Source organism: Triturus cristatus, chromosome 4_1, assembly GCF_964204655.1.
Source record: "Triturus cristatus chromosome 4_1, aTriCri1.1, whole genome shotgun sequence".
In the NCBI taxonomy this organism is placed as follows: Eukaryota; Metazoa; Chordata; class Amphibia; order Caudata; family Salamandridae; genus Triturus; species Triturus cristatus.
In genome coordinates, this window is record NC_140585.1 from 1,296,127,007 (window position 1) to 1,296,199,095 (window position 72,089).

The window sequence follows — 72,089 nt, forward strand, 5'->3', positions numbered from 1 at the left end:
TACTGTAACCACTGAATCAAAAAGAACCTGAATGAACAGGTAAAAGAGCCTAACCTGAGGGCGTCGGAAAAAACAATAGGATTCCGCTGATCACCCAAAAAATTAAGGGGCAAAACTTTGCCTTTCTTGAGTCCCCTCACTCACCAGGGTTTCCCCTTGGTGACATGCTTCATCATTGGGGTCCTTTCAGTCCTCTACGGGCTGAGGCGTGCTGCGAATTGCGATATTACGTAGGAGCACTTAAAACAAGTTTATGTGTAGTGCAAGTGTAGTGAAGTGGAGTGGGATAAAGTGTTTTAAAATAATCAACTAGTGGGCCAAATATATTTTATTCTTGCTCCTAGCTAATTGGTTAAAAACGGGGTAATATGCTAAAGGCCCTAACTGTAATGGATAGGTGTGCCTAGCATATGGTCAACTAGTTTCGAGCTTCCCCAGCTCTTCCTCAGGACCACACCGGGACCAGCCCAGTGTGAGAAACCACTCCTAGTAGACCTAAATAAGGTGAAGAAAGTGAGACGCTGCAACTAATAAGCATGCGTTAAAATGAATACATACGTAAGTATACGTCAGGAGATATCTGTTGAGTAAAGAAACACAAATATTAAGGGATCCGAGGCAGTCAATATGCAAAAAATAGAATCGACCTGCACTGCAAAGTCCGTTCTCTTTTTCTATGCGGAAATGCCATTGAAATTAGACAGCCCGCCCGTGACCAAGTAGTATGCGGTTCGAGAGGCTGGGCTCTAGTAGGTGTTTCCAGAGTGCGGATTTCCACGTACAAGTAAGTTATCAGCCCCGAGGGAAGCCGAGCACGCCCTCCGATATTACGGAGACCTTGCCTCTCGAGTCTCACTTTAACTCCGTCCTCCTCCCAATCGATAGGCTCACCACAAGGTACGGAGCCCATTTTTTAGAGACAACCAAGCCCATTAACAAACTCGTATATATTTTTCTCTAGGTGTACGAGATCTCCACACCCCCTCCGTCGACCATGAGGCTTATTGCTTGCTTCTAAACATGTATGTAATGTTGTGCATATTTGTTAGTCTTGTATGTGTTATGTCAGACGCATGTTTGTTGTTTGTTTTGTGAGCAGAATTTACATTTATTTAACTTTTTCACACACCTTGTAGCACAGCGCCTGCATGGAAGATTTAATTAATGCTGTTTTGAACATCCACATAGCGGCACATTAGAAAACTTAGTGTACCCTACACTGGTGTATAGTGTGACCACTATTGATTGATTCTATTTTTTGCATATTGACTGCCTTGGATCCCTTAATATTTGTGGTTCTTTACTCAACAGATATCTCCTGACGTATACTTACGTATGTATTCATTTTAACGCATGCTTATTAGTTGCAGCGTCTCACTTTCTTCACCTTATTTAGGTCTACTAGGAGTGGTTTCTCACACTGGGCTGGTCCCGGTGTGGTCCTGAGGAAGAGCTGGGGAAGCTCGAAACTAGTTGACCATATGCTAGGCACACCTATCCATTACAGTTAGGGCCTTTAGCATATTACCCCGTTTTTAACCAATTAGCTAGGAGCAAGAATAAAATATATTTGGCCCACTAGTTGATTATTTTAAAACACTTTATCCCACTCCACTTCACTACACTTGCACTACACATAAACTTGTTTTAAGTGCTCCTACGTAATATCGCAAGTCGCAGCACGCCTCAGCCCGTAGAGGACTGAGAGGACCCCAATGATGAAGCATGTCACCAAGGGGAAACCCTGGTGAGTGAGGGGACTCAAGAAAGGCAAAGCTTTGCCCCTTTCTTTTTTTGGGTGATCAGCGGAATCCTATTGTTTTTTCCGACACCCTCAGGTTAGGCTCTTTTACCTGTTCATTCAGGTTCTTTTTGATTTATGTACAAGATGGAGGGTGAACCTAACCTTTAGAAACCTCTTTTTCCCCCCTTTTTGTGTTAACTGTAACCACTGAGACACTGCGGCCAAAGTACACCACGGAGGGACTAATTTACAAGACTACCTAGTTCCTACATCCTATCCTGTTATGGCTGGGTTTGATTGATTTAAAAATTCAGGAAATTTTAAAGAACGGTTCTCTTGCATCCAACAACGCCGCTGAAATGAGTCATCTTATGCATTGACATACCAGTGTTCATATGGCCCCATCTATAGCATGTCAGGAGAAGGGAGCCAATAAAGGGAGCACAGTAGGGCCAGATTCGGGTAAGACACATCAGGCCTATCTTTTTGGGCAAAGTTCACAACCCTCATATAGGGCTTTATTAGAATCAGGCCTTGAGGCCGTACCCACCCCTATGTTGAAAAACAACTGCATTTCCATCAGTCACAGGGCGGGGGGCACATCACCTAGACCCTCCAGGGTCAATAGTAAACCCATTATCAGCCATTCAGAAAGCATCCCCCAGAGCATTTGAGAGAAATTAACACAAACACGGGAGACGCATCGCAAGGGGCTGCCAGTGACTCTTCCTGATTGCCAGGGCCTACGGCGGGACTCCATCTCCCAGGAGCCAGTGGGGCGCAGAAACGAACAGTGGCCACTCCCCCCAACGAGCGAGGGCTATTTCAACTGCTCGCACCTCCCGCTTCGCGAGAGACGCATTGCAAGGGGCTGCCAGTGACTCTTCCTGATTGCCAGTGCCTACGGAGGGACTCCAACTCCCAGGAGCCAGTGGGGCGCAGAAAGGAACAGCGGCCACTCCCCCCAACGAGCGAGAGCTATTTCAACTGCTTGCGCCTCCCGCTTCGCGGGAGACGCATCGCAAGGGGCTGCCAGTGACTCTTCCTGATTGCCAGTGCCTACGGAGGGACTCCAACTCCCAGGAGCCAGTGGGGCGCAGAAACGAACAGCGGCCACTCCCCCTAACGAGCGAGGGCTATTTCAACTGCTCACGCCTCCCGCTTCGCGGGAGACACATCGCAAGGGGCTGCCAGTGACTCTTCCTGATTGCCAGTGCCTACGGAGTGACTCCAACTCCCAGGAGCCAGTGGGGCGCGGAAACGAACAGCAGCCACTCCCCCCAACGAGTGAGGGCTATTTCAACTGCTCGCGCCTCCCGCTTCGTGGGAGACGCATCGCAAGGGACTGCCAGTGACTCTTCCTGATTGCCAGTGCCTACAGAGGGACTCCAACTCCCAGGAGCCAGTGGGGCAAAGAAACGAACAGCGGCCACTCCCACAGTAAGCGTAGCATTCTTATTGGAGATAGGTATCCCGCCACGTGGGACGCGTGCGGGCGGCCGCCGGGCTAAGCCCGGGCAAAGGGCGGGCTGTCTGTGGCCGTCCGGGGCAGGACTTGGCAGGGCAGGGCCACGGACTTTGGCGTTTGTAGTGAAGGTTTCTTGCTTAGTATGTAAGATATTAATTTTTTTAAATTTCTTCTTTGTCAACTTTATATTTTTGTGAAATTCATGATAGCTCGGTGTGTTTGTTTAAATACTGTGTAGCAGGTTGTGTCTGTGGTTTCAATCATGTCCAAACAAAATGCCTCTAAAGCCTCTGTAGCTCCAGCCACGTTAGACAATTATTTAGTCAAAGTTGTTAATAAAATCAATAGTGAACGTCGACTCTCCCTAAGCAGGGGTAGTCCCCCAGCTTCTTCGCCTATTTTGTCTACTGCCCTAGGCGTACCACACCTGGACGTTAGCTTTGATCATGGCTTACAGGTGCTAACTAACAGTGATGATCTAGCGAACATTAACAAGGCCGTGTTTAATGATATTCCTGATAACCCTGGAGAGTACACCCCGGTATGTAGAGCTGTTAGGGCCTGTCGGAAATTACCTATGAAGCGAGGGGGGATTAAAAAGGTCAAGCGAATTCAATCATCACCCAAATGTTTAGCGGGGGGGAGGAGGCCCAAGTAAAGGATAGTCCAGTCCAATTGAATACCGAGCAATTCAACCTGTTGGTCAGCATCATCGACGCCAAATTTGATAAGATTATTCTACCGTTGGTGGCTAAATTAGACCAGATTTCAAAAGAAGTAACTAGATTAGGTCATCTTTTGGATACTCACACTACTCAATCTAGCCCCCCTATGGCCATGGATTTAGGTAACAATGTAAGGAAAGATGTTGTAATCCCACCAGATGAGGGGATTAAGGTTAACCAAATAGTTATACCAGCCCAACGGCACATTGTGAGCGAAGAGAATCAGGCCACCATAGCAGCTGAAAGTAATGCGGGTTGGACCGAGGTGAGGAGAAAGGGTTCTATTAATCTGCCGCCAGATTTTGCCCCCTATGTGGTGGTTCTAACTAATGTACCACGGGCTGACTCACTCATGGCCCAGTCCCAGTTCGAATCACATGAATCTTTGAAAAATAAAACTGTATTTTGTCTGCATAAGCAATGCGGGTTCCCAACGGTCCTTTCCGATGATATACTAACTACTAGAAGGGTCAATTGGATTGGTAATTCTAGAAAGAATTGTAGGGGCGATTGTATTATTATTAATTTTAGATATCCTCAAGATGTCGCTACAGTTCTGCTGAGAGCAGCTTCCCTACCGCCTACTGACAATGGAGTATGTGCACGCCCGCTCGGCTATTTTTATAGCCATCTTATTAATATGCCCCCTAATGATGATGACCATCTACAGCCACCTCCGCCGATCTTGCGGCGGGGTTTAGCTATTCCACTGCACAACCGTTTCTTTGCCCTAAACAGTCTGGATTCTAACGACTGACTTAGCCCAGAGAGCCCTAAATCTTTAGGTATGACTACTAACAATCGGGTTATTGAAACCACTATTGTTACCTTGGTTTCGGAGCTAACTATGGTGGAGAATCCTCCTGATAATGATTATAGGGGGTCACTCAGTGGAAATCAGAGGGAGGAAAATAATTTTGGCATAATTATTACCCCAGTTAGGACTAACGTAGGGGGTAAAGGAATAATTTTTGCAAGCTGGAACGTTGCAGGATTTAAATCCAAGGGGAAGGTTCCGGGATGGCAAAATGTCATTAACTCCTATGATATTGTTTGTCTCCAGGAGACGTGGTGTAGGGAAGAAATTAATGATGAGGGGTTTGCCTCATATAATTTGGTGGCAAAGGGCACTGGGTTGGGCAGAGCCAAAGGGGGTTTGTTGATATTAGTTTCAATCCATCGCCCAATTATAGTAAAAAGGTATCTAACAGTTGGTGAATATGTGCAGATTCTTTGGTTGGTAGAGGAACAAACCCATAACATCTTATTGTTAAACTATTATAATAATATTTTTGATAGTTCTAGGGATGTAGTCGTCCGTGACCTGGCTAACGCCATTGGAAATCTACATTTAGAAGCCAACGTGTCTTTTGATTTTGTTTGGGTTGGGGACTTTAACATCCCATTATGTGAACTGTCAACTGAAAAAGTTTGTGGATTTACTAACGATACGGGAGTGGATGACCTGCACTTCTGTCACAACAATTTTGGAGATGTATTAAATTATTTTATGGGTTGTTATGACTTAGAGATTTTAGGTCTCCCTAAAGAGGAATCTGGTCATATTATCCCTACCTATAAGGGCCACCATTCTTGCTCAGTTATTGATCATGTGATTGTCTCCTCTAATATTATTTCCTGCTTTGTTCCCCCAGGATTGAAGTTACTGCTTTAAGCGATCATAATTGTATTATTCTGGAAACAACTCTCTGGGGTGATAGCCGTGTCATAACAGGCGCCTCGGTTTCTAATTTTGAACCGTGTAGACCAAATGGGGTCCGTTTGAGATAGGCAGGAGACAAAGCTAGTGATTTAATTGGCTACATTGTGAGGGATTGTCTGCTAAATATCAATTTTATTTTTGATAATAGTACTGATGAAACTCAGGTTTTAAATGCTTTTAAGGATATTAATAAAATTATTGAGGTTAGATTCACTAAATCAAGGGGTGGCCAGCGTAGTAATGTACCAAGATGGTTTGATCATTCGTGTACTCGTTCGCTAACTGAATTAAAACTTGTTCTTGCTAAAAGGCCTAGGGATACCAATTCTGTAATTAAATTAAGGACAGAATACAAGCTTTCCCTAAAGCGGAAGAAGAGTGAGCTACAGCAGTTGGCATGGGACTCCTTGAACCAAGCAGCCAAATTATCTAATGGTACCTTGTTCTGGGCTACTGTTAACTCTCCCTTTCTCAAAGTCGAGAATACTCCAATGTTAACTTCTAATGTTCCGAGTGATGGCTGGGTCGCCCATTTTTCAAACATTTTTGATTCTAATAGTTGTATGGGCGCCTGCCAGAATAGTTAGCCTGTCCTACCCTTGAACATCACAGTTAGTGAGGTTGAATCTGGCATCCGTGCCAGTAAGGGGGGGAAACCCCAGGGCCCGGATGGGGTGCCTATAGATGTGTATAAAACAGCCCCCGAGATGTGGAGCCCGCTGTTGGCTATAGTTTTTAATGCTGCTATATGTACAGAGCCCCCCGAAACTTGGGGGAATCTATCATTATTCCTATACATAAGAAAGGCAGCAGGTCTGATGTTAAAAACTATCGACCCATTTCTCTTCTTGACTCATCTGTCAAAATCATGAGCAGAATTTTGTTAGTGAGGTTAGAGGAATGGGCCGACCAAGAGGGTATCTTAGCTGACAGTCAGTATGGTTTTAGAAAGGGCAGGGGCACACTCGATCAGTGTTTAAATCTTGATTTATTGATCGGGAAATACACTGAAGCTAAGCCAGGCTCACTTTACCTCTGTTTTGCAGACCTTAGTAGTGCCTTTGACATGGATTTTATGGCCAACCCTGTTACAGTTAGGTGCTCCAGAAGGTATTATCTATTTCCTCGCTAGATTGTATGGGAATTTAAAAACTTGCGTGCGTTTTGGGACCAAAGGAGAATGCACCCCAAAATTTTGTGTTAAAAGAGGTATTAGACAGGGCTGCCTACTGGCCCCCCTCCTTTTTATCTTATTTATTAATGGAATCAACACAATTTTAAAAACAATTAAAGCTGATGCCCCACAGATCAATGGCTTTCCTGTGCCAGTGTTATTATATGCTGATGACGCTGTTTTGATCTCTAGAACCCCATTAGGATTGCAGCGCCTGATTGATAGATTTTCTACCTTTATAAAGGATAGGAAATTGACTATCAATAAGAAGAAAACGTATATCATGACATGTGGGGCTAGATGCAAAAAGAAAAGCAAAGTTTTAAATTCTTTTTTTATTGATAATGACAAGGTGCTTCAGGTGGATTCTTTTTGTTATCTTGGTATAACCTTCTCTAATGATAGAAAGTGGCACAATGAATTTAAAAATATTCGTATTAAAATGGCAAGAAACGCCCATGGTGTTTTTAGATTTGCTGCGAACATTGGGGATCGTCGCACCAGGGACATGCTTAAGATCTATCTAGCTAGGTGTGTTAGTATCGCTCTGTATGGGGCGGGTGTTTGGGGACACTGTCATGCTCATACTTTGCAGATAGAGGAAAATGCCTTTTAAAAAAAACTCCTGTCACTACCATCTACTTATTGTACTTAGCTTACCCATCGAGAGTTGGATGTTAATTTCCCTACTGACCTACTTTCTCTGAGGCCACTTATGACCTGGCGTTCTATCTGGCTTCAGGAAGATAAATCTTTTAATAGAGTGGTCATTGAGGATTGTCTCTCGCTGGATAAATTCTTACATATACCCTGGTTAAATTACGTTGTCAGATGTTTTTCAGAGATTTTTAATATAAACATCTTGGTGGACCGTAACGCAGCATCTTTAATACCGAAACAAGAGTTGAAAATTAATTTCCTGGCATTTGTTGCAAGGAAACGGGCTATTGCTAATGGCTCTCTATCTACAGTTTATAATAAACATAACAATTTAGAAGGTTTACCGATTTATCTGGTATGGGTGACAAGGCCATCCCACAAGTTTGTGCTGACCAGACTGAGGTTTGGTATAGCTCATTATTTAGTGGAACTGCCAGTAATTAAGAAATATCCGCAGGGGCCTTGTATGTGTGATGGCGTCTCCAAACAGAGCACTAAGCACTTTCTCTTAATTTGTAAACTGTACATGAATTTTCGTATTGCCTATTTAAAACCTATGTTTCTTAAATATGGTGTACGTACAGTTAATCAGGCCATAAGCCTAATTTTTAATTTACAACACTTCAATATCTGTTTTTTTACTGCTACGTTTTTAATTCATTCGATCAAGGCTAGGAGAAGTATGTGTTTCGAACCCATTTTATCTGTATTATTTTGGTTTGGTCTGTTAATTTGTAACCCTGGGCATAGTTCGCGAAGTAGCACTTCGCGAAGCTACGCAAAGTGCAGTTCGCACAACGCGAGCTACGCGTAGCACTTCGCGAACTGCGTAGTACCTTGTTCGCACTGTGCCAGATGTCGTTTTCAATGATTGCACAGTGCGGACAAGCACCGGCACTGTGCAATCATTGAAAATGGCATCTTGCACAGTGCGAGCTGTAGTTTTCTGCTGCTCGAGTAGATTTTTACTCGAGTGGCAGCTTTCTCAACGCGAACTGGTAGTTTCTCATCGCGAGCGGTCGCAAGCATACGCGACCACTCTCAATGAGAAACCTGACCTCCTTGCGTTGGGAATCTCGCCGGGAGGTTTATTTTCCATGCTCGCGATCGCCAACTTGATGTTGCTCATCGCGAACAAGGAAAAAGTCTCGCCGGGATGTCATTTTGCTTGCTCGCGGTCGCCAACTTAATGTTGAGGACCGTGAGCAAGCAAAAAATGACTGCAGCACTACGCAACACTGCGCTACGCGTGTTCGCACTGTGCTACGTCCAGTTCGCGTAGTGTGAAGTAGCGCTTTGCCCAGGCTTATTAATTTGTAGTATATGACTTTTAAATGCATGTTTTATTCTTTGTTGTGCTTTTATGGTCATTTTTTCATGCACCGAATAAAACTTCATGAATTGAATTAAATTGAATGAATTGAATTGGGTAAAAAAGCCAACTTCTGCAGCCTCATCAGGGGTAATCATGTCTACTATTGTTTCATTTTTGCTCAAAGCCACTAATGCAATTACGCAAGAGATAGCTAAGGCAAAAAAGAGATTATGTCTAGGGGAGGGCAGTTTTGCACCTGACGGACCACCGCTGATTTCTATCGAGGACATAGAAGGCCAAGATACTCAGGGGTTCTAAGGGCAAAATTTGCCTCAACCAACTACACAGGCACACTCTACTGTCCATTCAGCCCCACCAACTGCTTATTACAAACATGTCGACTTCGTCAATAACTATATCTGGTAAAAGGAAAAGAGGAACTTTAAAAGATCAAGTGCCAACTACATTTAAGAAAGACAGAAAGACTTCATCTTCTCGGACTACCACATCTCCTGGTACTGTAACCACCGAGATACTGCGGCCAAATTACACCACAGAGGATATAATTTACAAGACTACATAGTTCCTACATCCTATCCTGTTATGGCTGGGTTTGATTGATTTAAAAATTCAGGAAATTTTAAAGAACGGTTGTCTTGCATCCAACAACGTCGCTGAAATGAGTCATCTTATGCATAGACATACCCGTGTTCATATGGCCGCATCTATAGCATGTCAGGAGAAGGGAGCCAATAAAGGGAGCACAGTAGGGCCAGATTCGGGTATGACACATCAGGCCTATCTTTTTAGGCACAGTTCACAACCCTCATATAGGGCTTTATTAGAATCAGGCCTTGAGGCCGTACCTACCCCTATGTTGAAGAACAACTGCATTTCCATCGTCACAGGGCAGGGGGCACATCACCTAGACCCTCCAGGGTCAATAGTAAACCCATTATCAGTAAGGGTGGGCGTAGTTCGCGAAGTAGCACTTCGCGAAGCTACGCAAAGTGCAGTTCGCACTACGTGAGCTTCGCGTAGCACTTCGCGAACTGCGTAGTAACATGTTCGCACTGTGCAAGATGTTGTTTTCAATGATTGCACAGTGTGGACAAGCAACCGGCACTGTGCAATCATTGAAAATGGCATCTTGCACAGTGCGAGCTGTAGTTTTCTGCTGCTCGAGGAGATTTTTACTCGAGCGGCAGCTTTCTCAACGCGAACTGGTAGTTTCTCATCGCGAGCGGTCGCGAGCATACGCGACCCCTTGCAATGAGAAACCTGACCTCCTCGCGTTGGGAATCTCGCTGGGAAGTTTATTTTCCTTGTTCGCGATCGCCAACTTGATGTTGCTGATCGCGAACAAGGAAAAAGTCTCGCCGGGATGTCATTTTGCTTGCTCGCGGTCGCCAACTTGACGTTGAGGACCGCGAGCAAGCAAAAAATGACCGCAGCACTACGCAAGACTACGCTACGCGTGTTCGCACTGTGCTACGTACAATTCGCGTAGTGCGAAGTAGCGCGAACTTCGCAAACTTCGCGAGCGTAGCGTAGTGCTTTGCCCAGGCCAAATTATCAGCCATTCACAAAGCCTCCCCCAGAGCATTTGAGAGAAATTAACACAAATATTCAACCTTCCTCCTGCTACCTGCCCCTTTTTTATGTATTTTGTTTCCTGGCGTTTTTTATGGCGCAAACCTGACCTGAAATCAGGTTTTAAAGCCCTTTACTTGAGCACTAGTTGCATTACATGAGGACACATTCATTTTTGTTAGGCCCGGGGAGATTAAGAGATTTGCCCAGAATCACAGGATGTTAAGCGTCATTGCCGAGTCTCGAACCCGGTTCTCCAGATTTGAAGTTGACTGCCCTAACTCTTAGGCTACTTCCTCCCCCTTTGTTCTAACTCTGGTCAATGTTTGCCTGCTAAGGCCCACATTACAAGAATCCACAACCCAACTTATGGACAAATCATGCCGTTGGCTTTCTTCACATAATAGATTAGGTCACATAGCTGGGTACCATCTTTTCATGACCAGGAAAATTCATTGGGTTGGTCCATCTCCATAATCTTAAGAGGATGAGTGCATTGCTTTAAAGCTTGATAATTTGCAGATCGTAGGTGATCAAATATACCATTCCTACTTGGCACCCACAGCAGTGACCCAGATCTATCCTGTACCACTGGGTTTCTTTTATAAACCGCCCTGTCACACACATAATAAGGCTTCTAAGACAGCTTTGGCACTTTCCTTGGGCAGTAGGTCAATGCCTAATGCATGCGCTGGTCTCTCAACATCTAACAGATTCTCTCCCTTAACAAACTTTGACTCCTGCGACTTACTTGAGATTGATAGTCAGAGGCTTCGATTAGCTGAACTACCAGTCCATAGTGAGAGTTCAAGGCCTAAGGAAAAGAGTAGGATTAACAGTGAGGAACGCCCGGGTTGGAGTCATGACACCTATTCACTCAGAACATCCATAACACCACAAAGGTGCCCATTTCTTGTGCATCTAATCTGACCTACTCTCTTCTATCATGGAATAAAGCAGGGTTCAATAATAAACTGTATAATGAAGAGTGGTTTAAAGTACTCTCTGACTTTCAGATTACCTGCATTCAAGAAACTTGGGAGATAAACCTGATCTTTGTAAATGGTTATCATTCTTTTAGTACTCCAGCATCCCCCTCAACCGGGGACAGAGCTAAGGGGGGTCTACGGACACTGCTGGCTAACATGCCCGCAAATAAAGTAGTTACATTTATAAAAACATCCCCTCACTTTCAGATGCTAGTAATTAAGAATATGATGCCTGGTGCCTCCTATTAATAAAATAATATAACAATAACTTCTCTAACCCAGAAATAGTAGCAGAGAACATAGGTGGGGTCATAGAAGACCTTTTCGGACAACAACCATATCTTTTACAAATCGTATGGGTGGGTGACTTTAACATTAGGACATCCCCAGGGCCAGAGACAAAGGTATGTGGGATAGAAGACCCCCAGGGGGAGCCAATTACTCATTTCATTCATAACATACATGGCACTTCCCTAAATAATGTACTGATGACCCGGCAACTAGAGCCCAAAAATTAAATTGATCCTGTATATGGCCAACCATCTTTTTCATTTCAAGGCATAGAACACTCCTCCGCGATCAAGTCCATAATTACGTGTGACTTCATAAAAATGTATATCTCTAAGATGAAGGTCTCTTACACTGAATTCAGTGATCATGCACTGCTTACATGCACTCTTACATGGTGTGATGCTAAGAATAGAACTGGTAAACTTGCCCCTAAACCAATCTTAGCTAGGAAAAATGGCCTCACCTTAAAGTGGACGAGCTGAAGCTTCTCACTAACCTCTTAGAAACTAACTTTGAGGATTTCCACCATTGCTTAGATCCACAATTAAATCGCAATATGGTGATAGAAGTGTTCGCTAACATTCTAGCAAATTTCAAAATTCAGGTGACGCGTCCAATCCCCACAAAAGATATAGCCCAGCCTCGATGGTTTGATAAGAACTGTTCAGCAGCCTCATCTAACCTTCAAAAAGCATAAACAACTTTAACAAGAGACAAAGATCACATTTGTGAGATGAGGAACCTGTACAAATTAGCTAGGGAGGAAAGACAAAAAGAGCTAAAATACAAAGCGTGGGAAACTTTAAATAATGCATCTACCAGAAAAACAGTAAAACATTCTGGAAGGTGGTCAATTCAGCTTTACTCTCAGACAAAGGCAGCCCTTCCCTTGACATTCACATAGAGGAGGAGCCATGCATAATTTATGTCTAGGACATCTTCCACAGCCCACCGGGCTCATTTACCATGCCTGTTAGTTCTCCTATTAAGACCAAAACTTGTCTCTTTTTTGATCTAGAGGAAATAGAGATTGCCTTGTCACAGTCACCAGCTTGGAAAGCAGTGGGACCTGACGGAGTTCCTATGGATATTTTCCTGACAAACAAACAATTGTGTTCCTCTCTATTGACCGTAGTTTTTAATTCAATAGCCTTAAACGGTCCCCTTCCCAGTAGCGGTCCGTGGAGGGAGTGACGGTGTGGCAGTGAGGCGGGGCGGGGTGGGGCAGGGTGGTGAACTGTAAACGAATTTCGTTGCGCGCGCTGCATCGCAAAATGCGATGCAGCGCGTGCAAAGGAATTCGTTTTACTTATTTAAATGTGTACTTACCTCCGGTCATCCATATACCGGTGTTTACAGTTCACCACCCTGCCCCACCCCGCCCCGCCTCACTGCCCCACCGTCACTCCCTCCACGAACCGCTACTGCCCCTACCCTTGTGGAAAACTTCAGTGATCATACTGATCTATAAAAAAGGCGATGCTTCAAATCCACTCAATTATTGCCCCATCTCACTGTTAGCTCTGCTAAAATTATGGGCAAATTACTACTAAACAAGTTGGAAACCTGGGTGGTGGAAAAGAAAATCATCACAGAAGTTCAGTATGGGTTCAGGCAGGGTAGGGGCACCTTTGACCAATGCCGTAATCTGACACTATTAGCGGCGAAGTACTCCTTGGTATAGAAAGGCCAATTATACATGGCCTTCATGGACCTTTCTAATGCATTTGACTGTGTGGTACACTGCAAACTGTGGAAATCATGGAGGCCATAGGAGTGGAGGCCACAATAATTAATTTTATCAGAGAGTCTTACTTTGATGCTACTGCTATGGTTCGATGTGGGAAGCATGGAGAATGCATGAAAACTTTCAGAATAGAAAGGGGGTTCAGACAGGAGTGCCTTCTGGCCCCCTTTCTATTTGCCCTCTATGATAATAATCTGAACAAAGTTTTAGTTAAAATACCGAAAGACAGCCCTCAAGCACAGACCACTTCACTCCCTATTCTGTTATATGCAGATGATGCAGGTTTGTTAGCCAGAACCCCATAGCGCTTCAAAATTTCATTTCTGATTACAGGGCTTTCATGTCCGATCTGGACCTCCACGTAAATAAAACTAAGACCTTTATCTTGGCCATGAGGGGTGCAAAGAAAGAAAACACCAAGATTTTATCTTGATGGGGTAAAAATAGATTAGGTCTCAAGCTTTAACTACTTAGGGGTGGTCTTTGATTCTAAACTGTTCTGGAGGGTGATGATACAGAATAGGGAAGACCATATGGGCAAGAGTATAGCTGCAATTTTCTGCTTCTCTAAAACAATTGGGCAGTAAGCCATCACCGGAAATGATTAAAATCTATTTTGCTAAATCGAGATCCATTGCCACCTGTGGGTCAGCAATCTTGGGGATAGTGTATACTACAGCTCTGCAAGTGGTTGAAGACAATTTTGTTAAACAACTGTTTTCAGTTCCAACAGCCTGTAACAATTTTATTGCTCACAAGGAAGCTGACATGCCTTTTATCAGTGATTTCATCAAACTGGCCCCGCTATCACTGTGGAAAAGGAACTTTGTTGACCTGACCCAAATGATCCTGAAAGATATTATGTCCTTAGACCATTCCCACAAAATCCCATGTCTATCCTACATAAGACGTACTTTTGCATCATTGGGTCTATCAGATCTTTATGAGACTCCAAGCCCCTGTGAAGGCTTTCCCAAATCTAGGCTAAAGGAACTTTTTCATTAACTTTTATTAAACTTCTGTTGCGTCCTATCTTGGGTTACCTTACCACAGTCACAGCAAGGGGCCTTATCATATCTTTCTTTTGTAGAGGGTACCCCACACCTGTATATCTTGATTAGATTCCGACTAAATTACATACCGACCATGTTGGAGCACCCAATGAATGTATTTTCAATCTCTCAACATCCTCCTTGTCCTTGTAATATTAAGTCAATTCAATTAACGCCGCACATATTGTTCTTTTGCACCTTCTATGTTTGTTAATGAGAGGAAACTATACATCATTCCTCTGCTAAAAGTTTTAGCTTCCGCTCCCTAAGATTGGCTCTTGCTATGTTACAAAATTTAGAAACCTCATATGTTTGTTTCACTATGACCTCCTTTCAACTAGCCGCATTAGAAACACTTGAGGCTTCTAATGGACTGCCCCTTTAACATCAATGAATTTACACCACAGGCAAACTTTGACCTGTATTTCAACCGTCAATTGTGTTGAAGTTCCTAATGTTGGCTAGATCTGCATATTCATATTTAGCACCTATGTATTAATTAAATGTGTATTGGCATTGTGTTAAGTCCCTAATGTCGGCTAGATCGGCATAGTCATATCTAGCTCATATGAAGTTATTATTTGTTTTTTGGTTGCAATGAAATTCGTTTTTACCTTTTGTTTTTATTTCTACTGTACTGTCATTTTTTTGCATCCCATTTTATTGACTTACTATCTGAGACTCTTCCAAGGTTTTATCTATTTGTAGCATAATTTTAACTTACATTTTATCTTGATTTGTATTGTAATTGTACGGTGTAGACTGCAGCCTGTATTACATGAATTGTTTTAAGTATGCACTTCTATGCATTTAAATCAAATGCAAAATAAAGTTTCTGATTGATTGACAACACCCTTCCACCTACACACACTACATGGCGAAAAAGCTACCCATGCAGGGTTGTGAGTGCTCTAAAAATGTTTCAATACAGTACAATCCTAGTTTATTGGAACAAAGCGCCTACCCTCCTGGAACTGAACCAAACACTCATTATCCCTTCCTTCCCTGCAGATCGCACTAAACATTTGTGTCACAACCTGCGCCATTACATATGAAGAAGGATATTTACAGGTTTTCAGACAGAGCACGTGAATAACCAACAGGCTCAGCCACATGACATGCAGATCATAGTGTACTTTCAAGAATAGGACTGCAATAGAAATCATCTCAAAGTCTTGAAACATCAAGCCTACAGGCATTTCAATTTTGACACCAGCTGGTGGGGAAGTCTACCTTAACCAGACTACCATTTCACATATAGAGAGATTGCTGTGAGACTGGGCCTAGTCTCACTACATGGAAGGGCAAAGGCAGTTGTGCAAAGCAGCTCCATTTTTGATAACAAAAAAGCCCATAATTAAAATAAATAAAAAACATCTGCATAGCCAAAAGGTTTGCCCATTACCATCAACTCAAGTTTTTTATCAGTTCTTTCTATTTGTACAGAGTTACATGAGAAACAATTAAATACAATGTGTCCTGTTGTTTTTCCAGTTTGCAAAAAGAACTATTGATGGACAGAATGCAGAACAATGTCATACATTCACCCCAGTACAGAGATCTGGGCCTAAATCCATCGTTTTTTTGCTTGCCATGCCATTCCAGTTTGGACCCAGCCCCTTTGGTATTGCTTTGTTTGCTCTAAGTTGGCACGGTATCCCCAGACGTGGGTTCCTTGCTCACTTTGCCACTGGATTCAAGATAGCCTGGCTGATGAGGGTTATGAACCCGAAACCGGTCCCAGGATGCTTGTTTCCGGTTCAGGGAAGACATGGCTTGGCAGTTCGGGCTGGACTGTTCCCATGAGGAACAGGGTCAGACTGATTTGCATATGGCCATGTCCGAACTGGGGTGGTGGAGTGAGCTAAAGAATGATGATGGATTAAACCCAGATTAGTTGACTGGGGGTGAGTGTTTGATTTGCTCAAACGCTCCGTCCATCATCCCCTTTGGTATTGTGTTTTACCAGTTTGGGCAGAGTTTTTATGAGGGAGCGTATTGTAGTTTGCTGCATCTTAGTGATAGTTTTGCCACTGAGAAAGCCCTCTGGTTAGCTGACTAGGACTTTGTCTGATTTACACCAGGTCAAAATGATTCAGATAATGGAATTGCTAGAAGTGAATTCCTACTTTCGACGGGACATAAATTAACCTTAACTGAACATTGACACCCTTTTTGTCGTCATAATTTGAGTCGTGGTTCAAACTTCCTGAGGGACAGCAACATTGTAAATTGAAACACGAATTGTATCTCAGTTTGTGCCATACATTTTCAAAGTCAATGAATGACTAATCAGAAATACATCAATCTAGTATTACGCGTCTATCATGTTGTATCAAAAAGTATTTGAAATATTTCCCTTATGAGTCTCTTTCCAATTTTAAATACATTGCATGGCACAGCTTCGAGAATTAATTGCCAAGACCCAGGCTTCCTTCTACATTCAGAGTAAACTAAATCTTGGTGAAGTGAGTTCTACAATGTAGCAATATTGAACGTAATCCAATTATTTCAGTCCATTGCTTTTGTGAAGTTCATCTGGTGCAATTTCATTCCATAAAGCCTTAGCTCAATATTTATTTTGAGAGGTTGCATGTACAGTTTGAGCTTTTAGTATATGCATATATAGCCTTCATCAGAATTTAAGTAACATTTCTGGACATATGAACTATTTGTCTACCAATCGATTCTTGTCTTCAGAAGGCTGTGGCTGTAAACAGATAAAATATCAAGGGAATTTTTTTTTCTTTCTCACTTACTGGCTTATTAGCCCTTTTTAGCTCTGGCTTTTGCCATATATATATATATATATATATATATATATATATATATATATATATATATATTCACTGAAAAAAACATAGGTTTCAGGGGTGTTATAGTTAGCTGGACTTTTCACTTGTACAAAATCATTGAAATTCCCCCGTTATAGTTAGTTCAGCTAACTATAACTTGCGCACCCGCAATACACTGATGATGACGTCACATATTACATCACTCATGACATGGTCAGTGACATCACTCATAACATCACTGATGACATCTCAAATTACATCACTGACGACATCATCCAGTGAATGTGTGTTTTTCTGAAAATTAAATATGTTTTATATATGTATATCTCAAGGTCGATGGAAGAATAAATGGGTATATAAGTGTCTAAATGGTTGATTTGTTTTTGAAAAATTGATTGTGTAACTGACTGATTAAGTGTATCATAGTGAATACATGGCTTAGTGAGTAATGTTTAAATATGTAAATATCTGTATCAGTCTCTAACTTTGTGTATAAGTGGCTGCATGGGTTGGTGAGTAGCTACATGGGTGTCTATATAGGTTATTAGTTGGTTTTTTGAGTACCAGTCTGAGTGTCTGCATGGTTCAGTGGGGGGTATTACGTAGTGCATAGGTGCATGAATGAGTGACTCACTCTTTGTATGTGTTGAAGACAGCATGTGTGCAGGACTGTATGGGTGGATGAGTGTGTGTATGGGTGTGTTAGTGAGTGAATGACTGTCTCAATAGTGTCTTTATGAGTAACTACATATGTTTTAAACTAGTATATGTGACTATTGGTGTATATAAGTGAGTATATGTGAGAGTGAGAGATTGAAATAGTTCCTGTATGAATAAGTATGTGTTTCTATAAGTGATTGTTTAAAAGACTAAGTATGTGTAAGTTTCCGTAGAAGTAAGTGTGGTGGTGTGTGTATAACTGTATATGCAAGTAAATGTATGTTTGATTCTTTATTAGCATGAGTGACTATGTGTGTGAGTAACTCTATGGATGAGTGGCATTGTGTAACAGGATGTAGAGGTGTATGAGTACATATGATGAGTGAGTACATGTATTAGTGACTGTATAGGACTGTTGGTGAATGAGTGGATGTGTATGTGGATTTTAGAATTACTGAAGAGGTTGTTGTAACTGGTATTGGTATGTCCATTGTTTTGAAAAGTTTAGTCTCTATTTTTGAATGTGTGTATCAAAGGTTATATTAGGGTGAGAGGAGGTCTGCCACTCTATCACAAGGATGATGTCATCAGTGATGTCATCAGTGATGTCATTGGAGATGTCATGAGTGATGTCATGAGTGATGTCACTGACCATGTCATGAGTGATGTAATATGTGACGTCATCAGCAGTGCATTGCGGGCGCGCAACTTATAGTTAGCTGAACTAACTATAACGGGGGAATTTCAATGGTTTTGTAAAAGTGAAAAGTCCAGCTAACTATAACACCCCTGAAACCTATGGTTTTTTCAGTGAATTTCTGAGGTTTTTTAAATGCTAATTTCTAACTATGCCTACAGAGATAGGACATGTGAAGAAAGAAGAAAAAATGCACAGAAATAAAAAAAAGAAGTGCAGAAAGAAGCAACAGAAGTCCTCAAAGACGAAGAAAAGTGCAGGAAGAAGGATAACGTGCAGAAAGAACAAAAAGAAGAGCAGAAAGAAGCCTTGTTGCAAAATCATCCTGTACCCTCAACTTTTTCAGACGGATACTGGTGGTAACTGAGTCTGACTAACCAGTCCTAGAGCCAGTGCTATGTTAAAAGACACTTAGAATACAGTGAAAACACCTACATACACTAGGGAACATTATGCGTTGGGGTCCCCCTGTGATTAGCATCACCTCCTCTGTAAGCCCCTAGTATATAATAGGGCAGGGGGATTAAAACTACCTCTTAAAACAGGCCACAGGGCGTTTTTGAACACGTTATCTCAGGCCCCGTCCCCTCCCTTCACCACTGTGTAAACACGCGCTGTGTCCGATTTTAGTTGGGAGATTAAGTTCATTTGAATCCTGAGGGTCCCTAGGGTCCAACTAGCCCATTAGGTACCTCCAGTAAGGGCCATAGAGCTGCGTTGCAGAGAGGTGTAAAAAGTGGCACGGCCTGGACCACCTCTCTGCAATGCAGCTCAGTGGCGCTTACTGGAAGCACTGGGTGGGCTAGTTAGCCCCCAGGGGCCCTCAGTATTGAAGGAAAATTATATCCCCAATTTAAAATGTGCCATAGTGCGTGTTTGCACACGTCACCTCAGGCCCCGTCCCTCCCCTTCACCACTGTATAAACACGCCCTGTGGCTGTTCTAAGTTGGGAGATTAAGTCCCCTTGAATCCTAAGGGTCCCTAGGGTCAAACTAGACCACTAGGTACCTCCAGTAAGCGCCACAGAGCTGCGTTGCAGAGAGGTGTAAAAAGGGGCTTGGCCTCAGAACACCTGTCTGCAGCGCATTTCCCTGGCGCATACTGGAGATGCCTGTTGGGCTAGTTGGCCCTCAGGGACCCTCAGTATTGAAGAGGAATTAATTCCCCAACTTACAACTCGCCATGGGGTGCGTTTGCAGAGTGCTGCAAGGAGGGGGCGTGGCCTCCGGCACGATGCCAGTCTTTTATTTATTTTAATTTTTTAAGAAGGGGGGCTGTGTGGTTCCCCTTCTTATTCTAATTTATTGGCCCTGATGACCCCATCCCCCAGGGCCTGTCTCCTAATTATATTTTTTTGTCCCCAATCCCCAGGGCCGGCCACTGTTTTTTATTATTTTTAAAAAATATATATTTATAGACACACCTAGGACATGCTGGACAAACCGTACGTACCTATCACCATGACGATTTGCGTGACATTCATTAAAAGGCGACTATGCATACAATGAATCCATGTGGAATGTATTTACACCACTAGTGAAGCTCTGACATGTCTGATGCCCTACCGTGCCTAATCCCGGTAGACACCCTTGTCGTTTATTTATACAAACATGGGTAGCTATTGACGGGCACATTTAATACACATGCACACCAAGCCATTCAAAGGGGATTCGACAAAAATTCGACCAAAACTATGCAAGAAACGCCCCTCACGGTTAATAAAACCCACATCCACTGCCGGATGTTTAATACTTTTTATTTTACTCTCTGGAAAGGGGACGAACATCACTTGAGAGTCACAGCGCGCTCCTGGCAGAGCCCAATGCTGTGTTACACCCACCATTGCCTGCTGAGTGCCACACACCTCTATGTTGTATTCCATTAGCTAGTGCATATGTTATGACACTCTCTAGCCCATGTGCACTGTAACACCACCCCGTGAATATATCATGCAACACTTGTCTTCGCACGGGTTATATTGCCCCATCTAATGTGCCTTCCTCGATGCCTATGTTATAACGCACAGTGCTATGCCATACATATTACAATCTGGGGTCCATATCTTTGTCACAGTGCATATGCAATGTTACACTCCCCAGCACATATTTTATATTACAACTTTAGAGACTAGTTAGGTTACACAACACTGCCCTGTGCATATTACACTCCAAGGCGCATATCGCATAGCACGCGCTAGTGCCTGTGCTATCTCGCGCTCTCCAATGAATCTGTCATTGCGCACAATGTCTTGCATATTACATTTCGCGCCCGGTTCATCTTATATCACACTTTTTGGTGCATAGTTTATACCATACACTATATCTAGTTTTCATTTTCAATCGTGCTCTCAGGACTATGTTCTATATAACACTGTGTTCACCTACCCTTTTCACGGGCATTACATTTTGCGATAGGGGGTGGAGGGTCAGGGGGTGTTTCTGCCAAGTGAGCACGGAGTCACAGTCGCAAACGTCCTCTTCTTCCTGTATAAAAGTGAGATTATGCTGCATACTTGTTCATATTTTAAGTAGTTCGCACAGACACACGTTTTAAAAACAATAAAGCTCCTAATACCCGCCTTCTCTGAACAGTTAGCTTGCTGCCCCATCCCCCTCCTCCCTATCCACTGTGGTGTGTATCCACGGACTAGCCTCCTCCCTCCTGCCATGCATGGTCTGATGTGCTGCCACTGCCCTCAATTTAGTATGATGTACCAGTCCACTCCTCCTGCCCTCCATTGCCCAATTCTATGCCCTATCATTGACCTCCTGCTTAAACTCTGTGCTTAGCTTGCTGCCCCTATTCTCCTTCCCCCTGCCCTCCGATGTCTTTGTGCATGCCCCTGCTCCATCCTTTTTGCCCACCATGTTCCATGGACCTGCCACTCCTATCTACTCTGAGTGTTCTGTTGAGCTGCCACTCCCCTCCCACCTGCCTAGCATTGTCAGATGACTGTAACCTGTCCCTGCCACCTCCACCCTGCCTGTCCACATGCCATGCCCCTATCCTCTTCCTCCTGTCCTACATGGTCCATTGTACTGCCACACCCTTCTGCCCTCCCTGGTCTGTTGTACTGCAATGCACCTCCTGCCTGCCCCGTGCGGTCTGTTGTGAGGCCCCTTCCCCTGAACTTTCTTGTCTGTGCACAGGTCCTGACCCTCCCTTCTATCCTCCATCATCCTTTGTGCATGCCCCTGCACCCTCCTTCTTGCCAATCATAGCCATTGTGCTGCCACTAACCCTCCCACTTGCCATGCATGGTCTTCTGTGCTGCCATGGCCCCTCCCACCTTCCCTGTGTGGTCAGTTAGCTGCCCCTGAACCCCTCCCACCTTCCCTCCATGGTCTGTGTGTATGCCATCACAGTCTCACTGTTACTCTTCATGGTGTGTCTTGCTTCTAGTGCCCATCCTGCCTGTCCTCCATGGCTATCTTGCTGCTCCTGCCCTGCCCCCTTGCCCCCAGCCCTCTGTTTACATGTGCAGACCCCTACTCCCTTCCTCCTGGCTTGTCTGTTCCATTGTAATGCCCCTGATCTGTCCCTCCTGCCCTTTATGGTCTGTTATGCTGCAGCTTTCTCTCCTGTCTGTCCATTATGGTCAGCTAGCTACCATTGACTCTTGCCCCTCTGTTCTCTGTTGTCCATGTGCATGGTCCTGTCCCCTCCCTCTTGCTTTCTATGGATTGTTGTGCTGCACTCCCGTCCCGCATGCCCTGTGTGGTGTATTGTGCTGCTGCAAACCCTGATGCCTGCCCTGCAGGGTCAGTTTGGTGCACCTCTCCATGTCCCTCCTGTCCTCTGTTATCCAAGTCCATGTCCCTACCCCATTTCCTTCCATGATCCAATGTACCATACTTGCGAACATTTTGAACTTGGTAAGAGAGAGATTTTGAAAAAAAACTGGGGTATTGATTTTCCCCTTTGAGTTACATTGAAAAAGAGAAGATTGTAGACAGGAGACAGATAAAATAAAGCCCATTTGAGCTTAAAAACATTGGACATTTCCTGGCTGAATCGGGTCTGTTGGCATGTATGGTTGGAATACCATTGCCTCTTCCTTCTGCCCACAATGGTCTATTACATTGCCACAGCCTCTCTTGCAAGTCCTGTATTGTTGGTTTGTTGCCCCTGCCCCCCTTTCCACTGCCCTCCATAGTCTGTTGTGCTGCCACGGCCCTTCCTGCCTGCTCAGTGTGGTTAAATTGTTGCCTTTGCACCCTCCTACCTGCCTTCAATTTTCAGAGTCCGTGCCCCTGGCCTCTGCCTCTCAACAGTATCCTAATGAACAACTAGATTGCTAACATTCTATTTTTATTCTATATTTATTACGTATTAAGTGTGGAACGCCTGACGTCATCTTGATGTAATCAAAACTGTAATACCTAGAGCATTTCCTTTAGAAATTACATATATGAGAGGGTCTTATTAGCATCAAAATTATGGTTAGTGCTCTAAAAGAATAAAATAAGGACATATTTTCTGAGTTTTCAAATAGCGACAGAGCACTTTTAAATTATTTGTTACCTTTATGTTTTTTTATCCAGTTGACCACTTGATTAAATGTTGCACTTAGGGGAGAGGATGTGGTGTTACTTCCAGAACTGCAGACTTTGCAACTGGGGAACCAGGTTGGAGTTTCTGCTTCAGCTCGACATTCTGTGATTCTGGTCAAATCACTTAGTCTCCCCATGTCTACAACCAAAATGAATTTGTTCTTGTGTGATGTAACCAATGCTCATGTAAAGCACTCCAATACCTGACAAGTCTGCACTATATAACACTGCAAAAACACAAAATAATAAGTGTTTTGCACACTTCTGTCATTGGGCTATATTTGGGCTACATCTGGGTGATTTTGTGCTACATTTGGGCTCTTTTGTCTCCGGTGGCCATCTTGGGAGATTTATTTGTTATGAAGTTTCCTAATTTCCTCATGTACTGCAGTCTCCTCAGTAGGAAATGCTTTCAGTTTTTTACTTTGATTCCATCAAGAAGGTATTCAGATATGTCACACATTTGCCATAAATTCTGAATGTTAGCACTCTAGTTGCTCATTAGATCACTGTAGTAAAACTACTGTTCACCATGGAAGTCTGCTCCTGGTATTAAAAGTGCATGTTTCAGTCTGCATGTCAGAATTTTTTCATGAAATAGAAGAGGATTTGAGAAGTCACTCAAAATGTGCCCTCGTTTTCTTTCTTCAGCATTAATCATAATTTCTATGGCAAAATGAACCCCCTCATTGTGCTCCTTTTTAAATTAAATGTTTTAAGTGTTACCAGTTTATTCCAATCAAGATGGCTTCAGGTGTGCCATACTTTTGTCATAATGAAGACAGTAAGCGCTCTAGTTGTTTTTAAGAACACTCTGGGACATTCTGTCATTGGGCTATACTTGGGCTACATCTGGGTGATATTTGGGCTACATTTGGGCTCTTTTGTCTCTGGTGGCCATCGTGGGAGACTTATTTGTTATGAAGTTTCCTAATTTCCTCATATACCGCAGTCTCCTCAGTAGGAAATACTTTCAGTTTTTTACTTTGATTCCATCAAGAAGGCATTCAGATGTGTCACGCATTTGCCATAAATTCAGAATGTTAGCACTCTTTTTGCTCATTAGATCACTGTAGTAAAGCTACTGCTCACCAGGGAAAACTGCTGCTGGTATTGAAAGTGCATGTTTCAGTCTGCATGTCAGAATTTTTTAATGAAATAGAAGAGGATTTGAGAAGTCACTCAAAATGTGCCCTAATTTTTCTTTCTGCAGCACTAATCATACTTTTTATGGAAAAATGAACCCCCTCATTTTGTTCCTTTTTAAATTAAATGTTTTAAGAGTTACCACTTTAATCCAAGCAAGATGGCTTCAGGTGTGCCATACGTTTATCATAAGTAGGACTGTTAGCGCTCTAGTTGTTCTTTGGAACACTCTGGGAAGCTGCAGTAGAACACAAAGGAATCAACTGACAGTCTCTGCCCTTGTTGGATGTACATTTTTTACTGAGAATGTCAGACTTCATTCTCACATGACTGAGAAAGATAATGTGAATTTACAGAAAATAAGCTCTCAGTTTAGCTTATAGATCACCTTCCAAACCTCGGTGGGAAAAGCATGAGAAAATATTTTTCTCTCAATCATGATATCCCAGCAGAAGGCTTTTTCACATGGTGAAATCACCTTAGAACATACCACAATTCCTAAAATGAGTATGGTACCATCAAAAAATAATTTATAATGTAACTAAAGTCTTAAAACCTTCCATTAACTGCAATGCTTTTTAATGAGGTGCTATCATGTATATTGGTCCCAAGATGGCTGCCAACACTTCTTGGATGAAGTGCTGACAGCCAATCAGATCTCAGGATGAGATGTGTGGTTAGGCTCCGCCCACATATATATATGATTTTACTTTTGATTTTCTCAGGAACTACTGAACAGATTGACACCAGACCTGCAAAAGGCACATCCTTGACCTGAGTAATTCTGTTCAGCCGTTCGGGCTGTACCTTGGACTAAAGATCCCTATGGAAAATTGCATGGGGAAAACGCGTTTTGGGACCCCCCTTTTTTCTCAGCCCCCGCTTGACGAATCCCCCCGAGACTTTCAGGGTAGGAGCGGAGCAGAGCGCCCCACCTATTTTGAAAATTTCGCAAGGATTCTTCAACCGGCACCAAAGTTATTCCAAATAGAATGTTGCGGATTTCCTATGGAAACATGGTCCTAACTATAACTATCTACTGGCGACCGCCAGTAGATAATATATGTTCAATAGACTTATATAAAGGGGCTTTCAGCCAGCTTCTTTCATCAAGTGGTCTGTTGGTGTGTCACGTACACCTGGCGGTTTCATGGCGCTATGAAGTACTGAGCCCAAGAGGGCAAGAGGGTCGGGGAGGAGGGGAAGAGTAGGACAATTATGATGGGAAGGCCTGTGAGAAAAGCAAGGTTTTGAGCGCCTTGCGAAAGTGCGGGTATTGAGTGGAAGATCTGAGGTGGGCGGGGAGAGATTTCCAGAAGGCAGGGGCAAGTGTGGAAAATGTTGTGCCCCCCCCCCACTTTTTACGCCTAAAGCGGGAAACTGTTAGCAATAGTTGTGAGGATGAGCGTAATTCCCTGACGGGGGCGTAGGCTTTGATTTTCGAGGAGATGAACGCAGGGGCTACGCCAGCCCGAGCTTGAAAGGTGATACATCCTATCTTGAACTGAACTCGTTCTCGAACAGGGAGCCAGTGCAAGGACTTCAAGAGCGGAGTGACATGGTGGAATTTGGCCAGATTGTGAACCAGGCGGGCAGCTTGCTTTTGGACCAGTTGTAATCGGCGCATGCTGTAGACGGGCATGCCGCAGTATAGAGCGCTGCCATAGTCTAGGCGGGAGATTACCATCGCCAGGACAATGAGTTTCAGGGTGGAAAAAGAAAAGAAACTGGAGACTTTGCGGATGGTGCGGAGTGAAAAAAAGGAGGAGGAAACCACGGAGCTGACCTGCGAGTGCAGAGTGAGTTGGTCGTTCAGTTTGATCCCTAGAGTTTTCACGGAGGAAGAGGGAGGAGGGGGGAGACTTAGGGAGGGGGGCCAGAAGAGCGGGGTCCAGGGACTGGTGCAACCACCTGTCAGAACCAGCTCAGTTTTGTATGGGTTTAACTTCAGGTGGTTGTAATTCATCCAGTCCCGGATAAAGATCATAATAGACTGGAAATTCGCCATGGACTCAGGGGAGGGGGACAAAGTAAAAATAAGCTGGAGGTCATCTGCGTAATTGTAGACGGAGACCTCCATTTGCTGAAGAGCAAAAATGAGAGGGGCAAGGTACAAATTAAATAAAAGAGGAGAGAGGGAAGAACCCTGGGGGACCCCGCATTGCACCTTCCGGAACTCCGCCGAGTAGTCGCCCAAGTGGACAGCCTGGGTGCGGTCCATCAGGAAGGAGGACAGCCAGACCAAAGCTGAGCCACCGACCCCCGCCGCTCCAACACGAGAGAGTAAGATGTTGTCTCTGTATTTAAAGTCTGAGGTGACAGCAGCATGCTTTATACCGGCACAGGCCACATTCCATGCTTATTAGTTCCTGTCTCCTTTCAATGTTGCTGTAAATTCCATTTGGGGTAAGTCCTTTGTTTATTTGACGTTCTCAAATAAACAAAGAACATTCCATCAGGAATTTAATGGTATAACACATTGCGTGCTTTTGATACTGTTCTGTATCAAGTTATTGGAAGCATCCTTATGTCCTGTATAAAATTGAAGTCCCCTCCAAAAATCACCTGGCCGGGGGCTCCTATCAATAGATCATTAATTTGGACCACGGATATAATATAATCCAAAACAGGGCCATAATAATTTATAAAGTTCAACACTTTCCCCTGTATACCACTCAGATCAATCTCCCATATGTATCTCTATGCACTTGTAAAAATTCCCAGGGAAGTTTACTTGAGAAGTAGATTGCTACTCCTCGCACCGCAAGGCCTGAAGACGCAAACAAAAACTTTTGAAAAAGCCTTGGGTATAAATAATTTGGGAGAGTTAGATTTCAAATGTGTCTCCTGAACAAACAAAACTTGGGGATTTAGTAATGTTAGCCCTCTAATAGGAGCGCCATACTTCTTTTTTGTTTAACATTCCATTTGCGTTGACTGATAGGATCTTACATTTACTGGTTTCTATGATTAGTTCTACTTTTGGAGTAGGCTCCTGGCCCACTCCCTGCCAAAACTTTGACTTTTGCAATCTCTGTACCTTCTGCTTGTACTCTTTTTTCTGCTGTGAATCCTACCCCAGGCCCTCCCTTCCCACCCTGGAAGAGCTCCCCCCGTAAAATGTGAAAAACCCCTTGGTGACCACGCTAGCCACATTTTGCCCCTCCAATTAACCTCCTGGGCGCCATGGAATCGCACCCTAGGTGGTCCGGCTTGCCCCAAACCCCCAGCGATATTTTAAAGCAATCCAAAGTTGGCTAACGAATGTAAATATCTTATGTTAAAAGAGACTGAAGCCATATAATTATTCTATCTGAAAATCATTGCTTCATATACTGGATCCTGTTGAAATCTCTTTTAACAATGCCTGGGCTTCTTCTAAATCAGAGAACATAAAAAATTTCCCTTTCGCTGAGACTCTCAATTTCGAATGTTGAGTGATTGATGCTTGAGCACTGTGAGCTTCAAACAAATGAAGAATCTTGACAAATTATTTCCTTCATCCGAGCAGCAGCGGCAGTCATAATCTGAAAAAATGCAACACTTAGTAGTCTCGTTTACTAAAAGCTGCCTCTGCTGGATCACTCTTGTCAAGATTCTTTCCTTGATACGAAAGTCTGCGAAATTCAGCAGAATTGTTATTGGTATCGTAGAATTTGGAAAAGGTTGTGCTAGGATGCGGTGAGCTCTTGTAATCGCAAGATCCCCCTCAAACACAGGAAGAACTTTCTGTTTAATAAATGAGTTTACCCAAAGGAAGGTTTGGGAGCCTTCAATACCTTCGGGAACCACAACGATCCGGAGGTTGGATCTCCGAGAGTGGTTTTCAAGCTCCTCTAATTTGTTTTCCAGGTATTTTTTGTTTTTAGCCGCCTCCTTTTCCTCTCCAGTTACCAAGTTCATTTGGTCCTCCAACGCTGAAATTCTGGTTTCCGCCTCCTGAAGTTTGATGGGAAAGCAAGTCATCACTTCTTCTGTTTTCCCCAGCCATTGATGCAGAGAGGCGATGTCTTGTTGTTGCGTTTTTTTCATTTCGTGGACCTCCTCCAATATTGGATTCAACATGTCTCTCATATCTAACTGATAGACACCCAAAGTCTCGGTATTTTGGCTGGAATTGCTTTGTACCTCAACGTCCCCAAATCTAGTATCTCCAGCCTTGGGATCTGCCCGAGCAGGTACAGCTTCTGGCAATTCTTTCCCTTGGGATCCTGATTGGGGTTGAGGTTGAGTCTGAGGTTGCATTTGGGGAACCATCAAGTTCACTGAGGTATCAATCACCGTCCTCCTAGTTTCGCCTGTTAATCCTTGTACCTGAGCTGCAATTAGCGAGGATGGAGGCATCTCTACTAAGCTCCAGGGAGAAAAAGAGATTAGGGGCACCACTAAGTCTTGTGCTTGATCTTGGGTTTGACCTTGGTATACAGGACATAAGGGAAGACACTTCCAACATGAACAAAAAACAACTAAAACCAAATACAAAAACATTAGTCAAAGCCATCAGACAAGAATACCAACTGGTGGATCCATGGCGGGAAATAAATCCAGACTAGGAATTCTATACCTGCTATTTGCACAATTTTCGGACGGCATCTCAAATTGATTTTTTTCTTACCTCCAGATTCCTCCAGGTCCAAGAGGCTGGTATTATATGTAACCCAGATCATGCTTATGTCAGGGTAGAAATGGTGCTCGGGGGAGGACGTAGGGAGCGGCCCAGGTGGCAGCTTGACCGTCTCCTTTTGCAGGAAGTGGACTGGGTAAAAAAGTTTAGAGAGTGGATCTCGGAATATTTTCAGATCAACGAGAATACCGCAGCACCCTTCTCAGTGTGTGGGGGGGTTAAAGGTGGCAGCCTGCGGGCAGATAATAGCCTTTATGGCCACCCAGTCCAACATACCGAGGACTAAGATAGCTAAATTGCAAGCAGAGGTGGATCAGGAATATGCTCTTCAACTTCAGCTTCTCCCAAATCAATATGAGCAGGGAAGAACAGCGTTGAGGGACTTTTTTATTTTAGAGGAGGTAGGTAATTCACAAATTTTTCAACAAAGAGTCTATGAAGGAAGCCAGTTAATTGGTAAAATGTTGGCAAACTCCACAAGAAAAAAACAAGAATCGGCTATAATTTCTAAAGTGCTAGACCCCCGGACTGGTCGAGAAGTGGTTAATGGCAGCGATATCCCACAGATCTTTGTTGACCTTTTTTGCCAGCTCTACTCTACTGAATATTCAGTGGAGGAGGAGATGATCCAGGAATATTTCATAAATATGAATGTTCCCAAACTGTCAGATAATCGGATCAATGAACTGGGTTTGGACGTGGAAGCTGCCGAGATCGTGGCAGCCATAAAAACAGGAGCTGGGGCATAAGCTTGTGAGCAGGATGGCTTCCCTATTGAGTTTTATAAGGTCTTTTTAAAATAACTAGTTATCCCCTCAAAAAAATTATTTAACTTTGTAAAAAAGGGTGGTTTAGTCCCCGCAGAGTTTAAAGAAGCAATAATTGTGTACTTTGTCAAAAAAGATAAAAACCCAGTAGATGTAAATTCATATAGGCCCATCAGTCTTTTGAATTCAGACTATAAAATCCTGATGAAAGTGTGGGCAGAGTGTTTTTTACCTGCCGCCCAAGAGATAATCCACATAGATCAGACTGGCTTCATAGCAGGTAGATCAATGGCGGCTAATATCCAGTTTTTAATACATGCCTTGGATTATTATAACACGAATCTTATTCCGGCAAGTATTGTAATGGTTGATGCTGAGAAAGCTTTCTACCTTGTGAACTGGAGAACATTGTTCATTACACTTGGCCGGTTTGGTTTTCCTGCCCAGGTAATTAATATGTTACGTAATATCTACCAGGGAGCCACGGCTCTGGTAGTAATAAACTCAAGTCGTACAGGAACCCTAAAAATAAACCGCGGAACCAGGCAGGGCTGTCCACTTTTGCCATTGCTTTTTACTTTTTTTATAGAGCCTTTGGTAATTAAAATATCTAATAATGCTGCATTTCAACCGCCGATCCCTGGTATGGCCAAGCTGTAACTCTTTGCAGATGACATTATTTTATACCTGACTCCGAATGAAGATAACCTCAAAATGGTTTTAAGGAAATTTTTCAATTTTGAACAAATAGGCGGGTCTAAAATAAATGCCAATAAAACAGAAGTTCTTGCCCTCAACGCAGATCTGAATTCTTTCCCATCTTGCTTAAAGATACAAGCAACTAAGTCTGATCCTATAAGATATCTTGGGATATTTGTATCTAGCCAGTACCAACAGCTATTTGAATTGAACTATTTAAGAATGAAGGATAAGATTAAAAATCTCTTGGATCAATGGATATCACTCCCCCTTTCGATAGTGGGTAGAGTTACGTTAATCAAAATGTCCATACTTCCGTTGCTTATCTTTTTATTCACTAATGTTCCAATCAAGATAAATCAGTCTTATTTTAGGGAAATTGAAACCCTATTTAGGGAATTTGTTTGGGCCAAGAAAGTTCCAAGGGTGAAATTGACTGTCGTGCAATTACCCATCGTACAAGGGGGTTTACCTCTGCCGCATGTGAGAACATACTATGAGGTAGCTTTTTCAGATTTAGCGTCTGGCTTGTTGGGATCTAAAAGTACCAGAGAAAGCTTTTTTTTTAGATAAGATGACGCAAGAAATTGGTTCACAAACTCAAGTGTTTTTTAAAACTTCCGAATCTCCTAAAAAGACAAGATACAAGACTTTAAAAGATCACTTTTTTAGACTCCAGTCCTTTTTAAAATTACAGTCTCTTCGGGCCTCCAATATCTAAAACTGAGAGAGTGTACTAGTCTCGGTTTCCAGCTGCAATTAAGGTATATTAACATATGGGAAGGCTGTGGATGATCCGAGCTAAGACATTTTATAATTCAAAATAGGCTGATTTCTTGGCAAGAAGTAGTGGTAAGGGCGGAGGGCCACCAGAAAGCTGCTTTCTTTGAATATTTACGAATTGTTCACTGGTTAAATAATATCAGTGGTATATTGGATGCCCCTAATCAATTGACGTTGGCTCTCTATGGGGCCAATATTAATGGTGTAGGAAACTGGCATAGGCTGCTACAACTACAGGGCCAAGCTCCCGTGATAGAGAACCATTTGGGTAAAATAGCTCGGGAGACAGGGTGTAGGTTGGCCTTGAAGGAGTGGGAGGCCATCTGTTATCTTGGAAGTAAATCATTGCGTGCCACAAATTTTAAAAGGAGGGGCTTCTTATCACGATGGCTTTCTTATTTAACTCCGGCTGCCTTAAAAAAAAGATTCCCGGGAGTTGAGAACAAGTGCTTTCGTTGCCAGATGGATGGGGAAGGTGGATGGCACCATAATTTTTATGCATGTCCACGGCTCAGGCCTTTTTGGGAGGCAGTTTTTTCTGATATCGAGTAAGCAATCAGGAAGAGGGTTTTGTTTGAGGCCGAAGCCGCTTTGTTTGGACTTTGTAGAGATGGAACAATGTTATCCAAGGCCGAAAAAGCCTTTGTATTTATTTCCTGTACGGTAGCTCGGTCTCTAATTCTGCAGAATTGGAAATCTATTGAAGCTCCCACTCATTTGAAATGGTTCAATAAAATGAAAAGGACTCGAAAATTCGAAGAAGCCTATGTTAGACGAGTGGGGGCCACTAGGAAATTAAAAAAAAATTGGAAGTTTTTTAATGATTTAGAAAAGTCCAACGAGGGATCTCAACACTTGTGTTTATAAAATTGATGTAGCAGCTCTCATTATAAGGCACTAGCACTTTTTTTGCTATTTGGCACCTTAGAAGCACTAGCACTTTTCTAGTTGTCGCACTTTATAGAATGATGTATTCTGTATTATCGGTTAAGGATGTCATTAGCTGCTACAGCCATAATCTTTTTTAAGATGTTGTAGTTATGATGGTTTTAGGCAATAATAAGGTAGTAGCACTTTATTGGTATTGCAGTTTAGATGCACTAGTAACATTCTTTCAGTGCTGCTTTTCTCAAAAAAATAAAAAAAATTATACATTGTTGATCTGTGATTGAGTATATGACTAGCTGCTACAGTCATAGCTTTTTTCATCATGTATTAAGAAGCTGTCTTTTTGGGGGTTTTGTACAAGCTGGTTTTAATAATGATTTTAAGTATACTATGTATTTCATGTACCTAATGCTCTGCTCAATTAAAAAAAATAATAATAATTATTGGAAGCATCAATATTATACATTTGAATTCAGAATTCAGAATTAAGTGGACAGTTCTTCAGGACATGTTTATTCTGGACTCAGTTTCACCAATGTTCCTTAATATTCTTTTCCCAGGAAGAAAATCAGTGTTCATTGTGTTTAGTTTGCAGCACTTTTTAAATTGCATCTTTCTTTCTTTCTTTCTTTCTTTCTTCTTTCTTTCTTTCTTTCTTTCTTTCTTTCTTTCTTTCTTTCTTTCTTTCTTTCTTTCTTCTATTTTCTTTTCTTACTTATCTCTTTCCTTATTTTTTCATTCCTTTTTATTCTTTTCTTTCATACGTTCATTACTTCTCTCCTTTTTTCTTTCATTCTTTTGTTCCTTTTTATTGCTTTCCTTTTCCTTTTATCCCTTTTCTTTCTCTTTTTCCTTCATTCCCTTTCATTTTTCTTCCATTGTGTGATTCTGTTTTTCCTTTTTCTTTTATTCCTACTTGGCTTTTTTTCCTCTCATTGTTTCCTTCTTTTCCTTCTTTATTGCTTTCCTTGGATTTGTCATTGTTTCATTCCTTCATTCTTTCTCTTTATGTTCCATTTTTTCACATTTTCTTTCCTTTTTCTTTTATTACTTATTTACTTCTTTCTTGGTTTCTCTTTTTCTATAATTTTTCCATTACTGTTCTTTTTCTTTTTTCTTTCTTTCATTCTTTCCATCATTCTTGCTTTCTTTCTCTCTTGTCTTTTTTCTTGCCTTCTTTTTACTTGCATGCTTTCATTCCCTTTTCCTTCTTTCTTGCTTTCATTTTTTCTTTTTCATCTTTCTTGCTTTCATTTTTTCTTTTCTTCTTCCTTTCTTTCTCTATGTGTCTCTTTTTTCTTTCTTTCTTTCTTTCTTTCTTTCTTTCTTTCTTTCTTTCTTTCTTTCTTTCTTTCTTTCTTTCTTTCTTTCTTCCCTTCTTTCCTTTTTATTTGCTTTCATTATTTATTTCCTTCTTTCTTGAGTGGAGTAGTGTGTGGCAGAGTGGTAGAGGGTCACAGAGTGGAGTGGCATAGAGTGGTGTAGACTGGAAGGGCATAGAGTGGAATAGAGTGTCATAGAGTGGAGTGTGACAGATCGGAGTGTCAAGAATGCAGTGACATAGAGTAGAGCAGAGTGGAGTAATCTAGAATGGTATAGTGTGGAGTTGTATAGAGTGTTGTAAAGTTTCACAGAGAGTAGTTGAGTAGGGTGGAGTGGCATAAAGTGGAGTGGCGAGTGAAGTTGCACGTAGAGTGGAGTGTCATTGAGTGGAATGTCATAGAGTAAAGTGCCATCTAGTGCAATAAAGTGTTGTAGATTGGAGCGGACTATTGTAGGGTGGAGTGGCATAGAGTGACACTGAATGGAGTAGCATAGAATGGAATAGAGTGTCGTAGAGTGAAGTGGAAAGGTGACGAATGGAGTAGAGTGGCCTAGAGTAGATTAGAGAAGAGTGTTGTAGAGTGGAGTGGCCTAAAGTTGGGTGGTGTGGAGTATAGTGCCATTGAGTAGCTTGGAGTGGAGTGGCATAGAGTGGAGTGGAATGGAGTAGAGTGTTGAAAGGTGGAGTGGCATATAGTGGAGTGATGTAGACCATAGTGGGGCAAGATGGGATTAAAGTGGCGTAGAGTGGAGTGGCATAGAGCAGAGTGCAGTGGTGTAGAGTATAGTGGTGTAGACTGGAGTGGTGTAGAGTGGAATAAAGTGGTATGGTGTGGTGTAGAGTTGAGTAGAGTGTTGTAGGCAGGAGTGGCACAGAGTGAAGTGGTGTGGAGTGGCATTGAGTGGAGCAGCATAGAGAGGCATAGAGTGGCATGGAGCATAGTCACTTAGAGTCTAGTGGTATCGAGTGGAAAAAAGTGGCTTAGAGTAGAGTGAAGTAGAGTGTTTTTGAATGGACTGGTCTGAAGTTGAGTAGAGTGTCATGGAGTGGGGTAAAGTGGAGTGCCTTGACGTGGCATAGAGAAAAGCAAAATCACGTTGAGTGCTGCAGAGTGAAGTGTCATGGAGGGGAGTGGAATGTTGTTGATTTGAGTGTCATTGAGTGGAGTAGCATAGAGTGGAATAAAGTGAAGTCAAGTAAAGTGTCATAGATTGGAGTGGCTTAGAGTGAAGTGGTGTGGAGTGGTGTGGTGTAGAGTGAAGTAAAGTGCAGTTGATTGACATATAGTGGTGTAGAGTGTCGAAGAGTGGAGTGGCATTTAGCGACATAGAATGGAGTAGCATAGAGTGGAGTAGCATGCCAGAGAGTGGAGTGAAGTGGATTGGTGTAGAGTGGCATAGAGTAGAGAGGAGTAGAGTGTTGTAGAGTGTAGTGGCATAGAGTGGTGTGGTATAGAGTGGAGTGGCATAGAGTGAAGAGCTATGGAGAAGCCTGTAGTGGAGTGGCATAGAGTTATTTGGAGTGGCATAGAGTGGAGTAGAGTGTTGTAGATCGGAGTGACATAGTGTCGAAGAGTGGAGTAGCATGGAGTAGAGTATAGTGATGTAGAGTGGAGTGGCAGAGAGTATCATGGAGTGGCATAGAGCAGAGTGGGTGAGACTGGAGTGGCATAGAGTGTAGTAAAGTGGCATGCAGTGAAGTAGAGTGGTGTACAGTGAAGTGGCATAGAGTGGAGTGGAGTAAAGTGTCATGTAGTAGAGTGTAGAAAGTAGATTGCTTTACAGCGGTGTAGAGTGGTGTGGCTTACCATGGAGTGGCAAGGAGTGGCTTAGAGTGGAGGGGTGTTGAGTGGCATAGAGTTGAGAGGAGTGTCATAGACTGGAGTGGCATTGAGTGAAGTAGAAAAACATAGAGTGGAGTAGCGTGGAGTGGAGAGGCATAGAGTTGAGTGTTGTCAAGTAGAGTGGCATGGTGTGGAATGTAGTGGAATGGAGTGGTGTAGAGTGGCATAGAGCAGAGTAGTGTAGGCTGGAGGTGAGTATCATAGAGTGGAGTGGCATTGAGTGGAATAGAGTTTTGTAGAGTGGAGTGGCATAGAGTGACACAGATTAGTGTGGGATAAAGTGGCGTAGTATAGAGTGGAGTACGGTGTCATAGAGTGGAGTGGCATAGAGTTGAGTGGCATAGAGTGGAGTGACAGAGTGGAGTAACATAGGCTGGGATAGAGTGTAGTTGTGTAGAGTGTTGTAAAAGTTTGTGGAGCGTAGTGGCGTAGAGTGGAGCCACATAGAGTGGTGTGAAGAGTAGTGTGGAGTGTCACAGAGTGGAGTATCATAGAGTGGCATGTCAAAGAGTAAAGTAGAGTGGCGCAGAGTTGAGTGGTGTAGTGTGTCATAGAGTGGACTGGAGTACAGTGGTATTGACTGGAGAAGCGTAGCATGAAGTGGCATGGAGTGGCAAAGAGTGTTGTACAATGCAGTGGCATAGAGTGGAGTTGAGTGTTACAGAATGGATTGGCATAGAGGGTGGGGTAGAGTATTGTAGAGTGAAGTATACATGATGTGGTAGCGCACTGCCATTACAGCAAACACGTTTTCAAATAAAATTATCATCACATTTGCACAGACATATAGTTTTACTGATAAAATTATACAGTGCACGAACAGTAATGTGTGGAAATCAGCATCACCCAGTGAATTAATTTGTTTTGATCATATTAAAATATTTGTTTCCACCACGCTTTAGAGTTACAAACAAAATTTGCTTTCTTTGTGCTTCCTAATTCTGATCATTCAAAAATATGTATATAGTTAATTTACAGGCATTTAAATTTAGTTGTGTGTTCAAAAATATAACATCCTACAACCCTTCTTACCTCCACTACCTAGCAAGATTGTTACATAAATCCTCTCAATTTGCAGTCAGAGAAAGAAAGAAAAGTAAACACCAAACTCCCTGGAAGTCAGATACTAAAATCTGACCTCTGTCTTTGAATGTACACCAATAGGCCTGTGTCTTACTCATTCTCTCCTAGAATTCCAGCATGGGTATTTTGTGGGTATTTCAGCAACCCGCACACCCCTGCTTCCAGTGCTTTTGGCATGGGCATGAAATGGAAGTTATGCTATTAGTAAAGAGCACTGACCAAAATAAACAAGCTCCTAGGCAGAACATTTTTCCTCACAGGTATGCAAAATTGATTTACTGGCAGTGGCAAGGATAAGTAGAATCAGTCAAAGGGATAAATAGGAGACAGGAAACATTTTCTAAGAAATACAGCTCCTTTACTGCTTCACTAACAAGTATAGAAGAAGGGAAGCATCTGAAAACACATGTTCTCTTGTGAAGTGTCTCATGAAAAGGAAAAAAGGAGTTTCCAGGACGCAAGCACCTGTGTAAGAATGCAAGAAGACAATCAGAGAGATTGTTAACAGGCTATGGTCCAGCAGGACGACAAAGGCATGCTGAACAGCCTAAAATAAATAAATCCAGCATTTAGAAAGCAGGCAACTGTGTGCTACAAAACGTACAACCAGTAGTAAGCAATGGGCAGAATGCACTCCAAGAGAAGCCTTCAAAATATGCCCAAGAAGGAAGTCTTGCGCAAACAGACCTATCTGGTAGGTTTTGACCTCAAAAAGCAGAAATATGCCATAGGTTAACTGTCTTACGAGCTCGGGTCTCAGACATCCATTATATATACACTCTGCAGTACAAAAAAACGTGATCTATATATACCATTCATCATCATAGCAGAAGAGAATGTAGTACTATCGAAATTGAGCCATAACATCAGAATTAATAATCCAAAAGCAGCTAGATTTATTCCTCAAATTCCAAATTCGAGATTTTTCGGAAAAGTATTTGTTTTGGCCCAAACTTCATCTACAAATGTCATAAAATAACTCTTTTGTGCAACACACAAGCTTTTCAAATTAATGAAAAAGTACCAAACACTGCCTCATTATTTTCAGAATATGTAAAGGCTCTCTCAAATAGCAGCCTCTAATTTTTAGCAAATACAGGAAGTTAGTCCAAATTTTGGGGTTTATTATTTTGATCAAGTACCCTTGGTTACTAGTATCCTGTATGGACCAGTTGTGATTATATGTTCAATCATTGCATCGCATGCCCAAGTTCAACACGATTGCTCAGCTGGGCATTTCAGATCATAGGCAAGTACACTAATCAAATTCAGCGGTTGACTCTGCACACCAGAAGCAGTCACCATATGCTAGAGGTGGTAAACATAGACTGTAAAGATGGTCTGGTGTTTTGAGTATTAACTGGATATCAAGGGTGGTCAGTGTAGGTCAGGGATGACCACTGTATGCCTGGGTGGTCAAGGATTCCCTCCAGACATCAGAAAGAAAAACAACTTTCTTTGAAACAATGGCGAGACGGGATGTCTATTCCAGGAGGCGATTCTAGTTCACCAATCTTGGGTAATGTTTTGACAGTTACACAAAAATCTGTATCTTCCAAAAAGGGTAAGTAATTAAACTATGATTGCCGAAGGCATTGGTGAGCATAGTACTTAGGGCCAGATGTAGGTAACCTCAATTTAGCGAGTCCTTAATAGCGATTTTTACCGAATCGCTATTAAGGACTCACTAAATGGAATGTAGGTAGGAATCGCTAAAATATTAGCGATTCCTTAAAATTCCTTAATAACGAATCGGTAATTGAGATTCGTTATTAAGGAATACCTAACCATTCATTGCTATGGGCTAGGAGGCCCATAGGAATGAATGGGAAGATATTCACTATTAGCGATTCGGTATTACCGAATCGCTAAGAGCAGGAGCTATTTGAAGAGTGCCAGGGTGTCCAAAGGACACCCTGTTGCAGCCCTGAAATGTGCATGTGTGCACATGTGGTGCACATACATGCCCTAAGAGCATGGATGTGTGCCACATGGCACATTTAAAAAAGCAAAAAAGTGCTTTTGCAAAGGAAGTCGCTACTTACCACCAACTAGAAGTTGGTGGTAATTAACGATTCCTTAAGGCTGAAGTGCACTATTTTTAGTGCTCCATATATTGCATTTAAGGAATCGGTATTTCCGATTCCTTAAATGCAAGAGCAAAATAAGGAATCTCTATTTTGGGATTCCTTATTTTGCAAGTAGGTTTCAACTCACCTACATTGCACTCAGCCAAATACCGGTCGGTAATGCAGAAATTCTGCGAATTTCTGTGTTACCGCTCGGTATTTGGCCACCTACACCTGGCCCTTAGTGAGTACTGGAATGTGAATAGCCTCATGGTGTTTGGTTGGATTTAGAGTTGTTCATTTAAAAACATTGGAGTCTGAGGTCTTTGTCACTGCAGATTTCTTTATACTTCACGGAGGCTGTGTTAAATCTGAACAGGGACGTGAGTGGCTAAGGCTGTTGTTCATAAAATATTTTCCAGTACCTTCCCTTAAGTGTCAAATAATGCACATAGTCAGTCATTGCACAGCAGTGACACACATCAAATACCACAAAAGGTGCACACCTTTGCTGTCTGGAGCAAAGCTGTCTCTCAGATGAGACAGACATTGCAAATTTTTATTTTAGACAGCACTACCATTCCTAAATTTTCCCAGAATTTCCAGGAGGTTTGGGCCTTGCACAGTAATCTCATATATGTCACAGAACACAGAGATCCAGCCTCACACAGCAAAGAGATCTCCCAGCTCAGACCTCAATACCAGAGCTACGTCTCAGATTACACATGCCTGACAGTTTTAGTAACTAGCTTTTCCCTCAGGCTTTATTGTTTTAATAAAATGACTCATAATCCTGTTTTTATAAACGTATTGATTAAACTTTTCATTTATTAAGCAAGTGAGTTGGTCAGGACCACACCGTGAGTCAACAAGCAGCTGCAACCTATTCACCAGAGGTTCAGCACCTCCGTTTTCTAATGCACCAAAGTTAGGCTCCTTCTTCCTTGCCCCCTGCAATGGAAGTTTGTAGGTGCCTGAAGAATAAAAGGAGTTAGGATCAACCACAATTTAACAATTACTGTGTAACCCATTTGGCCACAAATTAAAACTCTGAGTCAGAGGATGGGATTACGTTAGGATTTATTACAAATTGAAAGCCAACCTGATATGAATTAGTCTCAGAAACGTAGTATAAAAATGCAGAATCACTAGTCAGTGGAGGCTGGTAACAATTGAAGGTATTGGGGGGTAAAAGTGGGTGATGGGTGCCCTGTGGCGAGTGAGCGTGGCAAGCGAGTATAGCGAGCGAGCCCGAACATCATAAGGAGTAGTTTGGTGGGGTTCGGGAAAGGTTTGAAAAAAGAGTGGGCAAATAATGCATTTTCAAGCAAATTAGGGAAAGCAAGAAAGTTAATAAAGCAATTGTGAAAGTGTATTTATGATATCACTAAAGAGAATTCATATGATAATGACTTAGGTAGCTGCTTACTCAGTATAACCAGAGAACTGCACTTCGCAACCCACAAACACACAGATTCACCTGTAAGCAGCGTATTTTCATTTGCTTTTGCATTCTCAATATTTTGGCAACTATGTGCCTCCTTCATACATAGTTGTACAGAAGCACAATTGCAACTGGAATAAGTGACAATTGCTCTGTTTGTTCAGCAGAGAGGCAAAGGATTGGGTGACCACTGATTATGAACAACTTTTTGACACACTGACAGGCACTGTGAGAAATTTGCACTGCCTTTGGCCTTTGCTCCAGAGCTCTCAATGGTGGTCAGTTAAAAGCAACTGAAGGCGACTCAGTTCAAAGTATGCACTGTACTAGAGAAATATGTTTCACAAAAAAATACAGAAATACAACATTCTGAAAATGGTGAGCACTCTTAAGGAATGCAAGTTTAAATAAAACATGTGAAATATACACAGAAACTAAATCTCTGACATGGAATGCCTTAACGTTGTATACATTAATTGTGCAGATACCAATCAGTGATATTTGCCAGTTGTGGATGGGTGGAATGGTGTCTGCGTGTAAGAGGTATGTATGCATGGATGGATGACTGGTAATGTGGATGGATGGATGGATGAATGGGTGGGTGAGTGGATGAATGTGTTATAGGAGGATGGATGGGTGAATGGGCAGTGTGAAGATTGGCTTTTCAGGGCTGTCAGTGCTCCTTAGGAGACTTGGGGGCTACATCTGTAACCCCCCTGGGCTCCTAACATTGATCAGCCTGGCAAGGGGGCAGAAATCCCACTAAACACCAGGGGTTTGTTTTTAGAAGGTTTTTTTTAGGGTGGAGACTGCCCAAAGCGGGCACGCCAATGCCCCCACCCACCCGCCACCATTACAGCCTTTCTGCCCCCCCCCAGGGGGCAGATGGGGCATTGGCCCCTAATCTGCCCTTCGGGGGGGGAAGCCTACCTGAAGCCAGGGATTTTTTTCGCTAAATGCCCCCACCATCCCCCCAATGCCCCCACCACCCCCCCCACAAAAATGACTGTCTTTCTGCCCCCCAGGAGGCAGATTGGAGCTGTAGCCCCCAATCGGGCGCAGAAAGCCCACTAGAAACCATGGATTTTTTAGTTTTATTAGTGTAGGGGTAGGGGCCCCCCAAAATGGGCATGACAATACCCCCACCCCACCCCCAGAGAAATTCCAGTCTTACTGCCCCCCCCGGTAGGGCAGATGGTAGCAGTGGCCCCTGATCTGCCCCCTGGGGGGGCAGAAAGCCCACTAGGTGCCAGCGAGTACGCAGGCTTTTTTTTTACGTGTGGCGGTGGGGGCTGCCCAAAATAGTCATATCAATGCACCCACCCCCACAAGAAATAGCCACATTCTTTCTGCCCCTTTAGGTGCATATCGGGATGTAACCCCCTTCCCCGATTCCCCCCCAGGGCGGCAGAAAGCCCACTGGGTTCCGACTTTTTTTTAGCAATGTGCATACCTGTGGGTTTTGGGCCCTAGCTCAGTTGGCACATAAGCAAACCTAGCAAACCTGTACATTTTTTAAAACTAGACACCGAGGGGAATCCAGGATGGGGTGACTTGACTTGCTCTCACCAGGTTCTGTTACCCAGAATCCATTGCAAACCTAAAAATGTGTCCAAAATAACACATTTTCCTCATATTTCTGTGGTGGAAAGTTCTGGAATCTGCGTGGGTCCACAAAATTCCACCCATCCCGCGTTCCCCAAAGTCTTCCAAGAAAAATAGTACCTCACTTGCATGGGTAGGCCTAGTGCCCGCGTCAGGCAAGAGCCCAAAACCAATTGAGGAGACATCAAAATTGCCTATCACAAAAGAACCTGGTTTTGCAAAGGGGGTCCCATGAGTTTTTGGCCCCGGGCTTGGCCGCTATCTAGAAAAACCAACCAAACCCACACATTTCTGAAAACTAGACACCCGGGGGATTCCAGGGAGGTATGGCTTGTGTGGATCCCCCAACGCTTCCTTACCCAGAATGCCCTGCAAACCTCAAATTTAGCTAAAAAAAATCACCCTTTTCACACATTTTTGTGTGGGAAAGTTGTGGCATCACCGGGCTGACACAAATTTCCTACCACCCAGTATTCCCCCGGGTCTCCCGATAAAAACGTGCCTCACTCATGTGGTAGGCCCAAATACCCGCGACAGGCAAGGGCCTACAACATAGTGAGGCGACATGAAAATTGCCTATTTCAAAATGACCTGGTTTTGCAAGGGGGGTCACTTGGGTTTTTTGCCCGGTGCTTGGCGGCCACCTAGGGAAACCTATCAAACCTACACATTTCTCAAAACTAGACACCCGGGGGATTCCAGGGAGGTATGGCTTGCGTGGATCACCCAACGTTTCATTACCCAGAATGCCCTGCAAACCTCAAATTTAGCTGAAAAAATCACCTTTTTCACACATTTTTGTGTGGGAAAGTTGTGGCATCACCGGGCAGACACAAATTTCCTACCACCCAGCGTTTCCCCGGGACACCCGGTAAAAACCGTGCCTCACTCGTGTGGGAGGCTCAAGTACCGGCGACAGTCAAGGGCCCACAACGTAGTGAGGCGACATGAAAATTGCCTATCTCAAAACAACCTGGTTTTGCAAGGGGGGTCACTTGGGTTTTTGGCCCGGTGCTCGGCGGCCACCTAGGGAAACCTACCAAACCCACACATTTCTGAAAACTAGACACCCGGGGATTCCAGGGAGGTATGGCTTGCGTGGATCCCCCAACGTTTCATTACCCAGAATGCCCTGCAAACCTCAAATTTAGCTGAAAAAAATCACCTTTTTCACACATTTTTGCGTGGGAAAGTTGTGGCATCACCAGGCTGACACAAATTTCCTTCCACCCTGCATTCCCCTGGGTCTCCTGATAAAAACGGTGCCTCACTTATGTGGGAGGCCCAAGTACCGGCGACAGTCAAGGGCCCACAACGTAGTGAGGCGACATGAAAATTGCCTATCTCAAAACGACCTGGTTTTGCAAGGGGGGTCACTTGGGTTTTTGGCCCGGTGCTCGGCGGCCACATAGTGAAACCTACCAAACCCACACATTTCTGAAAACTAGACACCCGGGAATTCCAGGGAGGTATGGCTTGCGTGGATCCCCCAACGTTTCCTTACCCAGAATGCCCTGCAAACCTCAAATTTAGCTGAAAAAATCACCTTTTTTACATATTTTTGTAAGGGAAAGTTGTGGCACCACCGGGCTGACACAAATTTCCTACCACCCAGCATTCCCCTGGTCTCCCGATAAAAACGGTGCCTCACTCGTGTGGGAGGCCCAAGTACCCGCGACAGGCAAGGGTCCACAACATAGTGAGGCAACATGAAATTTGCCTATCTCAAAACGACCTGGTTTTGCAAGGGGGGTCACTTGGGTTTTTGGCCCGGTGCTCGGCGGCCACCTAGGGAAACCTACCAAACCCACAAATTTCTGAAAACTAGACATCCGGGGGATTCCAGTGAGGTATGGCTTGCGTGGATCCCCCAACGTTTCATTACCCACAATGCCCTGCAAACCTCAAATTTAGCTGAAAAAATCACCTTTTTCACACATTTTTGTGTGGGAAAGTTGTGGCATCACCGGGCTGACACAAATTTCCTACCACCCAGCGTTTCCCCGGGTCTCCCGATAAAAATGGTGCCTCACTTGTGTGGGAGGCCCAAGTACCCGCGACAGTCAAGGGCCCACAACGTAGTGAGGCGACATGAAAATTGCCTATCTCAAAACGACCTGGTTTTGCAAGGGGGGTCACTTGGTTTTTTGGCCCGGTGCTCGGCGGCCACCTAGGGAAACCTACCAAACCCACACATTTCTGAAAACTAGACACCCGGTGGATTCCACGGAGATATGGCTTGCATGGATCCCCCAATGTTTCCTTACCCAGAATGCCCTGCAAACCTCAAGTTTTGCTGAAAAAATCACCTTTTTCACACATTTTTGTGTGGGAAAGTTGTGGCATCACCGGGCTGACACAAATTTCCTACCACCCAGCGTTCCCCCGGGTCTCCGGATAAAAACGGTGCCTCACTCTTGTGGGAGGCCCAAGTACCCGCGACAGGCAATGGCCCACATGCTTAAGGGCCTTGGCCGACTTAGTGCAGCAAGCATTTCAGTACACTTTTTAATGCACGATCCCAGATGCATATACAGTTACAATATAGATGTAGAGTACTATTGAAATGGATACAGGAATATATAAGAATGAATAATATTATTCAAACCAGACATATATAATTATATATGAGAACTGCAATTTGTTGGTAACATTATTATACACACACATATAAATGTCGAGATTACACAGTAAATGCACTTTCTGTATCTGTTCAAGTGCACTACATCTCATTAATATTATTACATTATACAAATACATGAGGCCATACGTACATATGTATGTGGCCTAGTCAAACTGAACCACATAATTAGACTTCAATATTCAGGAATGGCATCCTTGAAAATAAATTATTCAAAGCAAGAGGCCTAAGTTTAACAAATACTGTGCAACTTACAGTGGCTTTGTCAGCTGAAGCTATCTGTAAAGGAGAAAGAGGATGTGAATTTTAATGCGAACAATGCTTTTTCTGCAACTATCCTAACAATCTACGAAAGTCTTAATTTATTTCAAACATGTAAAGTTACTTTATGTCAAACCAGCAAAATACTTGACATCAATCCGCCCTTCCTGTCCCTTCAATTAGGAGCCGACTTTCACTGCTGTGTTTTTAGGTATATTTTGCAGGTGTCTGTAGTTCCAGTGACAAGTGGTCTGTTCCTCCAAGTTAGACTGATTCTACAGAGCGTCACAAGATAATACATGCATGCTTGGAACAGCTCTTACCTGCGGCTAGGAGTGTGAGCCCCCTTGAGGTCGAGAGTGGTGTGGTGCTTAGCGTGGTCTCATGACTCAACCTTGGCACATGAAATGTATGAAGGATCTCCCCCAGTGCAGAAGACTGCTGTCAGTAAGGGCAAGGCAAACAAGGTGGTGGGTGGAGTAGAACCTTTAGAACGTGGTGCCACTTCATCTGCTACACTAATGGTAACTCCACCCCGATTATGGAACTAGCCTTTTTTAATTTCTTGCCTTTCAAATGTAGTTAGTCGCTGAAGGTAAGGCTGCATTAGAAAGGGAAAGGTAGTTAACAGGGTTTATCCTGAATAAGGACGGTAAAGACTGTTACAACATTTTGGGGGCATTTTTAAACCGAAAATCGAAGAAAGTACAAGGTGAATTAATTGCTAGGACTCGGGGGAACTAATATGAATTATGGTATGTAATACATTATTATTATTATTATTATTGCTAGTTATTATTATTATTAATAATTGTCTCTGTTACCCATGCACATTGCTGACCTGGCATGAACTAGAAAAGTCTGAAATACAGAGTTGGTCCATCAAGACACTCAAGCAAAATCCTCATGGTACAGGGTTTTTTCTGTAGAGTTTGCTTTAAGCTCTTGGGGTACCTTACTGTTGTGCAGTTCAAACTAATCCTTAGGACATGCACATTTGTTAGGACAATATTAACTTTGGGAAAGGTGCCTAGACTCGTTCCGGGCACCCCTGCAGGATATGTTGCCTTATAGACCAGCTAGCTCACAGTGCCACTGTAAGCCCCCCTAACCAACCAGAAAGCAAATGAATTCTGGCAACCACTAAACATCACAACTCTGAACCCTCACGGATCCTGGAAACAGATCAGAACGTTTTGCTCAGTAACTCATTCTGATTTGTACTCAGAGAAATATATAGACAACACACTGGGACATTTTTTAATTATTTATTGAACCAACATTTTATATGCAGGTATATAACAAGCCAGCATTCACAGGAACTCCTGCTATGCAAAACCCTACTCTAGGTGCACCTAGAGTGTGTGTAGGTGTAGAGCCAAGAATCTACTCTAGGGATGAGCCCACCCCATTACCTGGTGGGAGAAAATGAAGGACACCGTCTTGGTTGGGGGGGGGGCGCTAGAGGGCGCACGGCGGAATGGCTGGCTCCTGAGACAGCTCCGCTGGTCCGGGACATATAATAGCGTAAATGGCCAGCATGCGGGGATGTAACTGACTGAAAATAGCTGCTGCCAACGTCGGAAGCACTCGTAGACACGATGCGAGGGATCGGAGGCTGCAGACTCACCAGTTGCCCGCAGTAAACTTCTTAAGTGATTCTCCGGCGGAGAGGCGCGCGGAAGGCACAAGATGACGGCGCCCGACACTGCGTCTTCTCCGATGTAGATTCCGTTCCCGGCTGGGTAGCAGGCTATCCGATGATTGATTCTGGCTCCTGTGGGATGCGTCTGATGGGGAGAGACCAGTGGACTATCGGAAGACGACGCGCAGTGAGTACGGATGCCCAGTGACTCCGCTTGCTGCATGTAATGTACATCGTTGCACCAGCACAAAATGGCGGCCCGCGACTGAGTTCGGATATGCCCCCATGCTAATGAGAATTATCTGCCGTTGTGGCGACGAGTGGTCATAGCTGCTGGTGGAAATGAGCCTCATCTAACGCGACAATCAACATCGTGCATACCAAGGGTGCCTACTTTGCTGTGTGTGGTGGCTAGATTGCGGCTGGGGGCCTCCAAGAGGTGCTCGCAGGGACCGCGCGGTTGAGCAGAAGGGGGTCCTAGAGCTTTGCATTCGCTATACCATCGGTCCTATATAACTTGAAGGGTGCAGGGTCCCCAGAGACTGTGCGGTAACTGCCGCTGGACACAGACGCGTGGCATGAGGTCAGTGGTCTCCTGGATGGCGGAATGGTTGCATAGCGCCTGGTGGAATGTGTCCTGAGGCCTGGCGATACTTGAACATGTCGCAACGCATGAAGAAATGGGTCATGACAGTGCGTGGTGATACGATGCCTTCCAAATAGTGTGATATGTTCCCTACTGGATGCCTGCCATAACTACGCGGCCGATTTGCGGGAGAGGCACTACAGCAAGGGCTGCGACTACCGGGTGTTCTCCACGGAAGTAAATATTGTATAACACATCTGGATGCTAGAGTTAATCGGGCCGTGTGGAAGGCTGACGGCACAGGAACCTACCAGGTGGCGCGCATTTCACACTATCTTCCTGTGGGTGGCGATAAAGTGAAGGGAGTTCCGCCATCTTAGGGGCTTGCTATTGACAGCATGGCGAAGCCGGATAAGCAACAACCCAAACTTTCATTCGAAACTAAACGACAAACCAAAGGTGCCATGGTGCTGTCGGACACAGAATTGGAAGGGGGGTCCGAGATGAACAATGCAATGGAGCATGTCCTCAAGGTGATACAACAGAGCTTACAGGATATAAACGGCAAACTGGACTCCCTTACACATAGGGTTGACAATATGTCGGCAAAACTAGATAAACAAGGGGAACGACTCGACGAAGCTGAGAGGCATATAACAACCGTAGAGGATGAATCGCAAACCACAAAGCGTAAGTGTAAGGACATGGAGAAAGTGGTGGAAGGTCTTAAACACAAAGTGGAGGACTTGGAAGCGAGGTCCCATCGCAATAACATCCGAATTGCTGGGAATTCCAGAATCCACAAATACAGGCCGGATGGAGACCTACGTAGAGGACATGCTTCGTGAAGTGTTTGGTGCTAGTGATTTTTCGACTGTCCTTATAGTGGAGCGCACACATAGGTCTTTGGCGCCCAGACCCCCGCCAGGTACCACTCCGAGACCCATAGTGGCCAAGATCCTGAATTATAGGGATCGGGATGCCATATTACGCAGGCGCGAGAAAAACAGAAGGTGACCTACCAGGGCAATACTTTAGCATACTATCCGGATTTCACCATGACAGTACCATTAGCACAAAAGGAATTCAATCCCGGAAAACAGATATTGCGAGATATGGGAGTGGAGTATGCAATGCTCTATCCGGCCTGGTTGAAGGTGACTCACGATGGCCACTCCACGGTCCTCCACTCTCCGAAAGCAGCGAACGACTTTATTAAAAAATTGCTGGGTCAGTGTCGGGACCGTAAGAAGACTGGACAGAACCCTGAATCTGAATAAGAGCGGTCTTCCTGTTGCTCACAGCAGGGTGTGAAATAGAGGTACATTGTATGCCCTATGACACATCGGAGTCCTGCTTGTGTGGGGTAGGCGGACAGGTAATCTGCGATGTCGCCGCCTGAAGGGTCTGTATGGCTCTCCTTCTCACTAAATGGACCACCGAGATATTGAAGCAAAGGGATAACTAAGGGTAGAGCAGCAAGAGAAGAGACACTATTTTCCTAAGGGTTTTCATAAGACGCTGTAGTCAGAAGAGGAAGATACACGTATTGTGCACATGTCATAAAGAGATTGGTGATATTGCTGGATATGTTTTTCTATATTACAGGCTACTCTACTGTGCTTTTATCCCTAAGCGAAGATAGGGTGGGTGACCTTATAGAGTAAATCATAAGTAGGAGCTACGATCTGTATCACCTGCAGTAGAGAGAGGAATATTTGCTTTATAGCATGTGTAGTTATGATATTCATAGCGAACTGGTACTTTAACACCACTGGATAACCTGATGGTCAGAAGCAGACCTGTGTATATAACGTTTACCGGACCGCATCCACTATGGGTGGGGGGAGTTGTGTGCACTCGGCGGTACCCCCTAGCGGGTGATCCCCACGCAGTGGTTTTGTTCTGATAGTTACTATATTGGGGGATTATCTTTGGCATGGTTGGGGTGCTGAAGTGGGTGTGGGGGAGGGCAGGGGTGGACAATGTATAGCACACTGTTGTACTTGAGAAACATCGCGGATATCCAGCTATATGGTTTCATGCTCGATGTTGCCAGACTTCCATTCACTCACATAAGTTGTACAAGTAGGGGTAATACTACACGTTTCAAGACACATATCTTTCCCTAGCAATGTTTGCAGATAGGCTATGACCTGCACATTTAAATATGATAACTTGGAATGTCAGGGGGCTAAACAACCCGAAAAAGATCAGACAAATCTTTGCTTATTTCGACAGACTCCACATTGACATAGCGTTTCTTCAAGAAACACACTTTGCTCCTAGGTCTACGACTCAGATTGGGCACAAATGGGCAGATGCAGTGTATAGTTCATCATACTCCTCCTATTCCAGGGGTGTTATCGTATTGGTTAAAAAAGGGACGCAGCTGCAAGTTGATAGTACAATACGGGATGAACTCAGGCGCTACGTCATTATCAAGGGGAAATTACGGGGTCAGAGAATTGCCTTTATCAACACCTATGGTCCGAATGTAGATGACCCGGGATTCTATAACGAAATTTGGCGTAAACTAAATGATCTGACGGGCATGGCTATATGCTGGGGAGGTGATTTCAATGTTGCACTGTGTGATGACTTAGACAGATCAACAGGATCTAAAGAACCGCATCGCAGGGCAGCGGCAGTGGTGCGTAATATTATGAGCGAAGTACATCTCCATGATATCTGGAGAACTCGCAATCCAGGTAGAAGGGAGGCCACACACACCACAGCGGCACACAACAGCTGGTCTCGTATAGACTACTGGTTGGGTACTGGTGAGGTACTATTATGGACACGTGAGGTGAGACACATACCCAGAACGTTTTCGAACCACAACCCAGTGTTGTTATTTATTAACATACCAAACTACACACCACCCCCTTACACTTGGAGATTTAATTTGAAAGCACTACTGGATTCAGTGTATACTGACGCTATCAGTCAAGCTATCACTGAATATTTCACTTTGAATAAGCCCAGTACAGAAGATCCGGGTTTACTGTGGGAAGCTTTTAAAGCGACGATCAGGGGGGGTCTGTATCAGTACTAGCGCTGGTATATTAAAAGACATACGCCAACAGCTTAGCAAGCGGGAGAGCATACTAGACGCACTAGAATGGGAGTATGAAAACACGCAAAATGTGAAAACACCAGGTGACATTCGGAAGGTGCTGACAGAATATCAAACATATGCGGAGGATGAATTGAAGTATGTGTCGAAGCGTCAAGTAGCATGATCATACGGGGAAGGAGGTAGGCCTGGAAGAGTATTGGCATCCAAGATCTGTACAGGTCGCCCGCCACAGGCGGTCCTAACGATCAGAGATGCACAGGGGGGGTTACATCACGACACAAAGGGTATATTAAGCGAATTTATGAGTACGTATGGCAAATTATATACTGCACGTAACACGGCTACACCATCTGAGGTCACGGACTACTTAGAAGATGTGGCGATTGCTTGGTTATCTGACACACATAGGGAATATTTGTCCTTGCCCATCACGGTAGAGGAGGTCACGGAAATAATTAAGTCACTGCCCAATGGTAAAGCGCCCGGCACTGACGGGTTCACCTGTGAATTCTATTAGCGATTTGTAGATCAATTGGCGCCACATCTGGTTGAGATGTACAGAGATGCACACGATAAGCAATTATTACCACCCACACTGTGAGAAGCTGTGCTGGTTACCCTCTTGAAACCACACAAAGACCCCGAATGTTGTGAATCATATCGGCCGTTGTCTCTCATAAATTTTGATACCAAGATATTGACCAAGTTATTGGCTTCCAGGTTGCAACCCCTAATGACCAGGCTGGATTGCCAGATCAAGCTGGATTTATCCCAACTAGATCGATGACTCACAACACCAGAACATTATTTGCATTGTCACATTGCTTAATTCCTAGTACCAAAACTGCTGCGATTCTATTAGATGCTGCGAAAGCATTTGATTCTATTGAATGGCCCTATCTATACACCGTGCTGAAGCATATGGGATTTCCAATGATCTTTTTACGCTGGGTGCAAACATTATATACGGCCCCTACGGCTCGTATTAAAGTTAACGACTAGATATCAGAGACCATTCTGATAGAACGGGGGACGAGGCAAGGCTGCCTGCTTCCCCCATGCTATTCGTGTTAGCACTTGAACCGCTTGCCTGTAAAATAAGGCAGGGTCATCACTACTCGGCACTCCAATTTCTACAACTTCCAATGCACATATCTTTGTATGCGAATGACATGATGCTATGTGTGCGTGACCCGGAGCAGCATCTCGCCCCACTACTCAGGGAATATATTTGATTTGGTCATCACTCAGTGCTACAAATTAACTGGTCCAAGTCCCTCATAATTCCGCTAACGGACTCAACGGTTCCACACCACACTGAATTCCCTCTGGAATGGCAATCAGACCCGGTCAAGTATCTGGGAGTCTGGTTTCACCGTGACCCGGAGATTGTAATTCGTATCAACTACGGCAAAGCGCTAGATTCCATGGAGGGCAAAATCGACCGATGGATACAATTACCGTTATCATTGGCCGATCGACTAGCGATTGTAAAAATGGTAGTCCTGCCTAAATTCCTATATCTTTTTAATAATATACCGATCACTCCCCCTTCTGTGATTTTTAAATGATTAACTGCACTAGTGACGAGGTTGATATGGGCTGGCGCTCAGGCCCGTATTAAGCTACACACACTTACATTACCATACTCGAGTGGGGGATTTATGGTCCCAGATTTTTTACTTTACTTCTTATGTGCTCAGGCGCAATTTACGCACTATTGGAATCATACGATCCCCTATGTTACACATGTAGCAATAGAGGAAGGCGATGCGCTCCCTATCCCACTATCAGCTATCCTTACACATCGTCGGCCTCCTCTTCATAATCGAGATATAAATACTATAGACACGACAAATGCGGCCTGGCTCCGAATGGGGAAATTAACAGGCAAACTACCGCTATATGCTCCGGCATTATCATTAGTACATCACCCATAATTGTCAGTCACTCAAGAAAAAGTAGGCCTGGACCAATTAAAGCATGTGGGTATAGCTAAAATGGGGGACTTGTATCACGATGGTAAATTTAGGACGCCCAGCGACCTTACATACATCAGTAATCAGACACTACTGTTTCGGTTCACATATTATAGATTGCAGCATGCGATTAAAAAGCTCTATCCCTCCTATCCTGCAGAATCACCTCAACTGTCAGCCTTGAAGTGGATGCTTACTACACCTAGCAATGCACACATGGTCTCTAAATTATACGTGAAATTGCAGGAGGATATAGCCGCCACGACGGTCCATGCAATGACAAAGTGGAATGTGGTACTGGAAACTCCGCTTACGGAGGAGGAATGGGTCATGGCATGTGCGCTCACTGGTGTGCTTACAACAAACGGCAATTTGCGTATGGTGCATTATAAATACTTACACCAAACGTATTATACCCCAGCAAGGTTATACGCTTATGGCCTAAGACCAGATGCACACTGTAAGCGTTGCAAGGCTGATATGGCGGATTTCCTACATCTTGCCTGGTCCTGCACGGGCGTAAATGAGTACTGGACAAATGTTACTAGAGAGTTGAGAAAAATGGCGGGAACACATATTGAATGTACCATTCGCACCTGCTTGTTGGGTCTGGTTCGGGGTGTGCTCTCCAGGAAACGCAAGTTCTGTGTAGTAGCTTTGTTGTTAGCAAAACGTAGAGTTTTGCTGTGCTGGGATAGTAAAGTTTTTCCAACGATTAGACAATGGCTACAAGATCTGACGTATTGTTGAGAGGCTTTGCATATATACGAGGAGGAACTATCCACTGGCGCCAAGCCAAGAGACTACTGGTCCTACCTGATTGACTATTTGCAAACAAATCCAAGGGATTAGTTGAACAGTGTAAAATACCCGTTGTAACTATTAACTACTGGCAACTTGTACACTAAGTGATCACTGGATGATGGATGTTGTTGTGCAACAGTCTGGGGGGTTTTGTTTTCTTTGTTTATTCATTGTATAATTTTAAAATGACAATAGAAAAAAAAAAAAGGACCCCGTCTTGGTTACAAACTGTACACCCCTCTCAAGATGCCAGACCGCTGTGGGGATCTTCGGTGTCAGCTGAAGTCCCTCCTCTTCAAATCTATCCGGATTCTCATTATTAATAATAGAAAGCAGCCTTGTGATGTACTTTATCGATTAGTGATGTGTTAATATGTAGATAGCTCTGTCGCCCCATGGATGAAGATAGAAAGGCATTTGTACATGGTGTGTAAAGAGGCTTTGGACATGATTTTCAAAGCATCATGATGATGTTGTGCGTAGCTAGATGTGTAAACAGAGTAGTTTCTTTTTTTTTTTCTTTTTTTTTTAATTGCAATTCCAAATTTCAACTGCATACATATAACATAGATTTCAGATGAGGTAAGTCAAGATGTAATTATTCTTACAAGGGTTAAAATACATTTCCTAAAATAAAACAAAATTCCTTACATATACACAGGGGATACAAGATAACTAATAAAATAAAAACAAATTCAGAACAACATTAATTCATATTATTCCTTCATGTGCTTGATTTTTGGACCCATATTGATAATCCTAGTTTCCGTTTCTGTGCCCCCTTAAGAGCATATAGACTATGTTCGAGATTAAAAATAACAAAGAATCTAGCTCTCCAAATTTCAAAGGTTGGAGCCTCTTTTTGAAGCCAAAAGGAGGCTATAAAACGACAGGCTACCGCCACTGCCATGGAAATTAGGTATCTGAATTCAAAAGCCAATTGTCCTTCCCTTAAATCCCCCCCTATACCCATTAACATAACAGACGGAGAAATATAAATTTTAACTCCCGTAATTTCTGAAAGAAATTTCTCAATATGGTCCAGGAGTTGAGTCAATTTCCTACATGTAAAAAAAATATGCATAATATCAGCCCCATCTACCCCACATCTAAAGCATTTCTCATCATTGAGCCCCCCCCATTTCAACATCTTCGCAGGGGTATGATATAAATCAAAAATAGTTTTTAAATATTGTGTTCTTAAATTGGCTGATAATAAAGTTTTCCCCACCATAACAATTGATTGTTCTATATATATTTCCTGCTCTCCAAATCTATTTCTCCATCTTATGTTTTGGGTTTCCAAATCATCTCTCTGTGTATCCAATAGGCACCTATAAATCCCACCAATGCATTGTTTCTGTATAACAACCTCAACTAATAAGCATGGCTCTATTATCCTTTGTTTTTTCAACAGGAAGTCCCTCATCTGAAGAAATGTAAAGAATTCCGTTTGGCGGAGTTTAAAATCATCGGCTAACATCTCAAAGGAGAGCAGCTCCCCATCCTTATATAATTTACCTATAGATGTAACTCCCTTGTCCTTCCATATTTGAGCAACTCTATCAGTGAAGACAGCAGGGAGTAAGATGGGTGTATTTATTGGTGTATAGAAACAAACCCCTTCAATTTGGAAATTTTTCCGCACTGCTCTCCATACCTTGTAGGCAGCTATAGCTACCTTAAAGTGCATCCTCTTAAAATAGTTATAGTCCAATTTTCTAAACAGACAATTCCTAACTTCTGCCACTAATACCATCTGATATATGAAGAGGTATTCAGCGGGGTTAGTAATGTCTTCACCAGTGAGCATTATCCTGATATTTTGCAAAATACATGTATAGTAATAAAATGTAAAATCGAGTACAGCCCATCCCCCTTCATTATTATTATTATTATTATTATTTTTGCATTTGTACTGCGCATCGGCTACCCAAAAGGGTTTCCCGGCGCATTTTAGCTGTTGCAGGTGGAGAGGAAAGGTTTTATTTTTATTTATCGAATAACCAGGTTTTTAACAACTTTCAAAAACTGAAGTAGTTAGGCTCATTTCTCAATGAAATGGGGAGAGAGTTCCAGTGAGACGGGCCTAAGTAAGCAAAGGATTTGCCTCCTATGCGAGTGCGTTTAAATTTTGGAATCCTGAAACGGCCCTGGGTGGCTGATCTGAGGTTCCTGGATGGAATATATGTATTTACCAGTGAGCAAAGATACCTCGGGGCTGTGTTGGCTTTTATTTTATACATGTAGGTGAGAGCTTTAAATTTCACTCGATTTTCAATGTTAAGCCAATGCAGTGTACGCCGGAATGCAGAGACTGATTCCCTTTTAGGTACATTGCATAGTAATCTGACTGCCGCATTTTGAGCCATTTGTAGACGATGGAGGTTAGCCTTATTTGATCCTAAATAAAGGATATTTCCATAATCTAAATGGGATGTTACTAAGGCGTTCACCACTGTTTTCCTGGTTGATTCAGGGAGCATCCAGCAGATTTTCTTCAGCCATCGTAGGATGGAGAAACAGGTGGCTGCCACTCTAACTGATTGTGCATGCATGCTCAGACTATCATCCAGGAGTACACCCAGATTACGTACTTGTGAAACAGGGTTTGGGATGTTACCCATTTTCTCTGGTCAATGTTGATGGCTCCATAGATGTTTCTGTTTCCCTAGAATGATCACCTCTGTTTTTTCACTGTTTAGTTTTAGGAAATTTTCCTTCATCCAAGTTGCGATGTTGTTCAGTCCAGTTTTAAGCGTAGAGATGTCCTTTACTTTTTGGGCCGTCAATGAAAAAATAATTTGTGAGTCATCTGCATATGAATAGATCATGAGTCCCGACTCCTCAACTAACTCAGCCAAAGGCCTAACATAAATGTTGAAGAGAAGTGGACTCAGGATGGATCCCTGTGGTACACCATGACTGAAAGAATGGGTCTTGGAGCATGTGTTTTGAGAGAAAACTTGAAATGTCCTATATGAGAGGAAGTCCTGAATCCATTTCAAAGCATCCCCACTGATTCCTACGTTACTCAGAGTGTTTAAGAACACCTTGTGAGAAATGGTATCGAAAGCAGCGCTCAAATCCAAAAGGATGAGCGCAACTGTTTCTTCATTATCCAATTTCTGGCGAATTGTCTCAGTGACGCCCAGCAGCGTAGTTTCCGTTGAAAAACCTGCCCTAAATCCAGATTGTGACTGATGAAGAAGTTGGTAAGTGTTCGCATATTGTGTCAACTGAAGGTGGATGTGTTTTTCTAAAATTTTAGATAGAATTGGGAGTAAGGAGATGGGACGGTTTTTTTTCGTATCCGTTACATCAGCATTTGGTTTTTTCAGCAAAGGGTGGATCATAGCATGCTTCCAAAGGGGAGGAACTTTGGCCTCTTTAATTGACATGTTGAGTACTTGCGTTATAATAGGTATCACAGATAGATTTAACTGCTTAAGGATGTTAGCTGGAATAGGATCCCTTGGTGACCCCGATTTGATAGAATTTAATAGGTCTTGGACAGTATTCGTAGTTAAAAGGGGCCAATCTTTTAGTTCATGCTCGATCTTTCTTCGATTGGAAAGCTGTATACCCTCTGATGCAATAACCTTTGGCCCTGGAACTTCCGTGTCCTGTGAGATGATATCTTGATAGATACCTTCCACTTTATTTATGAAGAAGTTCGCTAGTTCTTCACATTTGGATAGTGATAAAGTGGGTGGTTTGGCAGTTGCATCTGAGCCAGCCAATGTTTTCACTGTGTTAAAGAGTGTTTTTGCACAGTTTGAGACCTTATTGATGGTTTGATTTACGAAGGTGGCACGTGCAAACTTACATTCCTTATGATATTCACTTAAAGCGGCTTTATAAGCTACTTTATCTATGGGGTTATAGTTTTTCCTCCAGTGTCTTTCGAGAGTTTTACAGCTAGATTTTGATATTTTCAGAGAATCTGTATACCATGGTGCTGGGGGATGATGAGTGATTTTATTTTGTTTGGAAATAGGAAGACATAGGTCCACAGCTTTAGTAAGCCAGCATTGGATATCATTTGCTAATGGGTCTATTTGTTGCTTCATCAATGGTATATGTGCCTCTAGACATCTGTTCATTTTCTCTACGTCTATCCTCTTCCAGTTTCTTGACGAATTCTCTATGCGAGTTATGTCATTTCCTCTGTTAGTATTGTAAGGTGATATCAAGGAGAATTTTATTAGATAGTGGTCAGACCAGATTGTAGGTAATGCTGGGGAGCAGGTAATTGTATCTAAATTGGTGAAAACGGGATCTAAGAAATGTCCTGCTCTGTGAGTGGGCCCTTCATTTACCAATTTAAGATTTTGAGAGGCCATGTCCGCGATAAGTCTTATACTATTTCTACAAGTAAGATTTTCTAGATGGAGATTTAAATCTCCTAGCACGGTAAAATTGGCCTTATTTGTTATCTGGAAAGAGATTTGTTCCATTAATACAGAAATCCAATTAGTCCTCAAATCGGGTGGTCTGTATATAAGTATCCCAGAATAAGTAAAGTAGGCAGACAGGGTAAGTTTAAAAAAGGCAGCTTCACCTGTTGTAATGGGAAGTTCATCAAGAGTGCAACTAAAGTTTTTTTTAAAAATTACTGCAAACCCCCCCAATCTTATTAGTACGATCTACTCTTACTATAGCATAGTTCGAGGGTAGGGCTATTGCTATGTTTGGTCCTGAACTTTCCTGGAGCCACGTTTCAGTAAGGAACACTGCATCCGGTTTTTCATTAAAAAGGAGGTCAAACATATTAGCACTATGTTTGGAGAGTGACCGGCAGTTTATGCTTATCATGTTATATGTTATGGGATAAATAAATTTTTTCCTCTGATAGGGATTTTCAGTACCCTTGGAATTAAATGAAAAGCCGCAAAAATTGAAGAGAAACGGTTCCGATATATTGTGGGCTCTAGCAGACTTGATCATTCTGGGCTCTCCGATGGCTTTTAAAGTGTCAGTGTCATATGTATAAGTCCCTGTCTTACCTAGTTGTTTCTGTGGGGAAGGGTCAGACGGTATTTCTTCTGATCCTCTAGCAGGGGTTTTGGCCCTCGGCCCGGGCCAGGCGCGGACGGGCGCAGACGGGCTTGCCTTTGGCGCGCCTTCGGCACGCCCGCTGCGCGCGTCCGCTGAGCGGACCTACAGAGGAGTCCATTTTATCTCAGCAGCGCCACAACAGCTAGCCCGCTGCCAGGTCCGATTACCTCCCAAGATGGCGGCAGAAATCGAACGGCAGATTCCGGTGGTGTTTTCGGCATCCCCTGTCCAGAGCCTAATCGTCTGGATGAGGTAAGTTTAAGCAAAGCAGCAAATCAGGCTTGACATCGCTATTAGGGTGTAATTATTTAATAAACGGAACGAGTGCCAGCGCGAGTTTTATTTTCAAATACAATTCAGTTTTCAAGTAAAAATTGTAATAACCACGATTATTACAGAACACAACTAAAAGCTCCCGGCTTTCCGCCTCAGGAGTTGCACACACAAACTAACAGCTAGGTAAAGACATAAAGTGCATTGCCCTTCGCGATTTCCCTTGGGCCCATACAAATCTCATACAACATGATTGTAGTTGTTGTAGCTGTCCCTGAGATAGTTCTAGTGGAATGGACCTAAAGAAATATAAAACTTTAGGTAAAAATAACATTTTTAAGACATTACATCTCCCAACCATTGTGAGGTGTAAGCATTCCATTTTATCTAGTTGCTTCTTAACACTCATAAGGATAGAATTCCAATTGATTTTAACCAATTAATCCAAGCTAACCCTGATTTTAATCCCCAAATAACTAACTTCATCAGTCACTCTGGGGTCTTGAACACCGGTCAGGTTAGTACATAATATTTGTGTTTTAGATGCGTTAAGCTTATACCCAGAAACAGTTCCAAATTCATGTGCCATTAGCTCTATCTCTGGGATTGCTGATGCCGGGTCAGATGTTACCACCACCACATTGTCTGCATATGCTAATACACACAGCTGTTCCAATCCGCATTCAATCGCTTTGATTCTTGGGTTGCCTTCTAACATGGTTAAAAATGGATTTATATATATAAAGCCAATAACAGTGGAGAGCAAGGGCAACCCTGCCTCGTGCCTCTTGTTATATACACCGGTGCCGACTCTAACCCGCTAATGGAGTTTCGAGCTTTAGGGGTCTTGTATACAGCTTGAGTTGCTTGAACAAAGCCTGAGCCAAACCCCATAGATCGCAATGTCCCCCAGAGAAACCTCCATGACACACAGTCGAAAGCCTTCTCGGCGTCTAATAAAACAAATCCTAAGGTGGTGCCCTGTACGTTAGCCTTGTCCAGCAATGCTATCACCCTATTAATGTGATTTACCATCCCCCTTGTGGGTATAAACCCATGTTGTCTCATAGATAGGGTAATAACATTAGCCAAGTGAGTGGCTAGAATTTTTGTATATATCTTCCCGTCAGCATTTAGTAAAGAGATTACTTACTTGCTCCGCCCTCACCGCCGACACCCCCGCGCGCTGCACACCGCAAGAGGGAGAGCCACCAGCAGAAGCCCGTGAATCGCCGCACTCCAATCCATTAAACTGCAGTCAGAAGAGGCATAGCCTCCAGAACATCCGGTAAGTCCCGTGATTGTTCCCTGGCAGATTCGGCCACGGATTTACGGCATTGGCTCAGGGGGGAAACAATACTTGGGAGTGCTCAGCTCATCGGCCGACTCGCGGCCAACATCCTTCCTCCATAAACAGAGTAGTTTCAGAGAAACTAATACAACATTCTTGTGCATGCAAATATGTGCAAAAGTTCACAGCAGAAATGTTGTTGTGAAAAAAGGGACAATGTAAGAAATGAACAGCTTTGCTATATGGGCCTAACCCGGGAACAGAACAGTATCAGGGTGACAGGGTAACAGACCCCTTGTTGTTAAGTGATAAAAGAACACACAGAGTTTAGAAAAATATAATGATGGAATTAAATATGAGTCCTAGTGCATAGTGGAGTTTTACTTAACACTTGTATGTGGGTATGATCTTTATGGCGACTGTACTTTAAAATCGGTACTTGGCTGCTGTGCACAGACCGAAAACTGTTTTCCATCATTTCTACAATGTGCTGTTTTTTAATGTAAAGAACTGCCACAGGTTTGCTGTTCTGCATACTGTGGTGTTGAAAGCATGACCCTCCCATGCAGTCCTGACTGGCTATATAACAAGTCACACAAATGTTGTCAACGTTTCTGTCTGGTGGCAACAACTCATCAGAATCTTCAAAGTTTACTTTGGAGATTATTTACAAGCTCTTTGCGCTGCTGTATCATCACTTTTTATCAATATGAAGCTGCCAGCCGTCCTAAGCATGATCCAGCAACTGCCTTTGGGAAGGGGTTTCCTAACTTTGGTATAGAGAGAGCCACTTTTGATCAATGAAAATAGTCCAGAGCTTCTAATAGCTTTAATAATTTTTGTAGTACTGACCACATCAGAGGTAATCACAATAATGACCATACCTTGCAAGTTTACGAGAAGTGACCTCCCAAATGTATGTCACAACACTGAGTAATGACCCAGTTACATATTGGTCATATTCATTACGCCGTCATAGTCTTCCTCGTCCCAGTTCTCATACATGGAATGATGTGTCCCTACCACACTTAGTTCACTCAGTCTAAAAGGACTCCTGTATGGTGCTCCTCCATACATGGCCCTTACTTGAAATGCAACACATAGGAGTGGCCTACACTGGAACTTCCTGAAACATGCTAACCTAACACCAGTATTAGAATCAATTGTTAAAAGACACCAAGAAGTAAAATAGAGAATACATATGTTTTTCCTGTAGTAAATCCAATACCCAGGGGTGGGGGAGGGCGAGTGTTAGGAAATATAGGACTAGGACAAAGAAGTCTATGACTTGATATAATGAAGATTACTGATACGTAATGGGGTCATTACCTGCCTTGTCCTTCTTCCACGTCCCAGTGCTCACACATGAGCATATACCCAAGTCACGTACAACAGAACAAAGTTAATGTTGACTGTCATAATAAAGGCAATACACCAATGAGAAATGTGACACACTGTATGTTTATTTCAGAAAACACCTTTACATAAACCAATGAACTGCTTCTAGTACTGATGAACCAAAAGATGCAGAAAAAAAACTCCCCATCCTTAACTTATAATGAGAAATAAAAGTTTGAGGGCTAGCCCATGTAGCAGCCGCACAAATATCTTTCAGAGAACACCCCTTGAAAGCTACCCATGAAGAAGCTAGGCCTCTGGTGGAGAGGCGTTGAACTCCTTGAAGAATATGAACTTCAATATTCTGGTAAGTCAAGGTAATATGGGTGCAGATCTAACGGCTTAGGTTATAAGACATAGGGTGATGGCCCTTATTTGCCAGGCTAAACATAACAAAATTGAAAATTAACCAGCTGAATGAAGCTATTTGCTCCAGACAGATAGACAGAGCTCTGTAATTGTCCAGGGTGTGGAAATGCTCATCCTCAAATAAAGAGGGAGAAGGAAAGAGAGGAGAATTAGACATTGAGGAACATGAAAGGAAGAAGCACTTTTTGGATAAAAGCAGGATTAGGGTGGAGGACCACCTTGTCTGAGAAGAAATAAAATAAAAGGTTCAAGACACATGATGGCAGTAATCTCATCCAACCTTCTGCTACACATCACAGAGACTAAAAAGAAAGTCTTCAAAGTCAACATACATAAATGTGACAAGGAACTTCCCTCTAATAGCTCGGATCGATGCCCATTGGCTGCAAAGTGTAGGAACTGCCACACCAGAAGGAAACCTTCCCTCAAAACGTATAAGATTTCCTTCACAATGGATTGGGTGTAAGGCAATATTGGCACACCATCTTGAAACGATCTTCCAGTGCCTTTCATACATTTTCATTATGCTCCCCATTCTGGGGTTCCAAACTTCCAGACCAGTATTAGTAGCAATACTGAAACCCTCCAGCCTTAATCACCAGCCTTTAAACTCCAAACTCCTAGGGACAGGCAGTGGAGAGTCTTCTCTGGAAGAGATGGGCCCTGAGAGGGGGAGCAAACATCCAAGCAGGAGAGAAGTGCTTGAGGAGGAGAAACCAACTACAATGGAGGCAGGTCAGCACCTCTAATAGAACTCCTGCCTTCTCCGCCTTGATCTTAGAAAGAAACGTTCTTATCAGAGGGAGTGGAGGGAAAGAAAACAGCACAACACTGGCCCAGTCGAAAACTGATTGGATCCACTCTTCAAACATTCTGAGTTGGTAGAAGTGAGGTGGACTATGCAAGTTGGGCATCATGATGCGAGACAAAGAGATCCAGAAATAGCTTCCCATACCTCTTAACTATCTCCTGGAAATGGAGAGGATGGAGAAACATCTTGATTGAGGAGGCGAATGTGCAGCTCAAAGGACCTGCATGCCCATGTCTTCTCTAACAGATAGATGGCCAAGAGAGAGAGAGATCATATTGGACCCAAATCCCAATTCTCTTGGCAAGAAAGGCCAAGAAGAAAAAAGCAATGACACCCCAAAAGTATCAGATAACCCCAGGCTGACTAATCGTCTGTGTGCACCACTTTATCTCTCCACAATATCCAAGGGGCCAAAGTAAGGAAACTCTGAACACCACTTCCAACTCACTTCAATTGGAAGAATTGTGGGATTTCTTGGCTGTCCACAGCCTATGGACTAAAAGATCTTCCAAAGTCGCCCCCCCCCCACATTTTAGACTACTGGCATTCGTTGTAACAGTCACTAGCAGGAGAGGAGAAAGGGTAACCGATTTCCCCAGATTGGTGAGTTCCAACCACCACTGGAAATTGAGGACCACTTCCAACAGGACTGTAACCACCCACTTGTATTTCAGATTTAGTATCCCAAATCTGAAGATGATACACAAGATGATGCATGTAGAGACATGCACAAAGTACCAGGAGTAAATCTTCTGCCATGCCCCCCTGCACTGTTAACCAGTCCCATGCTAAAGCCTAATGTAGACTCAAAAGATTCCTCTATTGAGTTTTCTGCTTCCCCTGCTGGGAGCGTAGAAGAAAGGCTTTCCTCACATTCGTCTTGAAGAGGGCTTATAATAACTGAAGTTCTTGGGAAGGCAAGATGAGACTTGACAAATTAAGAAGCTAACCATGCTCTGTGAGAGAGTTGCATACAATTTGGACTGCTTCCTGAGCCTTGGAAAAAGAAGAGGAGCAGACTTTCAATTTGTCCAAGTGTGGAAAGACCCCCAGCCTCTTGGGGTGAAGGTTGCCCACCAAAAGGTGCAAGGCTTTTAGTGAAATCCCTTGGAGCTGTAAGCAGACCAAATGGTAGAACACAAAACTTATAATGGTGCCCAAGAGCAAAGAATCTTAAAAATCTCTCAGAAGAGTTTTAATTAGAACATGCCAGTATGCATCCAGTAGATCAATAGAGGCAAGGAACATCCCAGGGAGGTTTTTTGGCCAAACCTCAGCAGGGTAGTCTGTTCAGCCCGAACAGGATTTCTGTAAATAGTTGGCGACCTTCTTTCATGATAAGGTCCAGACAATATATGACGACCTGTCCAACTTATCAACTCCACACTCTGTTCTAGGCATACTGCAACTTCCCCGGGCTGTGGAAATTCTGCAATGTAGCCTTATGAGTTTTGGGTCTCTATCGGTTGAGGCAGTAACCAACATTTTAAAATCTGCCAAATCGGGCTCAGCTTTTGATCCCTGTCCCCCGTCGGTCATGCATTTGGCGGCAGAGAAGAATAGTCCAGGCATCAGGGATTTATCCTATCGCCTGTCAGACCGATTCTTAAGAAAGTTACGCTTGAGCCCACTGATTTTAAAAACCATCGACCAATCTCTGGCCTGCCACTAGTAGCCAAGCTTATGGAAAGACACATGAATACAACACTAACCGAGTATTTGGACTGTAACAGCCTGCATGACTCATCACTGCACAGCTTTCGTCCAAAACACTCCACTGAGTCTGCTCTAATCGCTGCAGCGGAGGGAATCCGGGCTGCAGACAACGGGGGAGGGAGGGCAATCCTAGTCCTCCTTGATTTGTCGGCTGCATTCAACACCGATAATCATACGGTGTTGGTGCAACGACTAAAGGAGGCAGGGATTAGTGAGCAGGCTTTAGCCCTCCTCTCCTCTTTTCTGGATGACAGAAAGCAAACACTGAACTGGGAGGGTTTACAATCAGGCAATTTCAACCTGCCCTGCGGTGTTCCACAGGGCTCAGCCTTGTCCCCTACCCTGTTTAATCTCTATGTGAGGCTGCTGGCCAGTGTAGTGAGGAAGCACAGCTTTACTTTTGTGTCCTATGCGGATGACTCGCAATTGGTTATCTCACTATCCGCCAGACCAGAGTTAACAGCGGCGAGGTTCCATGCCTGTCTTAAGGACATCATGGACTGGATGAGCCAAAGTTTTAAAAAAATGAACACAGAGAAAACAGAAGTTATCGAATTCAGGAATGGTCCACCAATATGGAGTAACCGGTGGTGGCCGCCAGAGGCGGGGAAATGTCCCCTACCTGTGGGAAAGGTGAGAAATCTCGAAGTGATCTTTGATAACAAACTGAACATGTCAGCTCAGGTGAACAGTATAACCTCAGCCTGTTTTTTTCTCCTCAAAACCCTTAGCAAAATTTTTCCTTTCATCCCCAGGGCACTCCAGAAGACTGTAACGGCTGCCCTCTTCATGTCCAGACTCAATTACTGTAATGCGATGTTTCTGGGCGTTGATAAGTATCAGATTAGCAAAATTCAATCTTTGCAGAACGCCGCTGTCCGTGTTGTTTTACAACTTCCGAAGGGTCACCCTACCTCTAAGGCAAGAAGGTCATTAAATTGGCTTCCTGTTCAACAGAGAATTGAGTTTAAGGTACTCTGCCTGGTACACAAGGCTCGCTATGGTGGTGGTTCTGTGGACTGTCAAAACAGGTTCAGGCTCTAAGTTCCCCCTCAAGACTTACGATCGGCCAATCTTGGCCTTATCTGCACTTCCAGATATAGACGTGCCAGATGGGGCGGCCGCTTATTCTCTACTTGTGCAGCTCAGCTATGGAACAACCTTCCTGTTGCTTTACATCTTCAGCCAAAATTCTCTTCTTTCCGGAAAGCCCTGAAGTTCCAGCTGTTCAATCTCTAGTAGCTACTAGCCTCCACCTTCGTCATCTTTTCACACTTTAGCACCAAGACGCATCTGGCATTCGAGCGCTTAATAAGCTTCTTTATACTTTATACTTTATCTTTAGGACTCACCATTTTGAAGATCCCATAAGGCTCAAAATGTTAGACATCCTCCAGGTCCAGAACCAGGCCAAAATTCCCCTGATGATTTCTGGACTAAAAACATGAGGGAATAGCAACTCTTTCCTCTTTTCTACATGCTGGGGAACAGCAACTATAGCCCCCTTTCAAAGCTGTCCCTTAATTCTATCCTGCAGGCCCTGGAGCTTTCGATGATTGTGAGGAGTGTGAACAAAACAGTCCACTGGGAGAGTTGAAAACTCCATCTCATAGTCATGTTGTACCCCATTCTGGACCCAACCATCTGAGAGGTTGGAAAAATTAGAGGAAGTAGGACTGACAACTGAAGAACGAGATCATACCAAGAATGGCAAAACCAATTTGGGGCCCCACAGTCTCTTCCACCCAATCTGATTTTCAGCAGAACTCTGCTGAGGATGATTATGGGAAAAGTATACAAGGGATTTTTTGACCAGGGAATACTAATTGCATCTACTGCAGTACTCCCGGTGATGGGGGAAGAGAGAGTAATAATCCTGAAGGAGAGTATACTCCAGAGAGGCAAAGAGGTCCAGCCATAGGTGCCCAGGGTCACCAGCAGTGACTCAAAAGGTTGGGAAAATAGGTATGTCTCCATTGAGGATGGAAATATCCAACCAGACAGTCAGACGGCCCATTGTTCCTCACCAGATGATGGACTGCAGAGAGAAACTGTAGATTGTTCTCTTCAGTTGTCCTTAACTCCTCTGTCAATAGATTCAAGAAATGGAGCTTGGAGATCCCCAGGTGGTTGATGTAGACCTTGGTTACCTGGCTGTCTGAATGAATCTGAACATAAGGGACAAGAGCTTAGAGACTTCTGAAAATTGCTGCCAATTTTTTCCAGGTGGAGGAAGTTCTCAGCCCTGTTTCTGACCAACATGCCTGAACAGAGAGCTTGGCCAAGGTGGCTACCCACCAATGCCTGCTGGCATCTGAGGGCAAAACCAGCCGAGGAGGAGAAAGAGAAATTCCCTTGATCAAATAGTCTGGCGCCAACCACTACTGTACTTTTTAAACAATGTTCTGAATCACTGGAATCTCTGTATTTTAGTTATTTGAGCCTGGATTCCAATGGGCTAAAAGGTGGTTGACTAGGTGATAAACACGAAGATGTACCCAAAGGACAAGGTGAAGGGCTGCTACAGTATATCCCCCTGTGCTGTTAACCAGCCCCCTTGCTGTTTCCAAATGTCTCTGAAACAGGGATTGAAAATAAGAGATCAGTTTCATTTGCCTCAGCCCAGGGAGAAACCACTGCTTTAAGGACCCTGATGAACTTTAGAGTTTGTGATGAATAAAGGTGGGATTTCATCCATGTTTAGCAGGAATCCATGGTCTTCCAACATCATGCATATCTGACAGACTACTTCCAAAACTGTATAGAAAGAAGAACCACAGATTAATCAATCATCCGAGTAGGGGTAAACCAAAATGCCCAAGGTATGAAGATTACCCACCAAGGGAGTGAAGGTCTTTGTGAAGAATCTTGGGGCTGAAGAAAGGGCAGGATGCAGAACTGATAGTATGCAAACCTTAGGAATGTGTGAGAATCTTAATAAATGGGAATGTGTATAGGTGTCGAATAAGTCCTAGTAGGCTAGATACATCCCTGGAATAAATGGAGGGACGATCAACTGGATGGAACCCATCTTGTACCTAATGTACAGTACACCTCTTTAAGTCCAGAAATGGGAAAAAGTATCCTGCGGGTTTATGGACAAGAAACATGAGGGGGTAAATAACAAACCTGTCCATGATCTTCATCTCAAACTGGTCTTATTGCCCCTATTGCAAACGGTCAGATAATACCTGAGTTAGAGAGTGTTGTCATTGGGGAAATCTTGGAATAGGAGTAGGAAAGAAGAAATCATGTAAAGTGGGAGAAAATTCTGGTTTCTATTCTTCTGATACAATTTGAACTATCAAGTCCATTATTGACGCTTTCCGTACATGGGAGAATTGACAGAACCTTCCTCTCACCCTCCTGCCATAGTCATTACTTTTGGGAGGATTTGATTTGATTTATATATTTGTAAAGCGCAGCTATTGCTCAAAAGGGAGCATCCTGGCACTACACAGAAAAAAACAGATTGACTGGGAAGTATGAGAGAGATCCTACTATACAAGTGAAGAGCAGAATTCATCCGTGAGCCCGAATATCCAGGTTTTCAGTGATTTTCTGAATTGAATCTCTGATTCCATCACCCTTAGGTGTGCCGGCATGAGATTCCATGCTCTAGTTCCCAACAATGCAATAGAATTTCCTCTTTTGGTTTTATACCTAAAGGCGGGGGGCCTAAGAACGTTCGTAGTGGAGGATATGAGGGTCCTAGCCGTGAAATAATGAGTGAACTTGGTTACCAGGTATTTAGGTCCTGTGTCTCTTAAGGCTCTGAAAGTAATCACCAATATCTTAAATAAAATTATTTTCTATATAGGCAGCCAATGCAGCTTCTTAAGAGCTGAAGTGGCTGATGAATAACGAGGCATTTTTAGCACTAGGCCAGAGCTGTTGAGTATACACCGCTTTTTTTTATTCTGGAGGAGGACTGTAGGACTGACTATAGTCTGGGCCGGAAATTGTTGGAAGAAGAACTGCCCCAGTTTCCCCGAAAAGGCTAGTTTCTTCCTCTTACAGTACAGAAGGCATGATGAAAAGTAGCATCTCTAACCCTCTAGGTGGGTCAGAGGGATCATTAAAATCATCCTGTCTTTGGCTGATTTCTACACAAGGTTTTTCAACAGCTGACCAAACAGCTTACTCCCAGGGAAAGGAATGTGGGACACCAGATTTTTGTGGGAGTAGTCTAAGTTCCAGTTTCAAGTCAACGGTGTCCCTTGTGGAAATGTAAGCTCCGTATGGGTAACCTTGACATACTGTCTCCACCCTATAGGAGATCTTCAGTTAAAGCTTAGAAGTCGGGCAGCAGAGATTGGGCTGCATATGTTGCATCTGCAAAAACAACAGTTGATGGACAGAATGCAGAACAATGTTATACATTCACCCCAGTACAGAGATCTGGGCCTAAATCCATCGTTTTTTTGCTCACCGTGCCATTCCAGTTTGAACCCAGCCATATGCCATATGCAAATCAGTCTTGACCCTGTGCCTCATGAGAACAGTCCAGCCCGAACTGCCAAGCCAGGTCCTCCCTGGACTGGAACCAAGCATCCTAGGACCGTTTTTTTTTTTTCTTTTAGGTGGCTGTCTACATGAGTCAGCCATCTTGTTTTTCTTCATGCTTCTAAAGTTAGGCAGTTTGATATAATGGCCTGTGTAAACTCTGCCCCTACTTTGCTCCATATGTTGTGTCACAAGAGGACAGGGCTGGCATTTAGGTCATCATATAAAAGGAACTTCCACTCCCTTATGTGTTATATATGATGAACTAGTCTTTGGCACAGCCAGCAATCAAGCCAAAAACAGGCTTTCTAAGGTTTGCAAGGGGGCGCAGTTTGTCGATCCCCACAATGCAGCACCTTTACCAGCACTTGGGAGGCATTTACTTTTATATAAAATCAGTATTTTATTAGTCAGTTTATGGTCTACTTTACTCGCAAATCTAAAGATCGATTCTATGGCTCTCAGGAATTTCATTTTGGAGGTATTTATTTGGCTTTCCCAGCACCCTGAAGCATGCATTTGGGCTCCTAGATATGAAACATTTGAGTCTCAGCTAATCTCTCTCCCCTAACATGATGTGTCCTCTTTTTACTCTTCCTTTTCCACTCCCCATGATAACTGTTTTCTCCAGGTTTATCTTCATATCTTTGTTTTCCATAAATGTAACACAGTTATAGATCAGGAGTTGTAACCCATTTGCTGTTCTAGATAAAAGGACAGCATTGTCTGCATATAACACCATTTGAACTGGGGGGGGATCCAACCATGGGGGCGTCAGCCTTCACTTTTAGTGACGTGTCATCCACCCCATTTATATAGAGTGATAAGAGCTGAGGGGCAAGGACATACCCCTATTGAATCCCCTGGCAACCTTAAAACTTTGGGTACATTCCCCCTTCCATCCATAGCATACCCATGCAGTCAGATGGGAATACCATTGTGACAGACAATTAAGAATACCCATCAGGCTCCCATGTCCGAAAGAGTTTTCCATGGTTTGTTGTAGTTTACCAAACTGAATGCACTACATAGATAAACATGACCCCCTTTTGCAACAATATATTTATAATCTATTCCAACGGACAATAGATTCAGTGTCCTTGAAATGGTTGACTGACCACTAATCCCATCTAAAGTTACCAACCATAGCATATTACATTCAACGCCTAATTCTATAACGAATTGCCCAATACATGAAGTTGTGACAAATGCAGAACCGCAGCCGTTATCTATTCTCTTTTGGAACATAGCGGGGCTTCGCTCCAAAATTGAAGATGGTTCGGCAGCAAACTTCTTAGAGCAGGGTAAAATTATATGTCTACAGGAGACTTGGTCTTTGATGGAGCTTCATCTCCCGGGTTTCCAAACATACTTTACTCCAGCTTTGGGAGGTGGCATTGGCAGACCCAAAGGGGGGTTGACCACCTATATTGCTAACACAGTAAATTATTTATAAACATCCTTAGTTGCATCTGACCCAAATCCCCAACTATTTAAGCTTGTTCCCAATAAAACCGAGCCTATCCTCTTGCTTAACTTGTATAATAATTTAGAGGACGATCAATTTTTGTCTCTTATCTCCAATATTCAGGAGAAATTGATAAATAATTCTATGGCTGGTAAAGGGCCAGTCCACCTTATATGCGGTGGAGATTTGAATCTACATCCATGCCCACACGTTGGGAAAAACAGATGTGGGATTGTGGATGAAGATAATGTTCCCATTATGCAATTATGCACTTTACCCATAGTAAAGTGGGGACCGCCATGAATAATGTGTTATTAGACTTGGAACTTGAAATAGCAAATGAATTAATTCCAGGGTCAAATCTTTTGCAACCAACTTATGTGGGCAGGGGCCATAGTACGACAGTAGATTATATTTTCTTCTCGTCAGGTCTGTCCCCCCGAGTGAGGTCCTTTGAGGTTTTGTTAAACACTTTAAGTGATCACTCTGCTCTTAGATTAGAGTTATATCGAACGAAGGGTCAACCTGCAACTGCTGCTATAGTGACAACTCTCGCACAGAACAACCTGGAGCTAGGCAGGATAAACGGTTATGCACTAAAGTGGGAGGCGATCAATCCGGAAGAAATTACTGGAAAACTGGTAAAAGAGGCATATATAAATATAATTAAATGCCTTGATTTATCGCAATCTGATGAAGAAATTTTAACTAACTTCGTACAAATATTAGAGAAGATCAAGGTACTTCTTACCACAACTTCAAAGAGGTCACATCCAACTAACAAAGGGTGGTTCAATCATTGCTGTACCACGGCCCTAAAAAATCTAAAGAAGGAATTGAAGAAAACAGATAGAGTTCCGGCAACGATCCAACTTTTGAGACGGCAATATGTTTGTGCACGGAAGCAAAGAATCCTTGAACTAAAAAAGAAATTATGGGATGACCTACACTCTAGTGCCGTCTCAAAGAATAGTTTGGTTTTTTGGCGAACTGTCAAAACACCATATTTCTTGGATTTAGATAGCCCCAAGATAGAAGTGGCTATTGATGAAGATACTTGGGTGGCACACTTTTCTAAGATTTTTAAAGAGACAGTAACGGTAATAACAGGATCAGAACTCTCTCTCCCAAAAGTTGACTATCCTATTTCCCTGCACTTTGACATTACTGAGGTCCTAACGGCCCTGAAAGCAAGTAAAAGTGGGAAAGCCCCAGGCCCTGATGGGGTCCCAGTAGACCTGTTTAAATTCAATCTGGATCTCTGGTCCCCCATCCTTACCAGAGCATGCATCGCAGCGGCAAAGGTGGGTTTGATTAAATCATGGACTAACTCAATTATGGTCCCAATCTTTAAAAAAGGAGATCGTCAGGACGTTAATTGTTATCGTCCTATCTCCCTACTGGACTCTTTAGGCAAGGTCGTTGGTAGAGTCGTGCTCGAACGACTCCGGCAGTGGGCTGAGGAGGGAGATATTATTTCAGACCTTCAATTAGGATTTCGGGAGGGGTTTGGAACGGTGGAGCAGGCCCTTAATCTTAGCTTGATTATGGGAAAATATTTCCAAGCAAAAAAAGAAATGGTATATATGGCCTACGTAGATTTATCCGCCACTTTTGACTGTGTTTCACACACAAAACTTTGGAAAATTTTGACATACATGGGAGTGGACCCCCCTCTTTTAGATTTTATGAGATAGCTATATTCAGGGGCTTCTGCAAGGGTGCGCTTTGGCACGAAGGGGGAGTTGACCGCGCCCTTCGGCGTGGAATGAGGAGTTAGGCAGGGGTGTGTCCTCGCTCCCTTCCTCTTCTCTCTGTACACGAATGGCTTGGAGGTGGAGATGTTGAGGGGAACTTTGGACCTACCTCGGGTAAAACGGCGTTTGATACCTGCTTTGCTCTATGCGGACGACGTGGTCATCTTGGCACGCACTCCACGTGAACTGCAGAAGGCCCTGAATAGATATGTTGAGTTTATGGGTGGCCTGGACCTACAAGTCAATGTCAAAAAAACATTTGTCATGGTAGCTGGTCGAGCAAAAAAACGAGTAAAGAACATCTACCTCAAAGAACAAAAACTGGAGGTGACCACTAAGTATTGCTACCTGGGAATAATGATTGACGATAGGCTTGATTGGAGACCAGCAGTTGAGGCTAGATGTCATCTATTCAAAAGAGCCATAATGTCCCTGACGAGTTTCTCACAGAGATTAGGGAAAAGGCCTCCAGTGGAGCTATTAAAAATCTTCTTAGCCAAATGCCAGGCGATTGCCCTCTATGGAGCTGGAGTTTGGGGATTCGTAGATGTTGGTGCTCTTCAGGTCGCTGAAAATAATTTTCTTAGATTTCTCTTAGCTGTACCAACGAGTACCTCGGTCTATGCTCTCCATCTGGAACTTGGAATCTCCTATCTCGAGGATCTGATAAGAATTCTGCCTTTATTGCTCTGGTGGCGTATTTGGACCTCTGATAATAATGCCTTATCACAGGAAATTTTGATAGACTCAATGACCACTGACCATTCTCTAAAAATAAATTGGCTTCGGTACATAAGAAATTTCTTCAAGGATCTCGGCCTGGAGAAATATTATTCCGGACCCAAAAAAATCATTGAACTACCGAAGAGAGAGCTGAAAAAACTGGCTCTAACTCATTTAGAGTCCCTGAGGTTGACATCTGAGGCAACAAAATTATCGGTCCTCCACGCCAATTTGATTCAGACCACTCATTTTATCC